The sequence below is a fragment of the Felis catus genome, chromosome C2, assembly GCF_018350175.1.
Source record: "Felis catus isolate Fca126 chromosome C2, F.catus_Fca126_mat1.0, whole genome shotgun sequence".
Lineage (NCBI taxonomy): Eukaryota > Metazoa > Chordata > Mammalia > Carnivora > Felidae > Felis > Felis catus.
In genome coordinates this window covers 116,487,003-116,559,091 of record NC_058376.1, presented here as the reverse complement: position 1 = coordinate 116,559,091, position 72,089 = coordinate 116,487,003, and positions in this window count along the sequence as shown.

Sequence of the window (72,089 nt, the reverse complement as noted above, 5' to 3'; positions counted from 1 at the left end):
CAACTGTAAGTAAATATATGTACAACTGAAAAACATGACGGCAATTTTATTTTTCTGCTAATAGTGCAGTCTTCGCAAATATTTCACTCTGACAATTCGACAACAGTGGTATTTTACGAATTTCTAAATAAATTGGAAGATAAAGTGATTCACAGCAAACATAATTGATCTTCCCCTCACTGCCGCATAAATAGTATTTGTTATAAAAGTTTAAAAGCCACATTATGCCTTAAATTATTAAAGCAAGTAGAATGCCTCCACATTGTATTGTTTTGCAAGGGTTATCATGGAATCTTCACCATTTATCATACATGTACTTCTGTCTTTTTTCTACTCAGAAGCACAGCATGAAAAAACTTCATTTCACATTGAAACATCACTATGTGGAACAGTGTGATGAAATGAGACACAGGAGGAGTTATACTCCGGTAAACAGTTGGTCTACAGAAATGATAGCATTTTATGCTGAGACTGATATATCAATTTTAAGTCCTAAGAGATGACTGATCTGAAAGCCAGAATGTCACCAGTGATGAAGTATACACATGTGAAAAATTACAGGTAACGTGACTAGGCCTGCTGAGGGGGCTCTCACCCAGGCCGGTTTTACAAACCAGCACGGAATGCCACGCACCTCCTCCAGCAAAGGCTCCCGATCAATTATTCCATAGCGCTGGTTGACGAAAAGCATTCATGTGGTCACGGACGTCTAAAATGTGTCACGAAATAACCTAAGTTTAATGTCGTTGTAAATGTGACCAGAGGTACATTAGAATATTTCACAGATGGCATTTTGAGATGCATACATTTTGTATGAATAAGATGGAAGTTTTAGTCGAAAAACCGTTTCATTCGACAATGTAAGAACACACTGCACTGTTTTTCTTGGCTCAGATAAAAGGCAGAACCTAGTTTTGCTTTATCCCACGTTCTCAAAGTGCAAAGTATTTCCTGCTATATACACCAACTGTGGAAATATGTTGAAAATATTTTCTTAATTAAAATCAGAGGCTTTAGAGCTACCGCTGGCAGCTATAGTCACATGAATATAAACTAGCATTTAGCATACCATCCCAGTGAAAGACCCATGCCGGAAATAGTGACTTTATTTTTCCAATCTTACTCATTAAACCTCACGTCAAAATAGAAGGAATTAAAGATCTGTAGGAATATAAACTAACGGCTTCTGGATCTAGCCGTGAGTAAACACTCTTGCCTCAGTTTTCTCATCTAGAAAATGAGGATAATTGTAGTCTCAGAGGGTTGGGAGAATTAAATAGCACATGGCAAATGCCCTGTATTTGTTCTTGTGTGTGCTACTATGCAGTAATAGTATTTCAAAACCAACAGTTCTACAGATAGTAACAGGTTAACACTAAAGCAAAATTTAAATGAAATACTATATGACAACAGATGAATGGCAGGTGCCAGGCCCCAAAGATGAAATGCGGATAGATATGACAAAATATTATGCACTGATGCCCCCCCCCCCATCACCAATCAATATTCAGAGTCATTAGATATCTAAGAGGGAGTATAGACCAGAGTTTCTGTGTTTGCCTTGAATTTTCAGAATTTTCACTCAGCGTGGACAGGTCATGAAAGTTCTCCAAGCCTCAGTGTTCTTACCTAAATGGAATACCATCCTTTCACAGAAGAGTTGCAAGCTTTAAATAGAATGACCGAGGGGCGCCTGGGTGGCGCAGTTGGTTAAGCGTCCGACTTCAGCCAGGTCACGATCTCGCGATCTCGCGGTCCGTGAGTTCGAGCCCCGCGTCAGGCTCTGGGCTGATGGCTCGGAGCCTGGAGCCTGTTTCGGATTCTGTGTCTCCCTCTCTGCCCCTCCCCCGTTCATGCTCTTTCTCTGTCCCAAAAATAAATAAAAAACGTTGAAAAAAAATACAATTTATAAATAGAATGACCGTTCTGAAAACATTGGGGGTACGAAAATAAGTACTCTATACTACCATATGCCAATATAATCTACAATTATTATAATAAAATATTTCCTTTGCCTGTTTTATCGCTTAGCTTCATAAAATGTATCGGCCTCAACAAAAAGAATGAAATCTTGGCATTTGCAACAAGGGTGGAACTAGAGTGTATTATGCTAAGCGAAAGAAGTCAGAGAAAGACAAATACCATACATAGTATTTCACTCATACGTGAAACCTAAACAAAACAGATGAACATAGGGGAAGGGAAAGAAAAATAAGAAAAACAGAAAGGGAGGTAAACCATAAGAGTCTCTTAACTATAGAGAGCAAACTGGTTGCTGTAGGGGATGTGGGGGGGGGGGGATGGGCTAAATGGGTGATGGGTATTAAGGAGGGCACTTGGGATGAGCACTGGGTGTTATATGTAAGTGATGAATCACTAAATTCTACTCCTGAAACCAATCCTACACTATCTGATAATTAACTTGAAATTGAGTAAGATCTTGGAAAGAAAAAAGAAAAAAACATGTAACAGCCTCATGAGAAAGACACTATTGGCATTATTATGAAGACAATGGAGGGGAAAATTACTTCAAAAGGAACCATATAGATTTTTCTGACACCTAATTAAAATGTTTGACTATGAGAAAGGCTTACAGAACAAAAAAATGTAAGCAATTCATCATTTCCAAGTGGCTCTTCAATAATCTGGTTTGACTGATAAAGGGACTCAAAATATTAGGGTACTTGCCAAAAATCTGCGCCATCAAAAACTGAACCTTATGTTTATCCACCGCCCTCACCATTGGCCTCTACCTTCAGTGTTCAATCCATAGTGGTGTTTATGGATTAGTTTTCTTTGTAATATATAATAGCCTCCAATTTTCGTATTAACAAACTATCTTTGATAGTTCCATTGGTTTATGCTTAGAAACTACATCCTCACTCAGAAACCAGTAGTTCACCTGTATGTTCTATCTCTAATAATGCTCTTTTATTTTACTTAGACTCTCTCTGGGATTTATTTTGGTGTATGGCCTAGGGAAGAATCTCATTTTTCCCCAGGGAGCCCACTGTCCCTATAATATTTACTGAATGGTCTTTTGAAGTCAATGAAGAAGGAAAAATAACTTTCATAAAATTAAGCAGTGGAAAGCAGAGAGAATCTTATTTTAGCAGAGGAAAGGTGGGGGACGGAGAAAAACAATTCAGGAAGTAGAGATTTGAAAGCGAGATAAACTTGAGCTACAGGCTTCCAGTTATAAAGTGAATAAGTCACAGCAATAAAAGACACAGCATAAGGAATATAGTCAGTGATGTTGTAATAACATTGTATGGTAACAGATGGTGACTACAGTGGTGGTGAGCATAGCCTAACATATGAACTTGTGGAATCCTTACACTGTATACCTGAAACTAACGTACTATTGTGTGTCAGTTATTCTCAAAAAACTTGAGTGTAGTAGCAAAAAATAAAACAAACAAACAAACTAACAAACAAAAGGAAAACAAAAGGAAAGAAGAGCACTCCCAGGGTACAAGGAATGAACCACAGTTGGGAATTTCTTATTCCCAAATAAGAGTTTCTTATTATGACATTTCACTAGGACCAGTCCAAGAAGAGGGCTGGGAATGAATCTCGCTGGTGTTCTGACTCTCAAAAGAGTTAGGAAAATAGAATGATTGATGACAGCTAAGCCAAGCCCTTGCCAATGGAATTTCATAAATGGGGAAGGCAGTAGGATCACAGTAGCCAGCCCACACCTCCCAATGATCTTGGCATGAAAGCAAATATGTCTGTTAAGTAATTCTACATAATCTGAGTACATTTTAACACAGGAGCTGTAAAAAACCACAGATCAAATAAGTGTAATTATTCATTTATCAGTACTTGTCCTCGTTCTAAAAATTTAATATTGATTCCTTTTCTTACTATAAAAAAAACAAAAATATAAGATGAATTCAAAGGATGGAAACATAAATCACCTGTAACCCCATCTCCTGAAATCCATAGTTATTCTGAGCTCTTGGCAACTGTTCCCCGAGCCTTGTAATTAGTCCTATGTAGTAAATTCACAAAAACTGATAAACAAAATACACAAAATTAAAAACACATGTACAATTCAGCAACCAGAAAGAAAGTAAAGACCAGGATAGGACTAAGAGTTTGGACTGTGACTAAAACAGAATAAATATAGAGGCCAATTACTATAAGCGGACCACAAATTTTACTCAAAACCTTTCGTCAAAGTGAAAAGGAAAATGCCATCTTTCATGTAGGTCAAAACTTCATTAGATTAGAAATAATAAAGTTTTCAGAAAAATTGATGTAACCCTTGCTGTTATTCAGGAATGAAATATTTTGTAATAATTTTCTTATTCTCCTAAGAACCCATAGAATATATCTACAGTGTAGTGGAACTGTTTAGTATTTGTAAATTCAAATGCCTATTACAGAAGCCAGGCAGGAATCATAAATGATTGACCTTGCACCTGGTTTAAAACAAGAGAGTCGGGGGGGGGGGGGCACCTGGGTGTCTCAGTAGGTTAAGCGTCTGACTTCGGCTCAGGTCATGATCTCACAGTTTGTGGGTTCAAGCCCCGTGTCAGGCTCTATGTTCACAGCTCAGAGCCTGGAGCCTGCTTCAGATTCTGTGTCTCACTCTCTCTCTGCCCCTCCCCTGGTCACACTCTGTCTCTCAAAAATAAATAAACACATTTTTTTAATTAAAAAAAAAAGACGACAGTAGGGACTGTGGTAAGCTTAAAAGTAGATGCTCTGATGTTATGCATTCAGGTATATATGTATGTATACACAATGTACACCTCATTAATGTTTGAACAATTTTCTGGTCATACACTTCACATTTGCTCTTGAAAAGCCCCCAGTATACAATTCCCATTACTTGATTTTTTCCCCCAACGTCTTTGCCTATGATCCTCCTTATCAACAAACAACATTAATGCTGTTGCATGTGGAACACTGTGCTGCTTACCGTAAAATGAGACTTAAAAAAAAAAAAAAGATGTAATATGTTCTGTTTCTAGAGACAGTATCATCTCATTCATCATAAAATTGTGTCAAGAGATTTTAGAAAATCCAAAAAATCTTTATTTTGAAACCAGATTTTAGCTTTCAGGATGGATTTGGGTATTGGTTTTTTAACGTTTTTTATTTTTGAGACAGAGCATGAACGGGGGAGGGTCAGAGAGAGGGAGACACAGAATCTGAAACAGGCTCCAGGCTCTGAGCTGTCAACACAGAGCCCGACTCGGGGCTCCAACTCACAGACCGCAAGATCATGACCTGAACCGAAGTCAGCGGCTTAACAACTGAGCCACCCAGGCGCCCCTGGATATTGGTTTTAAATGGAAGGATGACAGAGATCATGTAATTCAACTGTCCTCATTTAACAGTGGCAAAACCAGGAGTGCCTGGCTGGCTTAGTCTGTAGAGCACATGACTCTTGATCTTGTTGTTATGAGTTTGAGCACCATGTTGGGTGTGGAGGTTACTTAAGAATAAAATCTTTTAAAAAATCAAAAATAGGGGCGCCTGGGTGGCGCAATCGGTTAAGCGTCCGACTTTAGCCAGGTCACGATCTCGCGGTCCGAGCCCCGCGTCAGGCTCTGGGCTGATGGCTCAGAGCCTGGAGCCTGTTTCCGATTCTGTGTCTCCCTCTCTCTCTGCCCCTCCCCCGTTCATGCTCTGTCTCTCTCTGTCCCAAAAATAAATAAACGTTGAAAAAAAAATTTAAAAAAAAAATCAAAAACAAAAGTGGCAATACAGATATAGAAATAAGTAAAATAAGTTGAAGATCTATCTACTTTTAGTGGAAGTATTAGCTGGAACATAGGATCTCTGAACTGTACAATTCAGCATGCATGACACTTATTTATGGTGATTTAAAAAAATTTATTTTCTTTTGGTGCCTGGCTGGCTCAGTCGGTAGAGCACGTCACTCTTTTTTTTTTTTTTTTTAATGTTTATTTTTGAGACAGAGACAGAGCATGAATGGGGGAGGGTCAGAGAGAGGGAGACACAGAATCTGAAACAGGCTCCAGGCTCCCAGCTGTCAGCACAGAGCCCCATGCGGGGCTCGAACTCACAGAGTGTGAGATCATGACCTGAGCCGAAGTCAGATGTTTACCCGACTGAGCCACCCAGGCGCCCCTAGAGCATGTCACTCTTAATCTCATCTCAGCTTTGTGAGTGAGTTCAAGCCCCACGTTGGGCATGGGGCTACTTAAAAATTCTTAAATACCAAATTACCAATAAAACTCCAATTCGTTTTACCAATAAAATAATGAGTCAATTCCAAATTTTCCAAAAGCTAGATCAAGACTATATTAATTTTTCTTAAAATAGGTGTCAAGTTTGTTATATGAGTTGACAATTCACTATCCAAAAGAGAAGTTATATCCAAACGTCTGTCATAGGCTTTTTTTTTAATTAACATACAGTAAAAATTACTGTGTGTTGAATTATAGGAATTTCACCACACATTTAGATTTGTATATTCATTGCCACCATCAGTGGCATCCCACACCACCCAAAACCACTCCCTTGAGTCTCATCCTCAGTTCCAGGCAACAAGTGCTTTGTTCTGCGACTATCTCTTTGAGGTATGTCTTTGAGATATGTCTTTGAGAATGTCATGTAAGTGAAATTACACAGGATGTAACCTTTCATGACCAGCTTCTTTACTCAGGAAAATGCCTTTGCAATTCACCCAAGTTGTTGTGGACCTCAATTGTTTATTCATTTTGGTTGCTAAGTAATGTTGCATTGTATGGATATATTACGGTCTGTGTATCCTTCACCCATTGCAGAATATTTCGGTTGTTTCCAGCTTTGGACACTATGAATGCAGTTGCTCTACAAGTTTTTATGTAAACATAAGTTCCCATTTCTCTAAGGTAAACATCTACGAGTGGAATTGCTAGGTCATAAGGTAAATAGGAACTTAACATCCTAGAAAACTGCCAAACTATTTTCCAGAGTGGCTGCACCATCTTGCGTTCTTTCCAGCAACGTTTAAGAGTTCTCATTGCTCTGCATCCCCATCAGTCCCTAAAGCTTAAGTTTTTTTCTAGCTTTTATAATATATATGTAGTGGTATCTCATCATGATTTTAATTTGTATTTTTCTAATGATGAGAAATGCTGAACATTTTTATGTGCTTATTAACCTACCATATCTCCTCTTTGGTGAAACACTTGTTTAAATTTGTCATTTTTTATTTATTTTGTTTTTTAACTATTTTAATGTTTATTCTTTTTTAAAAGTTTTTTTTTCAACGTTTATTTATTTTGGGGACAGAGAGAGACAGAGCATGAACGGGGGAGGGGCAGAGAGAGAGGGAGACACAGAATCGGAAACAGGCTCCAGGCTCTGAGCCGTCAGCGCAGAGCCCGAAGCGGGACTCGAACTCACGGACCGTGAGATCGTGACATGGCTGAAGTCGATGCTTAACCGACTGCGCCACCCAGGCGCCCCAATGTTTATTTATTCTTGAGAGAGAGACAGACAGAACATGAGCAGGGGAGGGGCAGAGAGAGAAGGAGACGAGGACCTGAAGCAGGCTCTACACAGTCAGTGCAAAGCCCCATGTGGGACTCGAATCCATGAACTGTGAGATCATGAAACGGATGATCAACCCACTGAAGCCACCCAGGTGCCCCAATAATTTGCCATTTTAACTGAATTGTTTGATATTTTCCTGACGAATTTATTCATTTTGCATAGAAGCCCTTTGCCAGATATGTAATTTGAAAATAATTTCTCCCAGTATGTAGCTTGTCTCTTCATTCTCTTAGCAGTGTCTCTTGCAGAACAAAAGTTTTCATGTTGATAAAATTCAAGCTGTCAATTATTTTCTTTTGTAGATCACGCTTTGGGGGTCATTGCCAAGCATTCGTTACCTAACCCCATTTAATAAGATTTTCTCTGCTTTCTTCAAAAAGTTTTTTAGTTTTACATTTTACATTTAGATCTGTAACCTGGTTTGAGTTAATTTTTACAGAAGCTGTGAGGTTTAGGTCAAGGTTCATTTTACTGCATGTGGAAAACTGATGGTTTCAGCACCACATGTTGAAGACCCTTGACTTGCCTTGATCCATTGGTCATGTTTGATTGGGTCCATTTCAGGATTCCATTCTGTCTCATTTATCTATGGGTCTATTCCCTGACCAATACCACACTGTCTTGATTATGATAGCTTTACGATAAGTCTTAAAAATTGAACAGCATGACTCGTCCAATATTATTTTTGCTTTTCAAGATTGCTTTGGCTTACTCATTCATTTTCCACATAAAATATTAGGCTCTGCTTGTTTAGATTAAAAAAAAAAAAAAGCTTGTAAGATTCTGATTGCATTAGATCTATAAATCAATCTGGGGAAAAGTGACATCATTACGAGGTTGGGTTTTCCAAGCCATGAACACAGCATGCATCTTCATTAACTTAGGAGTTTTTTTTCTCTCCCGGCCAACCTTTTGGTTTTCAGCATTTAGGCTCAGCACATATTTCTTATCACATTTATTTCTAAGTGTTTCATTTGGTGGGGAGAGGAACTATTATGAATGCTATCTTGTTTCCAATAAAATATTATAAATAAAATGAGATTATAAGTTATAAAAACAATTGATTTTTATATGTATTGGACATATAACCAGAAACCTAGATAAATACACATAGGACTAGAAGTGATTTTTTATGGATTCTGTGGAATTTTCTATTTAGGTAAACCAGGTATCTACAAACAAGGATGGTTTTCTTTCTTTCCAACTTGCATGTCTTTTTTTTTTTTAACTATATTGCACCGTTAGAATTTTTAGTACAATGCTTAATAGGACAAATAAGAGTGGATATCCTTGCCTTGTTTCTAATTTAAGGGGGAAAGCATTTGGTCTTTCACCATTAAGCGGGATGGCAGATGTAAATTTCTTACAAACGCCTTTTTTCACATTGAGGAAGTTCACTTCTATTCCTAATTTGCTGGGAATTATTTTCCCCCATAAATGGATTTTCATAAATACTTTTTCTGATCAATTGGTATAATATGGTAAGTGTATTTCTTTATATTATTAATTTGGTGGGTTATATTTTAAATACGAAAACAGCCTTGCACTCCTGGGATAAACCTTACTTAGAAATGAGTAATACTGTCAATTTCATCTACTGTCATTGATTTTGCTATTGGCATGAGGCTGGCTTCATAAAATGAGTTGTGAGGGGTTTTCTCTTCTGGTTTCTGGAGGAGACTGTACAGAATTGTTATTTCTTCTTCAAATGTTTGGTAGAATTTTCTAATGAAACCATTTGGGCCTGAACATTTCTTTACTGGAAGGATTTTAACTATGAATACAATTTCCTTCATTTTTAGAGGACTGTATATATTATGTATTTCACCTTAGGTTTTAGTAGTTTGTGATTTTCAAGTAATTGGTCCATGTCATCTGCCTAGTCCAATTTATGCACATAGAGTTATCTGTAGTATTCTTTTATTGTCATTTCAATATCTCTTGGGTCTATAGACCGTTTCATCCTTTTTTTTTTTAGTGTTTATTTTTGAGAGAGAACGTGAGACAGAGTGTGAGCAGGGGAGGGCCAGAGAGAAGGAGACACAGAATCTGAAGCAGACTCCAAGCTGTCAGCACAGAACCCAATGCGGGGCTCGAACCACGAACCATGAGAATATGATCTGTGCCGAAGTCAGACACCCAACCGACTGAGCCACACAGGCACCTCTGTTTTCATTCTTGATATTGGTAATCTAGGTCTTTTTTTTTTCCCTGACTGCTTTGATTATAGATTGTATAATTATGTATTATTGAATTACCAAATATTTGAACATTTCCCTGTTAGCTTTCTGTTATTTATTTCCAGTCTAAGTCCATATGGTCAGAGGACACATTTTGATTTTTAAAATTTTGTTAAAATTTTGTAAAATTTGTTTTACACCTTGGGATGTGGTCTGTATTAGTGAGTGCCCCTATATACCTAAAAAGAATCCACGTTCCCTAAAATAAAAGCAGAGAGGAAAATGGTGATTGCCAGGGGCTGGGGTTGTGGGAAATGTTGGTCAAAGGGTATAGAGTTTCAGGTGTGCAAGATACAGAAGTTCTGCAGATCAAATATACAGTGTGGTGACTATAGTTAGCAACACTGTATTGCATATTTGCTAAGAGGTTAGGTCTTAACTGTGAGGTGATAAATATTTTAGCTTGAAGGTAGTGATTAATTCACCATGTATATCAGAACACCAGGTTGTACATCTTAAATATTACAATTTTTGTCAGTTATACTTCAAAACTAGGAAGAAAAAAATAGTTACACTTTGTTTTTTCAAAAATGCATATTCTGCTATGGTTAAGCAAACTATAAATGGTTCTATAAATGGCCATGTGAGCAGTTTGCATTTGGCTGGTGATGGTGTTCACTTCTCCATACTTGCAAATTTTCTGAGAGAAGAGTGTTGAAACCTCAAACGATAATTGTAGATTTGTCAATTTTTCCTTCCAGTTCTGTGAATTTTTGCTTCATGTACTTAGAAACTCTAAAGAAGGTAGGTGAATTTACATTTAATATTGTTATATCTTCTTATTGAACTGATTTTTATCATTATGTAATATCCCTATTTTATTGCTGCCTATTTTCTTTGTTCTGAAGTCTATTTTACCTGATATTAATAAACTATCCCAGCTTCTTTTTGAAAGTCTGTACAGTACACCTATTTTTTTTATGTTTAATTATTTTTGAGAGAGAGAAAGAGAGAGACAATGAGCCGGGAAGGGCAGAGAGAGGGAGACACAGAATCCGAACCAGGCTCCAGCATTGAGCTGTCAGCCAGAGTCAGATGCAGGGCTTGAACTCAAAAACCATGAGATCGTGACCTGAGCTGAAGTCAGATGCTTAACCGACTGAGCCACCCAGGTGCCCCAATACACTTATTTTTCATCATCACTTTTGACTGCAGACCCAGAATGTCATAATATTCAAAATACTGCCGTATACATATTTTAATCCAAATATTCGTAATAATCTAAAATTACCCAGCATGTGAAGAACCAGGAAAATCTGGACTCAAAAGGGGAAAGGCAGTCAAAACCAAACACAAAACCAATTCCATTCACTTCAATGACTAAGGCAGAGTTTTAAAACAGTTGAGTTTTAAATGCATGATAAATGGATTACGTTAAATACAAGAAGGGGATTAACGATGAGCCTTTTAAAGTTTTAGAAAGGTTAATGAGCATGGCACCTTTAAATTAAGTTTAGGAGTAATCTGGTTTAGAAGAGGAATGGGCTAGCTGGATTCTTGGAATAACTACCCTTTTCTCACTTTGGTCCCAGAATTATAATGATGAATAACAATGAGCTATAAATTGTATTACTATTCAATATAGTATAATATTTTCCCCCACATATTAAGAATAGAGATATGTGAACGGGGGGTTAAATCGGTAATGGAGATTAAGAAATACACTTGTCATGATGAACACCAGGTGATGTATGGAATTATTGCATCACTATATCATATTCTTGAAGCTCATATAACACTGCACGTTAACTAAAATGAAAATAAAACTTAAAAAAATAGATGTTTGGATTATAACATAATAAAATTTTCTAAACTCCTATCATGTTTCATATTTTGAAAGTGCCACAGAATGAGCATTTTTTGAAAACCTTGTATTCCTTTGCAGAAAAAGAACAATATATAAAAGAGAAAATGATATAATAACAGAAAATTAAAAATGTATAGAACCACCCCCTGGAGTTCATAGGCCCTATTTAAAAATTCCTGATTTGTTTGGGGTGCCTGGGTGGCTCAGTCTGTTAAGTGTCTGACTTCGGCTCAGGTCATGATCTCACGGTTTGTGAGTTCAAGCCCTGTGTCGGGCTCTGTGCTGAGAGCTCGGAGCCTGCTTCGGATTCTGTGTCTAGCTCTCTCTCTACCCTCCACAGCTCACGCTCTGTCTCTCTCTCTCTCAAAAACAAATAAACATTTTTTAAAAAATTCCTGATTCGTGTAATCACTACCACTCAGGTTTATTTTTACCTATTTTTTAAACACTTTAAATAAGGAATTATACGTTTATTCACAAAAATAGAATTATATTAATATTATATTAAAAATAGAATAGACAAAAATAGAATTATATTAATATATCAAAATTGAATATTTTAATAGGAAATTTTTTGTAATAATATCAATTGATTGCCTATATTACTTCCACAAAGACTTGACAAGTTTTAAAAAAGTGAAAAATCTTACAAAAAGGGGCCATAGCAGTATTCAGAGTAATTTTTATGGCAAAATATTTCTATTCGGAAGGAGAAAAGACACTGGGGTGAAAAACAGTGCAAGAAACTATTCATAGAAGGAAGGAAAAAAAGAATCAATGAAAAGAAATAAACCTGACCAAAAAAAAAAAACAAAAAACAAAAACAGAACTGATCATTAAAACTAATAGCCAACTATTTTGAAGACTTATAAAATGAAAAATTTGGGACTATGAATAAGAAAGAGGACAATAAAAATCAATAGGTTCAAGGAAAATGAAACCAACAGAGCAGAATTTAAACTCCAGGACAGAATGCAGTAAAAGGCTTTATTCCAGTGAATTTACAAATCTAGGCAAATTTACAGTGTAATGATCTGATTCTGAAGAGAAAAGCAGTAAGAGCCGGAAGCAACCCAGTCCCTCAGGATCCAGCAGGCAGAAAGGCACCTCAGGGAGCCAGAGTGCCAGTAAAGATGGCCGATGGAGGGGGTGCAGAGGAGAAATCCAAGCAAGTCAGAGAGCAAGAGGAGAGCTGGGGGTTTTGGTGGGAAGCTCAAGACAAGGTCTACAGGAATTGTTTAGGAAGTGTGTCTATTTAAAGAATGTGCACAGCACTCACCTTTCCCTTTACTAACAAAGGGAACATTCTTAGGTCATTTGGAATCGTATCACTATTTCTATGAACAGCATCTACAGATGAGGTCTTAGGTGTTAGGAGCTCTAGGTTTAGATACCAATGCAGGTGGATGGCTAGCTAGAGGATTGAAAAGATATTTGCCAAATTTAATAATTAACCCAGGGGGATAGGATTAAAGGAAGGGGGCTGGCAGGTGAAGGAGAAAGAGATTTTCCTGCTTTATTCTAAACACTACCCTAATCTTTAGATCTTTTACAATGACTGTGTGTGTGTGTGTGTGTGTGTGTGTGTCTAACTTATGTAATTTTTTAAAATTTAGCAGTGCTTTTTAAAAGAAAAAAATTGGGGTGCCTGGGTGGCGCAGTCGGTTAAGCGTCCGACTTCAGCCAGGTCACGATCTCGCGGTCCGGGAGTTCGAGCCCCGCGTCGGGCTCTGGGCTGATGGCTCAGAGCCTGGAGCCTGTTTCCGATTCTGTGTCTCCCTCTCTCTCTCTGCCCCTTGCCCGTTCATGCTCTGTCTCTCTCTGTCCCAAAAATAAATAAACGTTGAAAAAAAATTTTTTTTAAAGAAAAAAATTGTTTCACTCCCCTTTTGAGGTTTATAGTTAATTTTTCTAATATTTCCAAGTTTTCTCAGTGTCTATTTCATCTGTTTACACATTCATACATCCAAATATAAACCACAGTCCTATTTTGCAAGATTATAATTTCATTGAGAAAAGACAAAATAAAGGGGTCTTGTTTTTGGTGTGTGTGGTGTTAATCTAGAAGCAAATGAATGGCATAATGGTAAATTCTCACAGGGATTTACAGAAGACAAATTTAAGTCAGTATGTTGTGGTCTGCTAGAATCGTTGAGGAAGACAAATTTAGCGCCAAACTTGGACAATGAAGGACAGGATGAAGAGGAAAGAATTTGCTTTGAGAGAAAGGTGATGGGGAAATTTAAAGGTAGAAAGAAGGATTATAAATAGTAAGCAATCACCTAGAATAGAAGGCCTACAGGGAGACTAGGTTAGAAAAGGAGGGTGGAGGCAGAGTGGGGGAACATTGCACTTATTAAGATTCACATAATATAGAAGAGCTGTGACTCTGGAGTTTCTAACCATCTTATGCCACCTGCCCCTAGGTGGTCTCGGACAAGGATTTCAACCTCCCTGAGCCCCAGGAATATGAAGATAATAATTTCATAAAGTTATCATGATTACCTTAAGTGCTTAAGTACTTTGTAAAGTGATTTTCAGTCACTTGATAAACATTAACTACGTTTCATTATTTTTGTTGCCTGCGTGGCATTTAGATATTATCCAATAGACCAGCATTTTCCAATTTGTATTCTATACAATGTGTAGATATTATAAAGTTTGTCTCAAAGAAAAAAGTTCCTTGGACATAAAATCCTGAGGAAATCTGAGTTAAATGTGATTACTAGAAACTGCAATATGCTAGTAGGCATTTATACTCTTTAAGGCAGCATTTCCAACACTGTTGTTGTTTTGGGGTTATTTCTATAGAAATTTCATTCCTCAGAGCACCTTTTAGAATTAGTATTCTGCACTGGGAACCACTGCTAAAGGGAATGAGACAGTACTGCAAGCCTTCAGACAGCAAAATTGCAGGAGGTGGAAAACAGTGTTCAGTTAAGTCTCAGGATTTTACACAGGCTTTAAAAAAATAAATGAAAAGCTTTCACAATAAGTTTGGCATTAGATATCAAGAGGCTAGACCAAAACAATCTGCTAGGGATTGTAAAGAAAGAGACAAATGCAATGGAACAAAGAGAAACATCAGCAGAACCTAGGGAATGGCGGGAGTAGGCACGAGGGGGAAAGGAAGATAGGTAGAGACTGAGGTAAGGATGTCATTCCTACTCTAAGTAGAACAGTGAGGATGCAATTGACAGAAGAGAGTAAAAGAAAGGAGATAGATTTTAAAAAATGATACAAAGTTAGAATTTTAGTACTTGGAATGATGGCAGGATTTCCTGACGAACATATGAAGAAAAACACTGAAGAAAAACTACCATGCCTTGAAAAGATAAGGGCTTAGCATAATGACTGCTATGTGGTAAGAGCTCAATAAACTGTATTTGGGAATGCAAAAGGAGTCAGCACGGGGGTGACTGATAAATCCTTGAGAGGAGGAACTTTGCAAGGGATGGTGTAAGCAGGGAGTCCCCTGAGCCTCTGACGTGATAGAGGAATAGGGAGGCCATGAGGAGACCAATGGGAAAGCTAGAGAAATAGGCAGAGATAGAAGAATCAAAAAGTGACGACAGCCCAAGAGTAGGAGCATTAAAGACAGAAAGTGATCAGTAGGAAAATAGAGAATTCAGGGGAAAATAAAGTCTTAGGACAAGACATTGGCAGATAATAATTAGCCTTTGATTTTGTTATTTTCATGATGATAGAGGCCATATTTCAAGGGGTGACAGGATACATGTATGGGGAGTGAAGTGGAGCACTAGCCAAAAAAATAAATAAATAAATCACATTTAAAAACAAAAATAGAAGACTAGATAGCAGTGGCAGTGAACTGCAAGAAAAGTCATTTTTTGTATATAAGAGACAATTTTGTATTTGAAAGCAAGAGATTATTGAACTCAGAGGAAGAAACTGGTAATACCTGAGGATTCTCCACTTGAATTTCTAAAGAAAACAGGAAGGAATTAATAAGTTAAAAGAGAGGAAAAAAACACATTTTTCCATGGGATGGCTAAAAAAAAAAGGGACCAGAGATACGTGTAAAATAAAAAGCAGTAACTGCTGATGAAAGCATGTAAACCACTGATGGTTTTATCAATTCTAGTGTCTAGTAAGGTCAGATTCTTTTTGTGGCTTCCAGATAAGGAAGAAAGCAAATAAGAAGGCACTTAATCTTCAGGTAAGTTATAAACAATGAATGGAAAAATGTCACAAAAAGCGTGCACAAGAAAACAATGCGAGGAAAGAAGATGAAAAGAAAAAAAGAAATAAGGAAAGGAAAAAGATCAAGGTGTCGTTAGCATAAAGAGCTCACATGTAAGAAATATTTGGTTTTGGGGAGCTTGAGTGAATGGCTCAGACGGTTAAGAGTCCGACTTCGGCTCGGGTGACAATCTCACGGTTTGAGTTCGAGCCCCGCATCAGGCTCTGTGCTGACAGCTTGGAGCCTGCTTCAGATTCTGTGTCTCCCTCTCTCTCTGCCCCTCCCCACTTGCTCTCTTTTGTTTGCTCTCTCTCTCAAAAATAAAACATATAAAAATATATTTGGTTTTAATCTATAAAATTAGAGCTAAGAGTTAATATATGCTTTTCTATCCAATCTCTGCTTGTGGTGATCTATAGAAAATGCATTTGAGACAACTGGAAAGCATTATTTTAAGTAGACTATACATTGTAACTCACTGTTCAGAAGAAATGGAGATGCAAAACAGATTCAAAAAAGGGTTTACAAAATGGACTCCTAAAACTCCATGATGGATTATTCAACAAAACCGACACTACACTTTGACACAGATGGTCAAAAAGAGGTCAACCATCTTTCTCCTAGTGTATCCCTATCATAGAAAGCAAATGGGTGAACCAAAATAACCCAGAATAGAAATTCTGATTTTTTGTGTGTGTGAAAGTAGCAAGAATTCTGCAGATGTGAAGAACAGCCTATATGTTCTTTTTTAATTTTAAATTTATAGACCCAACACTCTGTCCTGGAAATCCTAAAGTGTTTCACGTATACTTAGAAGGGCCTTTTAAACCCACCAACAAAAGTTCATGGCTTCCAGGGGCGCCTGGGTGGCTCAATCGGTTAAGTGTCTAACTTCGGCTCAGATCATGATCTCATGGTTTGTGAGTTCGAGCCCCGCGTCAGGCTCTGTGCTGACAGCTCGGAGCCTGGAGCCTGCTTCAGATTCTGAGTCTCCTTCTCTCTCTGCCCCTCCCCCACTTGTGCTCTGTCTCTGTCTCTCAAAAGTAAATAGATGTAAAAAAAAAAAAATTTTTTTTTTAAACGTTCAGGGCTTCCCATTCTGTTTACAAGCACTCACAATCACGCCTTCATATGCCATTGAGATCCTACATGACGGGGACAAACAAGCTCATGCACGGAAATCATGGACCTCCAACAAGGCAAGTGGAACTTGATAAAGGAAAGTTACAGCAAGATCAAGTTATCAACTTCCAGGATCTAGTCTATTCCATCAGCAAGCATTTTCCACTAAGAAACGCAGTCCATCACAATAATATTTTCAATAAAATTTCTGCAAAATTAGATGATAACAAGACCATGATATTTTAAATTGAATGAATTTGAAGATAGTTAAGAATTAGACTCCCAGAGGAATACTTTATGTCACAAGCTATGAACACTACTGTTTAATGTACACTCATGCTCCATCTGCTTCCTTTTCCATTACTCGAATCTCCTAACCAGTTTCTCATGCACACTTTTCAGCTCCATGCTGTGTTTTCTATTTATTGAATACATTTCTCACTTCAACATTTTTCCACCTGAGCTGGCAGTTGTGGCTTTTATGGCTGTACACATGCAGGTCTCCCTAGATTATGAACTTCATATTTTTTCATTTGCCTCATGCTTCAGTTCTCCAGCTTAGTAGGCCCTAAAATGTGCAAATTGAGAGGTGTTTTGAGGCAGCCATTGCTATTCTAGGCCATTGACTTGTCATCAATTAGATTAAAACATTGGTTTACAAAAATAATGTTTTCTCTTTACTTCATAAAAAATAAAACACTCGCAAAAGGGAACCCAGCTGTGCTAAGAAGCAAATTACTTTATGTGGGTAAGCAAACATCTTCCGGTCAGGACTGCAATGTATTATTCAGGTCCATTTTACTACATCAGTTTTAAAGTAATGTGAATGGTATGTGTTACTACTAAGTAAAATAAGGGGGGGGGGGGGGCGCGGGGGCTGCGGGGGCCAAGTCCAAAGAGTTAACTTGCTTTTGTTTCTTTTTCTTTTTTATACATGCAGAGATCTACTTTGGGTCTTAAAAAGCATGTTATCTGCAGTTCTATAAGAATGACAACTTGAATGACAACTAACGATCTTATTTTGTCAATGCTGTCTCAAAATTCTGTTTAAGAAAGTAACTATGTTAGTGAGTGAAAACCCGATCGATAATCCCAAGTCACATAATTTTGCAAAGTAGCCAAATATGTAAAAATTGCTCACCTCGATGTATGTATTTTTCAAAGAAAGAAGCAGGTGGGAAAGCAAAAAAAAAAATGTATATTCTCCAGCTTATCAGTACAGAGGACTTTATGTATTTAATAGATTCTAAACAACCTACTGCGATAGTTTATTACCCAGTAAAGTTTTCCTGGAGCAGGAATTTTTGTGTCTCAAAATCATAAAGGGTAAAGATAAGTTTCTACTTCCATGGACAGGTGATTTCTTCTATTTTTCTCGTTAGCATATGAATTTCCTTCTAATTGTCGGTTGTCAGCACAACAACTAATTAAAAACATGTTCTTCTACCACAATCTTTTTGATGCAAATGTAGTTCAGAATATTATCAAAAAGCCAGAAATGACAGAGCCAGTTGCCTTGGTGCAAAAGTAGCATTTATATTTCCTGCTGGCAGATGCATTTGCCAGGAAATGTCTAATGTAATAAATTTAGACAATTTAACCAGCATGGTAGATTTGTCCATTTTTGCTGTCAAACATCCACACTGGCACTTAACCCGAGTAGAAAGAGACACATGACTAAACTTATAATGAAAGATCCCCAAATCATTAATGGTTGTCAAATAAGATGTTTTATTGGCTCACTGTATGAACATACATACATGCATATGTATCATATCGCTGATGGAACCAATATCACCATATGATGAAAAGTCATCTTAATTCTTTGATTTCCGGAAGAAGGAAAAGGTAATCCTTGTATAGTTTGCTTTTGCTGCTAAATATGTTTTAGAAAGTTAAGTAATGCACAAAATACACAGGCATCAGCCAAATGCTGTCTCACCCTATCAAACACAGGTCAGTGCCATCATAGCAGCCGACCGAAATTTCCTCCAATGGAGCTGGTGAACGCTCTGGACACACAGAAAGCCGAGAATTGAGACAGAATTACACTGACATTGTATAAATAATCTAACTGTGACCTATGGGGTTAAAACCTATAATTGGAGAGATACTTCAAAGCAGTGACTACTTTTTCAATGCTATTTCATGCATCCAGATAGGAAGATGACTTATTGGGGTTTTATTGGCCGGGAACAGTACTGCAAAAGTGATATTTTCAACAGCTGCTGGTGCATTTGTGCTCTGACAAATTAGAGGCTAAATCAAAGCATTAAAGAACATCAAAGGCTTAATTTAATGCAAAAACAAGTACTCCAACTGGATCTACTTTACAGTGAATTAATAATGCAGATTTACATAGAATATAGATTTTTTTTAAGGTTTGGAAGATAATTTTTTGCTTACAAAATGTAAGATCCATAGACTGCCATTTTTAATCATTCAAAGAATGCAAAATATTTTGGTATGCTGTGTAAATTCTAGAAATTTATTAAGTGAATGATTAATTGAAATGTATACTGATTACCAAAACCAAGGGTATTTGCCACAAATACAGTGGCAAAATACACACACAATTGAACCACTGAGCTTAGCTACAATTCTAAAGGGACACATAATGATTGCTCTAAATGCCAAAAGTATTCCTAGTCAATTACTTTGATAGAAGAAAAATACACATACACGTACATACCCACTATTTATGCTGTATTGAGGATTTATGCCTATTTAGTAGACTTGCCTAACTATGTACTTACCAACAATTCTATGCACAAGATGAAAAATATCTTAGTAGAAAATATCTTTAGTAGAAATTGAAAATGCAGATAAAAATACTTTTAAAATGCTACTCAGTGTTGACATGAACAAAGACAATTCTGAGAATTGAAGATGGTGATTTTTTTTTTTTACCTCCTTTGAAATGTTCACACATGTAAATTACCCTTCCTTCCTAGGTTGGAACTTAACCGAAGTTCTAAAATGGATATTAGGACACTTGGAAAGTCATCCAGCAGATGTGTTTGACTATATATATCTTATTTCTTTTCATTAAATTCTAAATATTATCTTCCTTCAGGACCATCCTTGGAAGATCTCCAAGCATTATGCCAATATATACAAGTTACAAAAATAAATGAGTCAGGTTTTTCTGGAAAATATTTCCACATAGTTGTAAGCCTGCCACAGAACCCTTTGGAGAGTCTAAGAACACTTTTCAAATTTTTTCATATGTTAGCATATTTAGTCATATATGCAATTAATATTTAATAGTGTATAGTTTCATTTGATTTTTTAAATATTTAGGACTATGCTCATTTAAAACTTAAAAAAATCATGTCGATCACTAAATATATCACCTAAATTAATTTCTTACTTTTGTCAATAGGGGCAAGGCATTGGGAATAATTAGTGTCCATTTTTCCTTCATGAAGAGAAGAGATTCTGCCAACACACTCTGGTGAAAAGTACACATAGTATCTGAGCTCTGATGCAAGCAGAATGCCCAGTTTGGAAACCGTGAATTTGTATCTAGTATTTATTGCAATAAGTCCCCCTTCCTCATTAATTTTACTGAAGTCTCCAGATGGGAAACAAAATATTAATTTTGTTCAGCCTTAGGCATTGTTGACTGTTAAGGTACTCACTAAATCACTGATCTTATTCACATTAATATTAGATTTCTGCTATAAAAATTTAGGACCCTTGGGTATAGGGTTCAGTTTGTCATAAGTATAATTAATTGTTTTTAAAAATGATTAATTTGTCAAAATAGAAAAAAAAAACTATATTGGGCAGATGAGGCTCCTGAGCAAGCTAGCCTACCTTAAAGTCATGGCAATACTCATGAAATTATGCAAATTAATTGACTCTTTCAATGTTGCATAAAATGCTACTTCTAGTACAGTGCATGGAACATTAGGCTGTTCATCCAGCAAAAAAAAAAAAAAAAAAAAAAAAAAAAAAAAAAAGGTCGGGGGGAGGGCTGGGGGGGAAGTTGCATTTCAGAGGCTGGAATCTTACAAGAGAGGCCTTATGGTTGAGGATACTCACAACTACAATTTATTTTTCTCCAAAGCAATTGGCTTTCAACCACTGCACACAGAACTTGTGCTGTTTATTATAATCTTTTCCCCAAGCAACTGTAAGAAAAAAGCCAGCTATGTTTTGTGGGTTTTCCCTCCTCTTAATACAAAGAAAGATTTTCACTGTTCAATCATGCCAAAAGAAAATAATATTTATTCTAAAATTATTTAGCAATATGGGTTTTTCCTGAAAAAGGCTCATTTAAGAGCCCTCCAAAACACAACATGGTATGTAGAAATCTGATTAAATTATGTCAAGTTAGTTTACTTACAAACCAGTAAAAATCAGAGACAACACAGAAAAAAAAAAAAGGACGAAATAATTATTTCGTCCAAAAGTAAATTCAAGTCAATTTTCAAATACTAGCGTAAAGATAGCAAATTTAGGAGGTCATGTTACTGAATTTTGTGATATCATAAATGCATTTTAGTTTAAACCACTCCTGGCAAATGAGTGATATAATACTGAAACATTCAACAATTTAAATCTTAAAAATTAAAAAATTGTCCTATGGAATTATGAGAACTACTCTAAGAAAATAACAGACTCTCCCATATGAGATTTAGGGCCACATTACAGGGCTTCTACCAAAGAAAGATCATATCCTCTACTTTTAACCAGGCTGTCTCATGAAACAAATTAACTCATGATATCAGTTATTATAGTTTGAGGCAACAACTCTAGTCTTAGTCTACACATGTATTAATTTCCAAATCTCCTCCATTAATATTATATTAATGTATCACAGCACTACTGTTACAATGAAATCTGTTCCTCAGAATCTTATTGGTTTGGCTTTTCTCATCTTTTTTTTTTTTAACACTCATTTAAAACTGACCATTTGATTATAAAGTTAGAGTAATTGATTTTTACATTATGACTATTCCACCTTAATGTTCACATATATTAAATGAATTCCATAGGCGAGATTTCATGCTTTACTATGGCTCTGGTAAGGTTTCTGCAGCCTTATCTTGTAGGACTTTGTTTAATTAAAAAAATCAAGATAGAATAGGTGTTTCCAAGAGCATCTAATCTATTTTTTAAGACAAAATGTAAACCTAATTTAACCACTTTCTAAAGTATGGACAAGAATTTTCACAAAATATTTTTAAACCATGGGTTTTAAAATTGGCTCTAAACTAACACATTTCTTAGGGAGACTTGGTGTTTCATAATACTGTGGTAATTATTAGTACTAAAATCCATTTATTCATTTCGAATGTGCACTATTCAAGGAGTTTCTCACCTTACCCTGTTCGTGGAAAGACTGTGTTTCATCAATATCTAAACAACTCTCAAAGCAGATGCTAAAATTAAAAATGGTCGAAGATTCCCCAAAGTACATTTCTACCTATACAAAGAGAAATCAACATATTGAAAATACAGCATGTGCTATAATTTCCCCTTTTCTTATATTTATATACAGGGCTTTTAAAAATGTCTTTATAAACTAGCAAATCAGGACATCAACATGCAAACACATTCATCTCCCAAAAATACTATGATAGGAAGTAATCACCTAATGATCCAACACTCTGCACAATGAGTACACCAGTTAGTGAAAATCAGAAAATTAAAGGAAGCATGTTTATTTAAATTAATTGTAGATTATTGATGTAATTACCCATTTCTGCTACCCAAGTATGTTTTAATTCATGCACATTTATAACCGTACAGCCTATGTATCTTTCCACATGGTCAAACAAATTGGGTATACTAATGCACTATGTAGACTCTTAGCTGACACCAATATTTGTGGGTCAATTATTCTTTTCCTGATACATTTGCTAAAACCGGTATCAACGGAGTCACCACATTTGGTTTTAAAACCTAATTTCCATGCTTTAATACTGCCCAAAGAGGTTCCAGTCCCGGCTACGAGCCTTGAGATTATTGGCCCAACGTGGGACAGACACGGAGCAAAAGCTCCTACAGCCACTTTCACTGATGTGTAGAGTTCATTGTTTGAATTCCAGTTTTGATGTTCAGTGGGAAAATGGCCCAACCTAATATGTACAAACAGGTGGCAGGTTTCCCAGTGTCCAAGTATTACACTCATCTTCCCATAGAAGAGCCTTAGTGAGTCTTTCTGCTCATTAAGAAACCTCATGTGGGACCATCCCAACCTCTCATTTAGCACGCAACTTTTATGAAGGATGGCTAACACTGTGCACCAAGGGTGTCCCAAAATGTCATGATTTCTCACATATACCATTTCCTCTGTTTATTTCTCCCTATGCTTGTCTCTAAACTGTGAGGAGCAAATTTGAAAATAAAGCAAGTATAAAGCCAATAGTTGTATATCTTGGAGGATTCTTTGAGAATAGACAGTTTGGATGAATGATTGAAATCAGAAGCAATTAAGCAAATACCTCAAAGAGCCCATGAAACTTGAGGTTGCAAGATATTTTCACACTTGTTCGTTTAAACAAAAACATAACTGTCAACACACATGATAACAGTTGTCACGGCCACCTTTTATTGAGTGCCTGCCATATGCTAGCACTGTGATCTGCTGTAGGTTTGTCATTGCATTTAAACCAACCTAGGAGTTGGATATCTCAGCCCACATCTTCAACAGGTGGCAACCAATGCTTAGAGAGATTAATTAACTCCCTCAAGGGTCTTGGTCTCACAGCTCGAATTTGATACTCCAGAACTGTCCACCTCCAAAGCTGGTATTCTTTTTTCCCCCCATGTTTATTTATTTTGAGAGCGAGAGGGAGGAAGAGGGAGAGGGAGGAAGAGGGAGAGAGAGAATCTCAAGCAGGCTGCACATCCGCATGGAGCCCCACATGGGGCTCAATCTCACGACCATTATATGATGGCCTAAGCCAAAATCAAGAATTGGATACTTATCAGACTGAGCCACCCAGGTGCCTCCAAAGCTTGTATTCTTCACTACTGACCTGTACTACTTCCTCTGTCATTTACACCAAGAAACCTCTTGGCCACTCTTCCTTACCCTCAAATCAGCACGGGGTTCCTAGCCCTAAGTGTGATCGTAGCTCTTTATCTGACTTAATGTTCCTTGAAGGCAGGAGCCTGCTTTTCTCTGCCACACTGGTGCCTACCACAGCATCTGTCATAAAGTACTCCCAAAAGGTTACAATGAAAGGAATCTAGAAAGGGCCAGAATCAAATATTCATTGTTGTCACTATCAACATTCACTCTCCACGCTCCCAACCATATAGCGCAAGACATGAATTTTATGTAAGAACAGGTGGCCCATTTGGCAGCCTAATCATCGTTGCCATTATTAGCACTTAGTATTCATGAGAATGAAGAGTTCAGAAATGGAATCTTCCTGCTTCTTAAGAAGCCCAGAAACTGGGACTAGAATATACGTTCAGCCAAATGAAAATTGTCGACAGCTCTGCTTCCATCAAAGGCTTTGAGAAAGGATAGTAGGGATCAGTCGCTTTATACTTCTGCGCTGGAAGCTCTCACACCAGAAGGCCCAGGGTTGTCTCAGAAGCGACAACGTGTTATGGATTAACAATCCACATTTAGAAAGGGCTGAAGCAACACATACTCAAAAACTTCATTTGCATTACAAATAGGTAACCTGCCATGGTATTTTGCTACCCCACTGACATGTTGCCAGGGAACGACAGAAAAATAAAAACCAGTGTGTCTCCTCACAGGTGAGGAGCAGAACTTGAATAAAATGAAGCTGCTATTCACTCTGTTCTTCAGCTCGCCATATAAACACACCCCCACTCTTCTTCCCGGCCTAGAGAAGCAAGATGACAGGGGCATCCACCTCTGCCTCCTGAGGTCCCCAGCACGGAGGGACCCTAAGGTTCTAGCACAGGCGGAAGGGAAGGCTGAGAAAACAAAGAAAAGAGCTAGCGGCATGGGGAAGAGTCGCTGGGATTCTCAACCAGAGAAAAGCCATTTTAAACCTGAGAGCTAACAGGCCTTCCAAATAAGAGAGTGCTAATTGGTTGTAGCAATTGCCAACAGTAGACTTAGCTGGGCCAAGAGGCCGTTATGAAGCGCCAACGCAAACTCATTAAGAAAATTCATTCCACAAATATTAAATGTGCCAGCATCTGGTTGGGGTTTTGTTTTGTTTTTTAAGTCCACCGTGATGGCTCTTTACAGTTTGTATTAGTTTTGTTTAATTTCCGTGTCTATTTGCCCTGTAAGGCAGTCATAATCTCTGGCTAATAAATACGCTCTTAGAGGCCAGCGACCCGCCCGTGGTTACTCACCGGAGAAGCAGGAGACTCAAGAAATCCAAAGCTTGCATGCAGATACATCCGGCCCAGAAGCCCTCCAGGCATCCACGCTGTGCCACGTTGCTGCACGCTGCACCAGCAGTTCAAGCAATCGCAGTCTTCTGGCATTGTGTAGAGGTGATGGGTCAAGAAAGGCTGCGGGAACCGCTCTCTTTCCAACTCCTCAAACTCACCATGCAGCCTTGCATTTACTCTGTCTTTCCTTATATACCCTTCCCTCATTCCCTCTGGTCTCCATCTGCATTCTGTGAGGCCACTCATTACCCACACCATCACTTCCACTCATGTTAATCACAGGAGGATTATTTTTGAAGGCAAAGGGCTGTGCTAGGAAACGTCTTCAGGAGACACTCTGCGTGAGCATTCGGTCATCGACACTTCACAGCACCCACCAACTCCTCTTCAGCCAGCCGGACAATGAATCAAAAGTCAGAGGAGTCTGAGGTTTCACTGAGAACCCGTTTCTTCCTTCTCCTTTTTAAACCAGGAAGTACCTCCCTTTCAACAGAGGCCAGCAACATGGGCATCACCTGGGAGCTTGTTAGAAATGCAGACTCTTGGGGCACCTGGATGGCTCAGGTGGTTAAGCGTCCGACCTTAGTTCAGGTCACGATCTCACCGTTCGTGAGTTTCAGGCCTGAGTCAGGCTCTGTGCTGACACTCATAGCCTGGAACCTGCTTCAGATTCTCTCTCTTTCTCTCTCTCTCTCTCTCTCTCTCTCTCTCTCTCTCTCTCTCTCTCTCTCTCTCTCTCTCACAAAAATAAATAAACATTTAAAAAAAAAGAAAGAAATGCAAACTCTTAGCCTTTCGGATTTATTGAATCAAATTACCTTCTTCCAGATCACCCGGTATAGGTAATTGGTATGCACATCACAGTTCAAAAACCAGTGCTTCCTCACCAAGGACCATTAGAAAGAAAGTACCTTTGGCTGTGGAAAGAGGTTTGTGCAGGTGGCAATTATCAAAGGATAACCTTAGGCAAGACAAAAGTACAAAAGGAGGTGGTGTAGGTGTAAGGAATCATACAATACTTGCCCTTGGTTGTTCTAATTAAATCATTGTGGTGCTGCCCTCTTGCTTTATAAGCCAGAAAAATGACCATGCTGGATCTGAAAGGTCATCCTATTGCAATGGCTACTCCCTGTATTGATAGGTTATATATATTGAGCTGTTTGCAAAATCCCTGGATAATGTCTCATTATACTTTATATTGAGGAGACACCAAGACTTCTTTAGGTTCTAAAATCAGATGGGACTCCAAAATGGAGAACCTCACAATCCCATAACAACTATATGGCTGGTGATGGCACTTTGCTTGGCCAAAGAACATTCTGAGACCTGCAGACATGTTATTTTATCTTTAAGGCAGTAAAAAAAAAAAACCTTTATTACAGTAAGAAATAAGAAAACGTCAGGGCAACTGGGTGGCTCAGTTGGTTGAGTGACCGACTTTGGCTCAGGTCATTATCTCACGGTCTGTGAATTTGAGCTCCGCATTGGGCTCTGTGCTGACAGCTCAGAGCCTGGAGCCTGTTTTGGATTCTGTGTCTCCCTCTCTCTCTCCCCCTTCCCCACTCACGCTCTCTCTGTCTCTCAAAGATGAATAAACGTTAAAAAAAATAAAAAAAGAAAAAGAAAATCTCATTGGTGGATTTGAATAAAGACTAACAGAAATGAATCGACTCCATTACAAGTCTCTTAAAAAAACAAAAACTTGCTAGGCCAGAGACTACACTGAAATGGGATAATACCATTTCTGTAATCATACTAGGAGCAACTAAGAAGTGATTTATACCTTGAAATTAGAATTTAGAAAGGTAGATCCCATGATAAAGTCTGACTTTTTTTTGCTATATAAAGTTTCAGTTATCTGTTTTGGCTTTTAGTAATATAGCAAAACATTATGTACCATATTTCCATAATTAATCTCTTGGGAAAGACAAATTATATCTAACTTACATCTGTAATTTAAAGTTACTGCAAATTATACCCAATATATCTTTTCCTGGATCTGTATATATTTTCTACAGTTGCATTTGTTTCAGTTAGATACAGACATAGCAAAAATGTCCTTTGGTGGTAAGCAGTGACTTTTCAACTGGCAATTTAAAAATTCCAGATTGTCAGCAAATGGGAGAAGAAGAAAATTCTAGGGGCGCCTGGGTGGCGCAGTCGGTTAAGCGTCCGACTTCAGCCAGGTCACCATCTCGCAGTCCGTGAGTTCGAGCCCCGCGTCGGGCTCTGTGCTGATGGCTCAGAGCCTGGAACCTGTTTCCGATTCTGTGTCTCCCTCTCTCTCTGCCCCTCCCCCATTCATGCTCTGTCTCTCTCTGTCCCAAAAATAAATAAACGTTGAAAAAAAAATTAAAAAAAAAAAAAGAAGAAAATTCTATTATGAGCAAATTAATTGCCCCATAGGTTTGGATAATACCAAGGACATAATTGCATTCTCTGAATTACTATATCTATCTATCTATCTATCTATCTATCTATCTATCTAGTAGAGGCAGTATTCACCTATAGCAAAAGGTGTGATGCTTATGCCCTGTCTGCAGCATTTATAAAAAGTTTCTTCCATAATAAAACACACAAAAGGGAAATGTGATAGAAAAGGAATAAGAGAGCTAAAGAATGTATTTTTTTTCAGCACCTGAATTTTAAAAAGACTAGAATTCATGCCAAGTCCAAATTATTTAGGTGATACTTCCCATGATGCTCTATGAAAAGTGTCAATTCCTTACAAGAAAAAATGTAATTAATACCTTGAATGTGTATGTACATAAGCATAAAACTAATAACTAATATTTATTTAGTGTTTAGAAATACACTACAAGCACTGTCTAAAAGCTTTATAAATATTAACTCAATACAATTCTGAGGTAAGTAATATTATTACCAGCCCCTTTCATAGATGGAGAAACAGAAGTACATCCATGTTACCCAATTAGCCCAAGGCCACCAAGTAGTAAACAGTAGAACCAGAATTTGAGCCAAGAAAGTCTGGCTTCAGAGCCTATGCTCTTAACCACAACACCCACCGTGTCTCTTTTTTATAAAAAGTGCAAAATATTTGAATGATCCTTTCCTGTGCCAGTAATTTACAGTATTCCTAGGTATTTTGTTTCTAATGAATGTGGATATAGATTACATTTTTATAATGAAGTTTTCTATGATAAATGTGTTACTGTTCCAAATACACACCAATTTAACGTGCACTAGAACGTCCAGATTCTGTGAGGAGATTTTACATAAAAGATCCTTAAAGGTGCCTAAGTAAATCACATTATGTTAAATAGTGTTTCCCAAACCTGCCTGATCATTAGAATCGCCTGGATAGCTTGTTTACCTTACAGGCTCTGAGTCCCTTCCCAGAACTAGTAACTCCTGGAAAAGTATCTGTAAGCAGTGCCTCCAAGTAATTCTTAGGATTGAGGAACTGTGGAAAATACTGTTTAAATAATCAGTTTCAACTTAAACCCTCTTTAAATGATCAACTCTTGAGTTTCTGAGTGTCTGCACAACCTTTGGTGGAGGAGTGGTTTCTGGGATTATGGCAGCTTACGTAGAGCAGTGAGCCTGCTCAACATTTAGACTTAAGTGTTGACTCAGACGAATCAGCCGAACCTCTGGAGTTCTACACTATTGCAAATAATACAAGAAATCATTCCTCCGACATGAAAGTAATGATTGAAAAAACAAGCAATCTTATTTGTTTCTGTTTCCACACTTACTAAATTTCAAACACATTCGTTTTTACTAATATTTCATGACGATAAAGATATTTTAAAATAAGTAGTAACACCAAAAGGCACTAAGTACTTTTAAATTAGTGTTCTCTCCAAGTAACAGGCCAAGAATTTCTTTTTTAACTGTTTCCCCTTGTATCCATGTTTTACTCTTATAAAACTCTTGCTATTTCAGCCCTACAGTTCCAAATACCATGTTTTCATTTTTCAGTAAAATTGATCCCTCCATGGGAAAATGTTGAAATATTTTAAAAGAAGTTTTTTATCCATCAAAAATTACTACCGCATTAAAAGCATTTCAAACCTATATGTACTTCATACCTATAAAATGCCAGTATGGTATTATGGTTGTAAACACTGTTATTATATATATATATGTATATGTATATATACATATGTATATATATTTAAACTCAAAACATATTTTTAAAACTCTATAAATATATGTAATTTATGGGAAAGCAATAATTAAAATTGAATTGAATTGAATTGAATTGAATTATGCCATTTTCTATGCCAGGTTTTTCACTTCTTTGGAATTTATAGGAAATAATGCTATAAACCTATTCAATGATTATAAAAGTGACGTGAACCTGGGTGCCTCGTCTGAAATATAAATTTGTTTCTCTCTTATAGAGAAGTACCTGGAAATAAAAGATATTATAAATCAAGCCCTCCCATGTGCATAAACAAAATGCATGGTCCATTATCATTCTGTCTGATTTAATAACTTCAGAGCAGAGGGCTTTGGGCACCTTAGAGAGAGAACCGATCACTCATTTTTTACCTGCACAGAAGGAGAGAAAACTTGGTTTTGAGATGTGACACCCAGATAAGATGTTAGTACTCCATTTAAAAGAGAAAGCCATCTTTGTCTCTTGGTTTTATGAAATTTAAATGTACTGGGTTGTAGAACTATATATATTGCATCTCCCTTCTGTGAGACCCACCAGGGCACCCATGAAAAGAAGATGTATCTCAGTAGGGTTTTCCTTGTAAAATATTTAAATGAAAAATTGAGCACTTTAAGGCTTTCACAATCATTCTTTTTCATCATGCAATAAAATATTCATACAATGCAAAAACGCTGCCGTTCTTACAGCATTTTAATTTAAAAAATAAACAATACAATGGTGATTTCCAAGAATGCCATGCAGTAGGATAAAGGAAATACCAAGAGAAGGAAAGGAAATTATATTTTTAATCTCCTAGAATTTAATATTTAACAAAGCAACCCTTCACTTTTATTTCAAACAAAAACCTTTTTTATTAGAGAATTCAACACGAATTTAGTAGGCACAGCACAGATTATTTACTTGTTTTATAGGTTCTCAGTTTGCAAAATGGCATTATCACTTTTATTACTCACTGCTTTGGTTCATCACATGACTAAGTCTGCAAACCCAGAAAGACTCCTCCATTAACTTCTAGGAAGTAATTTGGGTTACTTATTGAATTTGGGTGCTGGAACATTTGACTATAAGGAGAGCTGATGAAGATAAGTCTATTAAAAGCTGAAAAAATTACACAAGAAAAATATGTTAGAAGTTTCTCAAAGGCAGTTCTTCCATACATAGCTCATATCTCCTATTTGGGTCCATGATATAACAAAAGACTATAGATGGAGGCCATATGAGAAGGGTGTGTTGTATGTATATTATATTTAAGCATTTATGCAGAGCGTGTCTAAATATAATATATAATGAAATAATATGTCATGAACATTTAAAGCACTGTAGAAACAAACATCAACACATTCTTCAGTCTCCATAGGAGAAGGCTAAGTAACTTGTGGTAAAAGAAATTGGACTATGGAAAATTAAGTTCATAGGTCCCATATAAATGACACAGAAGACTTGGCCTTTCACTTCCTTTTTGAAAAAATTATAGGCACCACTTCTGTAACATACATCAGTTGAAGGCTATATGTTGTTTTAACTAGGATCAGAGCCCATTTATAACAGTAAACCCTTTCAAAGGCATAGCATTCTTCAATTTAAATATGCATGTATGTATATCTCACACACTAGGCATTTAAAGAACTATCCGTTATTGAGATGTTTACTTTTTGCTTTTGTTAATAATTTTCCTAGAATATTTATGTAAGGATGGGATCCTTAATGCTTCATCAATAAAAACACACAAACTAGAAGCTGCTGAAACACAGGGCATGAGGTTGCTTTTGATGTTACCCAACTTTATATTAAAATTAAATGTTAGAACTCTGTGGGAGGTAAGCCATTGGGCATGCAGGGGTTAACCTATGGATAGGGTCAAGAGGAATTGAAGTCAGCAGGGGTAACCAGATGTTAGAGAACCACAGGCATCACCTCTCAGTTGGTGATCTGCCTTTCTGGCCCCACTTTGTCCCAGTCTCAGTGCTTGAATCATGGTGCTTCCCATTGCCCTCCTGACTCTGACCTCCAGGGTTCCCGACCTTAGTTTGCCAACCTGGCTTTGCTCTGTGGTAAGCCTGACTTTGACCTGACCATCTGATTCTAATGTTCTGCTCTGTTTCTGATCTTGCTTCCTGTTCGCTCTGTCTATAGTATCCCAGGTCTTAATCTATTTCCACAAACAAATCTCTATTCTTGACTGCTCTTTTTTTTTTTTTTTTTGATGCTTTGGCATCTTTATGACTAAGTCTGTATGGTAGCCAATTTATCTATTTTATAAAAGAAGGAATAACCCTAGCCTCTCCCTTCATGAACTTTAGATTCCATTGGCATATCAAAGTTCCAGATTTTTAAAATATATATCAATCCTATGACATATATCACACAATATATGTAACCATAATGTGTATATAGATTTAGGTAGCCAGCCCTAAAGTTTTCAGATTTTTAAAATATATATAAATCTTAATATGTTATATAGACTTAGGTAGTCAGACCTTCATCAGTAAATTCAAGATACCAAGAAGAGTTAAACTTAAAATTTTCTCTATCTACTAAGCCTATAGAATCAACTGTGTATTTTCAAAACATATAATAACTTCCTTTTATTTATCTTATGATACCAAACTATAAAATGTGTATGAAAAGACAAAGCAGAAATTTTCTTTCTAATAAACAAATAGCCATAATAAAATTTCATCTCATGTGGCATCCTTTTTGAAAATATGATGTGGGATGAGGGTGTCACACTGTGAAATTTTAATTAAAGCATAGATAAAATCCCAATGCTTGGCCAAGAATTATAACCAACCTGACTTTGCTTATCAGTCAACGTTGTTATCTAGTGTAATTGCCAACTAAAGTTTCTTTTATTTTAATACACATACTGCAGGGTGCCTGGGTGGCTCAGTCGGCTGAGCATCCGGCTTCGTCTCGAGTCATGATCTCACAGTTTGTGGGTTTGAGCCCCGCATCGGGCTCTGTGCTGACGGCTCAGAGCCTGGAGCCTGCTTCGAATTCTGTGTCTCCCTCTCTCTCTGCTCCTCCCTCACTCATGCTCTGTCTCTCTTCTTCAAAAATAAATAAAAATGTATCGGGGCGCCTGGGTGGCGCAGTCGGTTAAGCGTCCGACTTCAGCCAGGTCACGATCTCGCGGTCCGTGAGTTCGAGCCCCGCGTCAAGCTCTGGGCTGATGGCTCAGAGCCTGGAGCCTGTTTCCGATTCTGTGTCTCCCTCTCTCTCTGCCCCTCCCCCGTTCATGCTCTTTCTCTCTCTGTCCCAAAAATAAATAAACGTTGAAAAAAAAATTTAAAAAAAAAAAAAAAGCATCTCCTTTAAAAGGAGGAAATCACCACACTGTATTGGCAACCAAATAGGAGATGTAGTGACATGCCTCCCACAGGAAAGAGCCACTGTCAGCAAAGGACAAGAGGCCTGGTAGTTTCTCTCCCTTCAACCTGCCAGATACTTACAGGCTCTCTCAACCAGAATATTAAACAAAGCATTCAACAAATGCTCAATACATTTTTTTTTAATATTCTGACTTAATCTCAACATGGAGTTTTTATCTTGTAGTAAGAAGAAACCAACACGGAAGGAAAGGACCAAAAATGCAGCTACAAACACAAAGGTAATTCCCTCAAGAGGGACATCATTCCGGCCTTATCTTCCCGGCTCTGGATATCCTGCCTGCCTGGCCAGCCACCTAGAACTGCCTGCCTGTGCAATACTCAGGGGGGCGCCCTCACCTTCTGGCCAGTGTAAACAAAGTAGTAGAGTCTTAGTCCCAAGAGGGCTTAACAACCTCGAACGGACACGGGGCAATGGCTACCTTCTGCCCCTAGAAATGGTCTGGCCGAGGTAGTATTTGAAAGGCTGATGGAGGAGCTGGAGGTCAAAGACAGGAGCTGCTGCCCTGTTCGTGTGAACCACCATGCTAGGAACTTGCCGGTGTGTGCCACTGTCCTTTGTGGGGCTGCTTTCTGGTTGCCAGGGGCTCCGGGGACTTGTCGGAGGCCACACAGAAGCCGCACCCCCTCAGACACACCAAACGCACACAATCACATTGCTATTTTTTTTTTTCCAGTCTCCAAATCTGCCTAGGAATTGAAGACTACTTAAGAGAACAAGCACATCAGATTTAGTAAAAGGCGGGTGAAAACAAATGCTCCAAATTCGGGGAAGGGATTCTGTGTAAAAATATGAAGCCAGTGAAAAAGCAAAATTGTCCAATCACTTATTTAGCATCATCTATCCAAAGAAACCTCAGGATTCTTATTGATTTTTCTTCTTTTTTGCTTGCACTTATATCCCGGGAACTACTCCTTGAACCCCCCACCTGGGGAACGCAAAAAACAAAAACACACAAAACAAAACCAGGGACTCGGCACCCTTTGAAAATTGAGCTCGCCTGCAAAAAAATGAGCCACAGCGGCTGGTGGCTGCTTTGGTGTTCGCCACCAGAGCCGTTTGCTTTCAACCGCGCTGCCTCGGATAAGTCGTCATTTAGAGGCTTCTCGCCGTTGAGCGTAGAGTCCCTTCATTCTTTCAAAGCATCTCTATTTTCTAATAGTCACTGTTGTGCGAGTCGTTTGCTTCTCTTTTTTATAGTTACAAGGCGCTTTCTCTCTCGTGATTTTCCTAAGAAGTGAACAGGAGTACAAATTTTACTACGTTGCTAGTAAGCCTGGGGCAGGAAAGGCCAGGGGCCAGACCCTCCGGGACAGCAACCTGGAAAAACTGGAGTCGTGAGGAAAATTGTACAGCAACTACAGTTAAATCTGAATCAGGAAACTTCCCTAGGTTTTTCTTTGCTTCCTTTCTTCAGAAAGAGAGAAAGAATGCTTGTTTAATGCGATGTTTAAACAGCTCTTTATTTTTCTACATCCCCCTATAGAGGGATTTTCATACATTCGCAGAAAAAAGGAAGCTAAGAAGATTATAATAGCTTTTTGGTCATGGTTAGGCACGTTTTTAAAGAATTATTGAACAACCTGATGTACGTGTTGGTCTGAATTCTAAGTGTTGGGGTGTAGGAATAAGTTCATGAGTACTTGATAGACACATGACCCCTGCTTTTCCACCTATTTTTTTCATAGAAATGTATCGTTTATATTCTACCTGCATTTACCTCAACATTTTTACCCCATTTGATGACTAGTCATTACTACTCAAATTTAAGTCCTTCTCTTATTACATACCGCAAATGAAGTTAACAAGGAAAAGTATTGTCTCTTTGATGGGTACTATTTTAACTGTATATACAATAACACAGATAAAGAGAGTTGTTGCGTGGAACAAAAGCAGAGATGCTTTTGCAACAAAAACAAGACAATTTGTGATTGTGTACCCCGTCACGTAGCTTAAAAACCGCAGGTTAAGCAAATTACCATAGGGACTTTATTCTTAATTCTGCCCATCACCTAAGTGAATGATCAAGTCTGAACCTTTCAGTGAGAGCTGCATTTTTTTTCCAAATACCTTCCTACTTAGCAGCCTAAAGGGACCCGTCACATCAGTAACACCTTCTATGCGCTGTCGCGTCCCAGCTTGAACACACTAAACTCGGGGGCCTTTGAAATCTTTAAAGCCAATCATACATAAGACAGATTCTATATTGCAGGGCTGGCTGGCTACACTTCAGCACAAAACAATATTTCAAGCTTTCTGATATACATGTGTCACCTCTTTGTGACAAATAGCTGGTATTAATTAGGCACTAGACTTGGTAAGATTGCTGTTATTAACTGAGAGAAGATGGGTTGGATTTAATTGTGTGTGACATCAAAGTCAAGTGACTGATATTTCAAGCATCATTTAAAATGTTTGATATTGAAGTCATTGTATTCACATAAAGACTGTCTAAAAATATAAAGGAGACTGATGAGAAAAGAACTGAAATGCATTTGTACATCTATCTTATGAAGTGTATTTGATGGCATTTTACTGGTATTTTCAGTCCACGTTTGTAATATTTATTTGTTTAGCTGCATAAAATTTTTATTTCATAATGGACTTGAGAGTTCTCAAAATTAACACTAAGCCAAACGTGGTCTGTTTAAAGTGGCAACTGTTCTTTAAGGGACAAGTTGCCAATTTGTTTAAAATATGTTTTGATGTAAACAGGAGAAAAACAAGAATATTAAGCAAAATTATTTCAACAAAGTATCATATTCCCTATCAAAAGATCATTGAGAATAACTGAAACAACAAATAAGCATTTGAAATTAAAAATCTGAAACTTCATCAAGAGTTGCACAAAAGGCAATTTGGCTACAAAACAAAAATAAATTGAAATACTATCACTTGAATTATTTAATGATGATCAGCATTTCTTATATTGTGTTAATACATGAAAATGTAGGAGAGAAACACTGTAAATCAAGATCAATTCAATAAATCCAATTAGTTCAAGTAAAGATGCTCTAACATAAAAATAGTGTAATAGTTTGTTTAATTACTTTCAGAGAAAAGATTAAGATATTTATTTATTTGACAGTTGACATAAAATACACGAGACAATTACATGGAAATCTGCTTAATTGAAATGTAATATGTTATAACAAAATATCCCTTGGGTATTGTTTTAAGAAAAGAAATATAGTTCACAGTAACCAAAAGCTAATACGTTTTCCAATATATTGCCAAGCACTCTGATAAAAAAAAAAAAAAAACAAGAAAAGACATCCAAATATAAAAATGTTGAGAATTGGGTAAGTGGTATTAAATCATTGTATTTGAATATTTTTTCATTTTTCTTATTGATCTTTTTAATCATATAGATCAGTTCTTAACAAAAATTTAGTCAAAAGATTGTGCTTAAATCTTTACACTATAGTTTTTTATATTATATACCTAATTTCTCCCTTTATTCTCAAAATACTGAGCTACTTATGAAAATAAACATGATAAACCATTAGATTTTTTAACATATTTGACTAGTGACCAAAAATATAAATGTGGGAAAAAGAGCGATTCTTAAAGTAAAAGTGCTAAAACTTGATCTATAAAATTACTTCTATTCCCCTAAATTTTAATGTAGTATTTTAAGGTGGTTATGAGCCCTTAATTCTCTAGATAAATGGTAAAATGGTACGATGGATGATGTACCTATGGATACCTATCAATTTAGATACAGAAACTTCCAGAAATAAATAGGGCACAAATCTATCATCTCTGCTCTGCTTCCTATGGGCCTGATTAAATAATTGTAATTTAAAAGTCAGTTTTACTACACCCATAGACCTAACAGGTGCTTTTTAATAATTTCAAGTGTAGGTCTTCTGAAATTTAAGAGTTTTAAAGAATATTGAGATATAAATAAACTATATATTAAATATTCATTACCAAGTATTTCTTTGATTTTCTGAACTTATCACAGAAACAATTATGTGTTTGGTGTGTATTTTGTTCCATATTTCTGTCTCTTACATTTAACTTCCAAAAAAACTATCCAACTTAAGTTATATCCAACTTAGGCATTGTGGTTACTTAAATGGTATTTGTAAATTGAAAAGAAGTATTCAAATGTAAAGTATTATTAATATAAAAATCATAGGAATAATGTCCCCTTTATAATGTTAAAGTATCTGGCTTCCCACTCCCTACAAGGACTGTTTTGTTAACAGAATAAATCAAACTCACTTAATAATTATGCTCTGGATCCACCATAGGCAACACTTTGAAGTAAATAACAATCGTGATAACCTTACATTATATATAATCATACTATTGTTTACAACATATTTTTGTTTTATTTTATCTATCACAATAACCTTAAGATAGGTAGTCACCTTTTGTTGTCCTTGAACCCGACATGAATTTTTGTTTGTTCCTTCACAGTCTGCCCTCTTCCCTACTGCAAGTCCTTCTTTGTTAGATGAATGATTGGTTAAATTATGCAACAGTCTCAAAGAGAAATGGTAGTGTAACCTGGGTCAATCCCAAGCAAACTCATTTCCAACAGGGCCCTCAGAATCTTTCCAGAGAAGTACTTAACGTTGAAGTCACCTGACACCATGACATTTCAATGTGACAAATGTTTTGGGCTTAGGTAACTTCCCTACATCCTTCCATTTACATTGTAGATGGACACCTACCCCCTTGTATGCAGGGCAGGCCCAGATCTAACGTGACTGAGTGTGTGTTTGTTTTTTCTCTCCATCTTTTCAACGTATGCCACTGGTTGTCCTTATCGATAGTGGATTAGAGAATGTAGCTAAGTAAACTATGTTCCTAAATTTAATTCACATGTGAACATAAGCATATCCCTAGATCTGCCAGACATTGTGTAGATTTGTGCTCCTAGTCGTAAAGTGTGACAGGTGGATAGATTTCCCAACATATCCTTCTGTCACACCAGATAGATGATATAAATAGATAATGATAGATAGATGATAGATAGATAGATAGATAGATAGATAGATAGATAGATAGATAGACAGACAGACAGACAGACAGTCAGGTGGACTTCTATAACAAGACATAAGACTGGGATGCTAGAAACTGATTAACAAGTGTTAGCATGGTCCCTTTTGGAACAATGGAAGTCCAGAATTCTTACTCTCAGCCCTTACTGGGGCCCGTCGTTCCAGTGTGGCCCAGTCTCTTCCTCCTTCATCTGTAGAAGGTTCATACACTTACAGAGATAGGGACTCTATCTTCTTTCACCATTGCACCCCAGTGCCCTGGGACAGAGTCTATCCAATAGTAGAGTTTTTTGTAAAAAGCCATACAGATGGAAGATCAATGGTTTCATTTAGTTTTCAAAGGACAACACATTATTTGTATCAAGGATCAGTTAGAAAGAATCTTAGCCAAGTTGTAGAGGAATGGGAGTTGCTGTAGAAGATAACCCCGTAATTGATTTTCAGCCAATAAGTGGCCAGTGTGTAGGAATATGGCTTTATTGGTTAATATATTTGAATATATACTACTTGGGAGAAAGCTGCTAAGTCTCCTCAGCCACAGCCACTCAGGGCAACCCTGCCCTGGAAACCACAGGTGGGCACCTAGAGGGCACTGCCCTGGTGCTTCCAGTCCACCAGGCCTGCCAGCCAACCCAGCTTGGCTCCTGCATTCCAGTCCCCATCCCAGTGTATTCCTCTGGTTAGAGCATATCACAGCAGGACAGACAGTGCCCAACAGTGGCAATGGCATCCTGACAGGGAAATACCCAGTGCCCATCTACACCTATTGTCCAATGCCACTGCTGCTCACATCACCAACCAGCAACACCCCAAGGTCACGCTCACATGATTGCTTCTGGTATCTATCTGAGCCTCGACAGTTCAGTCTCGGTCATCTAAAATATTTTTAAATTTTTTTTCAACGTTTATTTATTTTTGGGACAGAGAGAGACAGAGCATGAACGGGGGAGGGGCAGAGAGAGAGGGAGACACAGAATCGGAAACAGGCTCCAGGCTCTGAGCCATCAGCCCAGAGCCTGACGCGGGGCTCGAACTCCCAGACCGCGAGATCGTGACCTGGCTGAAGTCAGACACTTAACCGACTGCGCCACCCAGGCGCCCCTAAAATATTTTTAATAGCACCCCTGTGCGACCTTGTGTATGTAAAGACATTCATCTGTCAAATAAAAAGATAAATCATAGAATATTAGAACTGGGAGAGACCTAAGACATCACCTTATTTCAACTATTAATGTTGCAAATTAGGAAATTCAGGTCCAGAGAAGTTAAGTAATTTTTCTAAGTTTACATAGGAAAGGGAAAATGAAGATACTACACAGCAATGTGTGTATGCATTTTTAATACTATTTTTATTTACTTAAAATAAGCCAAAAAATCTAAAAGAACTTATAAGAGGAACTATTGATAAAGGCACAAATGGAAACAGAAACTCCAACAAATATCACTAGGTCCTTTAAAATCCCCATAACAGATTTTAGATATGTAAAAATCAAGACAAAACATGAATGTTCTGTAATAACTACTTCATGCTGGTCATAATATATTTAACGGTATTATAAATTATGATGTATGTAAGAATGTCCAGGAAAGTCCCTAACATATAAAAGGTGTCATAAATGTTAAGTAAATGACCGAACTGTTAGTTACTATATTAACTAGTAGAATTTCTTCCGAATTTTTCTTTAGGTTTTATTTGTATACAATGAATAAGCCAGAGAATAGTATCTTAACCCTAATCCAAGGCCTGTCTTTCCTGGGTACCCACTCCTGGTCTTAGGGCAGGGCAGTGTCACCGTCTAGACAGCCTCGGTCTTAAGATGAATGGAGACAGGAAATGGATTCAGTATTACTGGTCCCTCAAGAACCATGAGCTGACTCCACTGCATCCTTGTCAAAGCTGCAGTTCCAGAGAAAGGGATAAGAAGCAGACAGGATTTCCAGTTCTATCCAAGGAGGAAGGACACATGGACCGAAAGGACTTATCACACGTCCAGTCAGCTCTCACCTCTCATTACATGCAGAATTTATTTCTTAGAGGCTTGCTTCCTCTTGCAGTCTACTAAAAGAAATAGAGGCCTAATTGTAAGTGGCTTAGAAAACTTTAACTAATATTATTAAAATACTCATGTGAAAATTATGTAACAATAAGAAACCCACTATGGAAAAATCTTGGTGAGGAGAATTCCAAGCGAAGAGAATAGCAAAGGCAAAGGCCTCAAGGAACATACAATATTTGAAAACAGAAAGGCCAGGGGTGTCTGGAAACCATGATGGAGGCAAGGAATGGAATGAAATGATCTGGAAGTCAATAGATAGCAGATTAAGGAGAGCCATGAATGTCATTGGAAGGAGTGTGAATTCCATGCTAAACACAATGGGAAGCTAGGCTTGAAGAGAGAGGCCCTTCTCTATCCATTCCAACACTACCCCAGATTAAATTCCTATCAACAGTAACCTCTTCCAGGACCTTTTTTGCTGTACCTGTGTCAGAATTGGTTGGTGGGTAATCACCAAAGGTCTCCAGTTGCTCTGCAGGAAGGTCACAGTCTATGTACAGAACTGATGTTTTAGGCAACATAACACCAGAGATTGATTCAGTAACCAAGAAGCACCTTTCCTGATGTCTTCAATTACCACTACTTCCCTCACCACCCTCCCCTTTTCCATCAAATATAAGCTTCTTAATAGATTTTGATTTAGTTTCTTACTTTCATCATAGTCTTATGGCATTCTATGTTCTAAATATGTCATCTATTGCCAAATTTTCTTTCGAAATTATTCCTTAGAAATAGCAACATATTGGAGTACCTGGGTGGCTCAGTCAGTTAAGTGACTGACTCTTGATTTCAGCTCAGGTCATGATCTCACAGTTTATGAGTTCAAGCTTCTGTGCTGACACGCGGAGACTGCTTGGGATTCTCTCTCTCCCTCTCTCTCTGTCCCCGCCCTGCTTGCTCTCTCTCTCAAAATAAATAAAAACATTTAAAAACTTAAAAAGAAGCAACATTAACATATGGAATGTCTCAATAATATCTCCTCTAAGAAAAGCACGAGTTAACAAAACATTCACAGAGAAATTAAGCAAAATTGTTGTCTCCTCTATTTCATAAAAAACTGGGGACCTATTCTTAAAGAAGTAAAAAGTTCAGGCACGTTCTTAGAAAACACATTTTCTGCCTTTGTGGTTTTTACCATAAAGAACTCTGTCACTAGGAGAGCTCCTCAGTATGAAATGTTTTAAGCTTCTAGTTGCTGAGGTAGATGTTTATTAAGGTGCTTTTATCTGTAAAAGAGCTGTCCCTTAGAATTCCATCATTGGTAACACATAAGAATTTTCTTAGAGAATCTAATACCAGAAAGGGTTTTTGTAGAAACAATATGCAAAGTACTTGTGTAGAGAGAGAGAGAGGAGAGCCAAGGAGAGGCAGTAATACCAAGATCCTCAGATATTATATTAGTGACGACAAGTGGAAAATGTGACTTGAATGCTCTACTCAGGTTTTCCAAAATGCAAACTCCTCTGTAATTTCAGGAAAGGGTCATTTGAAGCAAAAAAGATATTCCCACACATGGTAAAATGACAAAAGAGTGATGGTGACCTAAGAAATCACACTTCCCAGAATATCCTTTTTTCCAAAATCTGTATTCTCTACTAAGGACGCTGCAAGATAAGAGTATCACAGTCAGTATCACACAGTATCACACAGAGCTGTGCAACCTCACCTCAACAACCCTGGCCTCTAGAGAATATAAAATAATTGTAATTAAAGTTGGGATACGTTTATATGAAATATAAAAATAAATGCATTTTTTACAGAATCAGTATTTCAACCAAAAAGAACTTTTCAAACAAGGGATGACCTGTGGTCGCTCCAGAAACTAAGGGAACATTCAGGCTCTACTAACTCACAGTGGAAAGTCTTTCCTCTTCACCACTAATTTTTTTCTGACCATGGGCAAGTTGCAGACCCAACAACTAGGTGATTTATGTCAATAAAACTTCTGTTTATAGAGTTGAGATTGCCTGCTTTTAAAAGCTTAAACCTTGAAGATGCCATGGACAACTTGAAAAACCTATGGTCAGAAAAAGAGAGATTTAAAAACCATGAAAAGAGTGTTTGTTCTGTTTTGATTATCCCGAGATATAAAGGATATTTAACATTCCAGAAAGATTCAAAATAGTATTGTGGCCAAGGAAAGCAGGGTATGGACCTTACTAGTTTATAGCACAGGAAGACTTCTGGGATTTCGTGGTGTGTGTGTGTGTGTGTGTGTGTGTGTGTGTGTGTGTGTGTGTGTGTTTGACTGTGTCTGTGTGTCTGTGTAAAACATATGCCTTGAAATTTTATCACATAATTATGTAAAACAAACTATTATGCTTTGTAATATTTGCACTGGTACCTGTAACATCTTGCAATTTTCTATAGCATAAGGACATCCAGGCAACATATTCAGATTGAAATCTAAGATATTTAAAAGAAAAAAATCAAGTGACACATACTAAATTTTTCCATATGAACAAATTGAGGCTTTTGAAATACTCCTAGATTTTAAAGTCTTATTTTCAGGTTAACAAATTCCATACACATATAAACTCACACACACACACACACACACACACACAGACAGACACACACACACACAGACACACACACACAGACACACATACACACACGCACACACGCACTTCATAAATCAGGCAATTTATACACCAACTGATATTCTCTATAGAAAACTTCTAAGGTAGATGTTAAAACATCTATATGCATATATACGTACAACACACATTAACTCTCACACATACAAATTTTCTCTGTTTCTTTTGGGGGGAGGATGTTGCAAGGTGGGGAGGAAATTAAATTCATCCAAATATCCAGATATTATGCAATTGATTGACTTAATTCAGACAACTATTCATTTATCATAGCTTCAATAGACTTCAAACAGTACTTTTAATGCTATTGAACAATGTTGATTCATTTTTTATTTTGCTTTTTAATTTTTTAAATAAAAATGTTCTCCAAAAAATAAATAAAACCCATAGATCTAAAAATCATGCTGTATACCTTAAACTTATATGGTGATGTATGACAATTATTTCTCAATAAATGGAAAAAATGTTTCCTAGTTGTAAAAGTAATACTTATTAGATGCATAAACCTTCATAGATATACAAAATAGATGCATATACAAGAAACTCCAAAAAACAAAACAAAACAAAAAACAAGCCTGTGATCCCACTACCCAGAAACCACTGCTATTAATATTAGATAAATTTTTTATGTGGTATCATTGGACTTTAATCCCACTACCCTAAGACCACTACCACGAACTTTTGGATGTACATCCTTAGAGTCTTTTTTCTATGGAATCATTTGGCCTGTAGACAAGGTACACAGCAGGCTGGATCCTTCAGGAATCAAAACCATCTAATGCTGGCCAACACTGAGCATCCCGTGTATCCTCCTTTAGGTACACGGCCTTTAGGCCTTTAGGTAGCCTCCTGATTCTGGTAATGCTCTAAGGAGAGTCACCTTCCCTGCCATACTAGCACAAGAGAAGAAAGTCTAGGGATGTTGCAACCTGTCCACCTCTGTGTCCGCATGCCTGACCCCCCCACCCTAAGCTCAATTAATTCTTATTTTCACGTTAACAAATTTAAAGCATTTAAAGGGATAAAAACAAAATCTGAGTCTGAGAAACCTGAGAAGTGAGTCATTTACAGTTAGAATGAGACTCTGGACCACAATGGTGACATAGAAAACTCCTGAATTTCCCTCTTCCCACACACAAATATATAGCTATACATGAAGCAGTTAATTTTTTGATCAATCCAGAAACTAGCTGAGTGATTCGTGTACATTGGGCGACTGAGAAAACACCCACATCAAAACAGGTAGGAAAGGCTAAGAAACACTTTGGTCATAAAACCCTACCCCCAGCACAGCGCCATACAATTGGGAGGAAACCCTCAACTCCCAACTTCTCCCTGAGGAGCAAAGAATTTGTACCACACATCTAGCTCCCCATTTGTAAGGCTGCCACCCAAAGCATGGGCCCTCAACACACTACTTCTGACAGGCAACAGGGCTTGCATTCAGAGTCTGACAGGACTACCGCAAACAAAGAAGCAGCTCATATCAAGCATGTGCGCACTTGTCACAGCTACCCCTCCAGGGCTCAGCACACGGGAAGCAGGCAATGATGCCTACCTCCCATTTTTTCTCCAGAAAGCATGCATCTAGGTGCTGGCTGTCATCCCCCTCAGAGCCAAAGAGCCAGAGGGCACTTCCTCTGTTATCTCCCTCCAGCTCATTCCAACAATAAAACCAAGTTTCCAGAATCTTCCTGCAATGAACAGGTCTACACATTCGAGCACCCAACTTTTATGGAACCATTGGAGAGAATGACACCCAAATCATCTAGATCTGATAATCAAAAGAGAATGTATTCATGAGTCCCACAGGACTAGAGCAAAGAAAAAAAAAGCAATTCTTAACCAAAATGTAAGCACTTGGGCTAAAAACTTGTTAATACCAGCCAATGAATTCAGTAAAATTGCACCATAAACCAATATACAAAACTCAGTTGTGATTATATACACTAACAATGAACTATCAGGGAGAGAAATTAAGAAAACAATCCCACTTAGAGCATCAAAAAATAAATAAAATATTTAGAAATAAATTTAACCAAGGAAGTGAAAGACCCATACACTGAAAACTATAAAATACTGATGAAAGAAATTGAAGAAGACACAAATAAATAGAAATATATTCCGTGCTAAAGGATTGGAAGAATTGTTGTTAAAATTTCCATTTCACCTAAAATGAGCTACAATTTCAATGCAAGCCCTATCAAAATTCCAATGGCATTTTTCACAGAAATAGAAAAAAAATGCTAAAGTTCCTATAGAACCACAAATGAACCCCAAGAGTCAAAGCAATCTTGAGGGAGAACAAAGCCTCACACTTTTGGATTTCAACCTATATAAATATATATTATATACATATAATATACACTATATGACGTACATATAATATACACTATATTATATATACATATACTTACTATTTGGTGTATATATAGCTATAGCATTCAGAACTGTATGGTATTGGAATGAAACAGACACATAGATCAATGGAACAGAATAAAAAGCCCAGAAATAAACCCATGCATATATGGCCAATTTACAACAAAGAGGCCAAGAATATACAATGCAAAAAGATAGTTTCTTCAATAAATGGGATTGGAAAAACTGGACAGCTACATCCAAAAGAATAAAATTGAATGACTGTCTAACACCACACACAAAAATTAACTCAAAATAGATTACAGTCTTAAATATAAGACCTGAAATTGTAAAACTTCAGGAAGAGAACACTGGGGTAAACTTCTTGATATTTGTCCTGGCAATCATTTTTTTCGATTTGACAGCAAAAGCACAGTCAACAAAGCAAAAAACAAGTGGGACTACATCAAACTAAGAGGTTTCTACACAGTAAAGGAAACCATCAACAAAATGAAAAGGCAACCTATGAAATGGGATAAATTATTTGCAAAAAAACGCATCTGACAAGGGGTTAATATCCAAAATATACAAGGAACTCCTACTACTTAATAGCAAAAAACAAAATTAAAAAAAATTTAAATGGGCAAAGTACCTGAATACCTGAATAGTCATTTTTTCCAACGAAGACATACAAATGGCCAATAGGTGCTCAACGTCACTAATCATCATGGAAATGCAAATCAAAACCACATTGAGATATCACCTCACACCTGTTGGATATCTATCAGCAAAAAGACAAGATATAACAAACGCTGGCAAGGAAGCAGAACAAAGAAAATCCTACACATTGTTGGTAGAAATGTAAAGCAGTACAGCCATAGTGGAAAACAGTATGGAGGTTCCTCAAAATTTAAAATAGAGTTACCATATGAGGCGTGTATGGCTGCCTCAGTCAGTGGGACATTCAAATCTTGATCTCGGGATTGTGAGTTCAAGCCCCATGCTGGGTGTAGAGATTATGTAAAAATAAAATAAAATAAAAACGAATTACCATATGATCCAGCAATCCCATTTCTGGGCATATATCCAAAGGAAATAAAATCATTATCTCAAATAGTCATCTGTACTTTCCTTTTCATTATGGCATTATTCACAATAGCCAAGCTCTGGAAATAACCTACCAATAGATAAATGGATAAAGAAAATGTGGCGGGGACACACACACACACACACACACACACACACACACACACACACGTGAAATATTGCTCAGCCTTGAAAACAAGAAAACCCTGCCATTTGTGACAACATGGATGAAGCCGGAAGGAATTATGCTAAGCAAAACAAGCAAGACACAAAAAGACAAGTACTGCACAGATGATTTATATAGGAAATCTAAGTAATAGTCAGACTCAGAGAGAATACAATGCAGTTGCCAGGGCTGAGGAGTGGGAGAAATAGGGAGAGGCTGGTAAAAGGGTATAACCTTTCAGTTATGAGATGAATTAGAACTGAGGAGCTAATATACAATGTGGTGACTATAGTTGATAATACTGTATTTCATAACTGAAATTTACTAAGAGAGTTAGAACTTAGTGTTCTCACACACACACACAAAGATAAATATGTGAGGTGGTGGATGTGTTAATCAACTCAGTGGTGGCAATCCTTTTACAATGTGCACACAGATCAAAACATCACATTGTACACTTTGTATATATGATAATTTTATCTGCCAATTACACCTCAACGAAGCTGAAAAAAATTTTTAAATGAGATATTGCACATAAGCGTACTGAATAAAAAAGTACTATTTGGGGTGCCTGGCTGGCTCAGTTGGTAAAATATGCGACTCTTGATCTCAGGGTTGTAAGTTCAAGTCCCATGTTGGGTGGGTGTAGAGATTACTTAAAAATAAAAACCTTAAACTTAAAAAAAAGTGTCGTAAAAATCTAAGGGAGAAAATTTTTTTTAAGTTTCTTTTATGTATTCATTCTACTTCCCAAGACTTAAATGTCAGTGGCAAAAATATATAGAAAGCTAGTTCACTTTTTTCTTTTTCTTTTTCTTTTGATAAAATAATCAAAATAGAAAAAAATAAATTGCTTTTCACTTGGAGGAATAAAGGTACTTTGTATTGAGTTTATTAATATGACCTTAAAAACATTTTTTATTTTTATAAATTTGTCTTCAGGTAAAGAAAAAAAAGGTGTTCACCACTATTTTAGAACATTAAATTACCTAATCGTATCGACTTTTTGCTGATATTTGGTGATTTAGTAAAATAGATACAATTGAGTCCCAAATATATATGCATTAATGTGTGAAAGTTTATAATATTCTAAAGTAGAATTTTCCCATGAGAAATAGCATTCTATCTTTATAATAAGATCCAAAGTGTCAGTCAGACATAAGACCCAATAATTTCATTGCTGGCATATCAGAATATAGAAAAAGTTTGACATGAAAAGCAAAGGAATATTTTCTTTATTTTATTCAGATTACATGAAACCCAGCCATATTTACAACTGTGTAGTTAGGTAGCTTTTTCAGGGTTATAGATATATAGAATAATGGTAGTGCTATCCCTCATTGAATACTCAAGCAATCCAAATATCTTAGCCAGTTCAATTTTCTATAGTATGTGATTAAAAAATAAATAAACAAAACTCTTGTTGCCATTGAAATGATACAGATATTTCTAGATTCTCCAACAGATGAAACTTGGTACATTATTCAGAATAAGTCAAAATTTATCAAATACAAGCAGTTTTTCTCCACCTATATGCTCAAATATACTGATAATTTTTTGTTCTGTTTTTTAAAGATTTTATTTTTAAGTAATCGCTACCCCCAACATGGGGCTCAAACTCACAACCCCAAGATCAAGGGTCACATTCACTACCGACTGAGCCAGCCAGGTTTCCCTATACTGATAGTTTTTTAGGACAAAATACAAACTACTAAAATTAACTTTAATAAACCCTGTTAAATATTGATTCAATTTTTTTAAGTTTCCCAGTTCAAAAGATACTAGTCATAGCTTCTTGTGAACTATCAAGAGATAAACTATGTCTTATAAAAACTACTCCACATTATTTAAAAAAAAAAAAACTGGAACCTAATCAAATAATGTTGAGTCTAACATAACCTTGATACCTAGTAGAGCAAGAATAGTATTTTTAAAAAGACAGTTATTGAAAGTAATTAAGAAATCTCACTTAAGAGATAGGTATAAATTTTCTAAAACTTATTATTAGTATATCAAAATTATGATGGTGAAATACATCATACCAGAAATACATGATAATTCTGCATCAAGCAGGCTATTAATGTAATACAACACATTTTCAAATTAAAGATGAAAAACCATATAATCACCTCCATAAAAGCAAAAAGCAAAAACTAAGTTAAGGTGAAGTCAAGAATGCCCTCTCTGACTCCTATTTTACAAGGTACTGTAGGTCTTAGCCAAAGCAAGAAGCCAAGAAAAAGAACTAAGCCGTAAGAACAAAGGGATGAAAACTTTATTTATATACATAGAAGACCCAAGAGATGGGCCCCTGGGTGGCTCAGTCGGTTAAGCATCCAACTTCAGCCCAGGTCATGATCTCATGGTTTGTGGGTTCAAGTCCCTCATCAGGCTCTGTGCTGACAGCTCAGAGCCTGGAGCCTGCTTCTGATTCTGTGTGTGTGTGTGTGTCTCTCTCTGCCCCTCCCCTGCTCATGCTCTCTCTCTCTGTCTCTCAAAAAAAAAAAAAAAATTAATTAAATGAATTAAAAAAAAAAAGAAAACCCAAGAGAATCTATAGGCAACAGGGTGAAGGGGTGTTAAAATAAGGAAATCAATAAGATTGCTTAATAAAACATCAATCCACAAAAATCAGTAGCCTGCCTACACATCAGTACTAACTAAAATATGTAATAGAAAAATTAAATGTGCTATTTATGATATCAATAAAAACTCTAGAGTACCAAAAAATGAATTTGACAAAATTATAGAAAACTTTTATGGAAAGAGTTGAAATGCAATACCAAAAAGGAAACCTAAATAAATGAGAAGAAAGGCCACATTAATGGATAGGAAGACTCTATTTTAAAGAAGTCTCTTCTCCCCTGAATGAAGTTCCAATGCAATTTCACTCCAAGTTGCAAGGAGCATAAGTTTATCTAAAGCTCATATGATAATACCAAAATGCTAAGAATAGCAAGATGACTTTGGAACAGAACAAAGTTTGAGGAAGTTCTCAACTATATATCAGAACTGTTACAAAGCTATACTGATAAAATGGGATGGAATTAAAACGGACATAGAAAAATAAACCAATGGGGTAAGATAAAGCATCCATGATGAGCAGACCTACTCAGATATCAATGGTGACTTGATATATGACAGAAGTGCAGTTCATGACCTGAGCCGAAGTTGGTCGCCTAACCGACTGAGCCACTCAGGCACCCCTGAACCAAGAATTCTACTTCTAACTAGACACCATAGAAAAATAATCACAGAGGTACACAAAGATTCGTATTTTAAATTAATGATACACTATAATCAACATAAGTGTTTGTAACATAAGAATAGATCAATAAATTGTGATTTTTTTCATAAAATGAAATAATATTCATCAGCTGTTATAAATGAGCAACACGGATAAATCTCAGAAACAAAATGTTGAGTCAATCTCTCCTAGATTGCTGGTTGAAATGAAAATAACACTTTCAGAAAATAATTTGGTAGCATGACAAGACTCTTAAACGTATTCATGTTCTCTGACTTGGAAATTCTGCTTGGAATCTATCATAAATACATTACTAGAAATATGGAAAAACCATATTCACAAATATATTCATCATTTTGTTACATATAACTGCAAAAATAGTAGAAGGAACATAAATAAAACATGGAAAATTAGTGAGGTAAATTATGCATATCCAAATGGAAGAATACTATGTATCCATTTGAAACAACATGAAAAAGCTTATGATATAATATCATAGGAAAAAAACAGAATACAAAATTATATATACAAGGCAATTGCACTTTATGTTAAGGATGACTTCCTGAATACCACACATAATTTAAGACAACCATTCACACAGGAATAAATGTCAATGGAGTGATGGATTTACAGAATACATACATCTACAGTCATGATAGCATATTTTTAACATATGTTTGGGGTTTTTTTTATGTTTTCAGCCTTATCTCTCATTTTTCTAAGTGTTTTTTTTTTTTTTCCAATATGACAGAACTGGGTATCATCATGATTGTTTGGCCTCCTTTACGGTGTTTTAGCCAGATCAAATTCCATTCCGGTATTACTGATTTTCAGGCCCATTTTTCAGCACCAGAAAAACCCACCATTTGAGAAACACTTGAAAGACAGTGCGATAAGATCCTAAAAATATTTTAAATTATAAAAATTGGATACAAAAAAAACCAGCTCAAGAGGTGACGAAACCATGTATAGAATTTCTGATGTATGAAAACCACAGCATGTCTCACGTGATGCTGGAAAAGATGGTGGGCATTTCTCTTTAGCAGCTGAAATGACACTATAAGAAAACAGTAGCAACCCAGTACGTGCATGCCAGCTTTGAAATTGAAATCATAGATTTTGATATTTATTTCAGCAGGTTATTTAAGTATATTACAATCAATCCTAAATGATACAAAAGCCAAAACGTAAGTTTTATGCAGTAATCAAAATTAACTTGAAAAAATACTTAATCAAGCCCCAAAGCAATATTGTAATAAATCAGTAGGGGGTTGAATTATGACCCCAAAAAAGACATGCTGAGACCTGTGCCCCAGCACACGTAAATGTGAACTTATTTGGAAAAATGGCTTCTGCAGACATAATAAAGGATCTCAAATGGAGATCATTCTGGATTATCCAGATAGGTCCTAAATCCAATGATAGATATCCTTATAAAAGACATCCAAAGAAGAGACACAGAGAAGAGGAAAAGATAACATGAAAACAGGGGCAGAGATTGGAATGTTGTGACTACCAAAAACACCTAGGAACACCTGGAGCTGAAGAGGCAAGGAAAAGAATATTCTCTAGAGCAACCAGAAGGAGCATGGGCTTGCTGACACCTGGAGTTTGGACTTCTGGCCTCCAGAACTGTGAAAGAATAAGTTTTTGTTCTTTTAAGCTACCACAGTTGTATTAATTTGTTAAGGAAGCAACAAGAAACTAATACACCATCCTTTCGTTTCTCTTTTTTTTTAATGAAATATTTTGATTTCTAGTAGCAAAAATATGCCTTCATAAATATGCACTAACCTTTGAGGGTCAGAAGGGAAAACACTGGAAAACAAACAAACACACAAACAAACAAAATATATAGCAAAGGACTACCAAATTGATACGTATTTACACTTTCAATTATTTTGACAAGAGTCATTTGTCCTTCATCATTATGCTTTAAAATAAGCTAATTCCTGGTTCTCAAAAGAATTTTGGCTTTAAAACCATAAACACCCCTCAATACATCTCATCATTAAATCATCTCTAAAAATTACTTGATTATATTGAATTCCTACAAGAACTATAGTGTTTATTTTGACAAAATTGATCATTGTACATCTAATAAAACCCAGCAACTTCAAGAAGAGAGATCATAGAATTCTATATCAATGTGTACTAGAAAAACATAATAAATTCTGCCTTTTAACTTTATTCATTTAATAAAAAGAGATGAGTAACAGAGATACACTTGCTGGTTGGTGGCAGGACAAATCTCTAAAATATGGACATTCCATTTGCAACTCATCACATACCTCTATTTAGACTCCCCCTGACATCTGACGTCCTTGGCATCTCTAAATAATGATTAAGCTCCCCAAATCCCATCAAGGATCAAAATTATGAAAATTATTTCATGGGCCAGACCACCCAATGAGGGAGTATGCCTGATAATAAAATAAACAAAGTTTTTTTTCTACTTTGTATATGTATTACCTTTTTTAAAGAATAAAAATCATAGACAAAATAGACACACAAGTTTGAAACTGTTTCCTCAAAGATGTCTGCACCAACGTTGTTCCCTCCAAACCGGGGCGGGGGGGGGGGGAGATTTCTTCAGAGGTGCCCCAACAACTTTCTACCAACATCCTATTTGTAGAGTGGGTAATGGGATACATGGCCAAAGCAGTCTGCAGTTCTAGAGGCTCAATCATTCAACACTACGTAAAGCCACTTAAGGTCTCAGCCTACATCTATATTGGAATGATTTACAACCAAACTCCATTTACAACCCTGAGTCCAGAAAATTCTGCATAGTTCTCATTAAGTAACTCTTTCCTCTCTTCACCTTTCCCTGGCTGAAATATAAAGAAGGTCATGAAGGGTGGGGGATAAGAATGAACGTGTGTAGAAATAGCAGGACACAAATGCAGCTAATTCAGGCGAAAGATGACGCTAGTCTAGACCATGTGGATGGCAGTAAGGGTAGAGAGCTGTACCTAAGAAAAAATGTAAGCAGAATAACATTATTTCACATACAAGCAACAAACTAATAAAAAGGAACGGAAAATGAAGGGAAAGGAAGGAAAAGAGGAAGTGAGAAGGGAAGTGAAGAAAAGTCCTTTCTAAAATTAGCATCCTCATGTAACTCTTTCCAAGCATAAGTAAAGTTCTCAAAAATTTACACCATCACATTAGGCTCATCAATAACCTCCTAGTTGCTAAATCCAACACACTCTTTGTAAATGTTTCCCTTCGTGGCCTCACTCCAGTGTTTGGTTACTTCATCTTAAAACATCTATCCTTTGTTCTCTACCACCACTGGCTGACTTTATTGCACTATTTCAAACAATCCTTCTTTTAAAGGACCTAAGAACATTCTAATAAAATATTGTTAAATAGAAGGAAACTGAGTATATATAATTTTAGCTATGTAAATATACAATGCCTAACACATAGTAAAAGATTTTAAAAAAAACATTAAATGTGACTGTTGTCCCTAAGTGATAGATAATACTTTTCTTATTTTTTCTTGATTTTCCAAAACAACTTAATAAAGGTCATGTTATACGCACATGAAGCAACAATTAAAATACATGTACAGATGGAGAGAGATCTCTTTACACAGAACTCCCTTCCTTTCATTCATACCAAATTAGAATGACTTTTCCAAATATGCTGGACAATTTCACTCTTAGGTATTTACTCAACAGAACTGTATACATATATCTATCAAAATATATGCATAAGAGTGTTAATGGCACTATCATATGTGATAACCCTAAATTGGAAACTACCAAAATCCCATCAAGAATAGAAAATATAATCCACAACCATGTGGTCAACTATCTTTGACAAAGCAGGAAAGATTATCCAATGGAAAAAAAGACAGTCTTTTCAATAAATGGTGTTGGGAAAACTGGACAATGACATGCAGAAGAATGAAACTGGACCACTTTATTACACCAGACACAAAAATAAATTCAAAATGGATGAAAGACCTAAATATGAGACAGGAAACCATCAAAATCCTAGAGGAGAACACAGGCAGCAACCTCTTTGACCTCAGCCATAGCAACTTCTTACTAGACATGTCTCCAGAGGCAAGAGAAACAAAAGCAAAAATGAACTATTAGGACTTCATCAAGATAAAAAGCCTCTGCACATCGAAGAAAGCAATCAACGAAACTAAAAGGCAGCCTAAAGAATGAGAGAAGATATTTGCGAATGACATACCTGATAAAGGGTTAGTATCTAAAACCTATAAAGAACTTACCAAACTCAACACCCAAGAAACAAATAATCCAGTTAAGAAATGGGCAAAAGACATAAAATAGATATTTTTCCAAAGAAGACATCCAGATGGCTAACAGACACATGAAAAGATGCTCCACATCACTCATCATCAGGGAAATACAAATCAAAACCACAATGAGATACCACCTCGCACATGTCAGAATGGCTAAAATTAACAACACAAGAAACAACAGGTGTTGGCAAGGATGCACAGACACTCTTGCACTTTTGGTCAGAATGCAAACTGGTGCAGCCACTCTGGAAAACAGTATGGAATTACTCAAAAAGTTAAAAAAAAAAAAAAGAACTACTCTACCATCCAGCACTACTAGGTATTCAGAGGATATAAAAGTATATATTCAAAGGGGTAAATGCACCCTGATGTTTATAGCGGCACTATCAACAATAGCCAAACTATGGCAAGGGCCCAAATGTCTATCGACTGATGAATAGCTAAAGGAAATGTGGTATATATACAATGGAGTATTACTCAGCCATCAAAAAGAATGAAACCTTGCAATTTGCAACAACATGGATGGAGCTAGAGTGTGTTATGCTAAACAAAATAAGACAGAGAAAGACAAATATACCATATGATTTCACTCATATGTGGAATTTAAGAAACAAAACAGGTAAACATATGGAACGGGGGAAAAAAGAGGAGAGAGGGAAACAAACCACAAGAGACTCTTCACGATAGAGAACAAACAGGGTTGATGGAAGGAAGTGGGTGGGGGATGAACCAGATGGGTGACGGGCACTAAGGAGGGCACTTGTTGGGATGCTCACTGGGTGTTTCATGTAAGTGACAAACTACGGAATTCTACTCCTGAAGCCAATACTGCACTGTATGCTAACTAACGAAAATTTAAATAAAAAATTTGAAGAAAAAAAAAAGATCAGAATATACAAATAAATTGTGATATAGGCATTCAATACAATACTGCAGAGCAATGAAAATGCACAAACTCCAACCACATAACAAAAATGAAAACAATCTCACAACGATAATGCTAAATAAACACCATACACATGCATGCTGTAGATTCCACTTATGCGAAATTAGGAACCAGGCAACTCTGATCTCTGGTGTCAAGATGGTGATTATCCTTGGGAGACATGAGACTGGAAGAGGCCACAACACAGGATTCTTGGGTGCTGCTTTTCTCATTTGAGAGCTGCTTACAAGAGGTGTGTTCAGTTTGTAAAAAGGGAGGTTGCACACTTGTAATTTGTGCATTTTCTCTGTATGTGTGTTATCTTTCAAGAACTGAGAAGTATTGCCATCTTTGATGTGAGGAAGTGTCACTACCACATTTCCACGTGGGTCATGTTGTTCCCCTTCAAAAACGTCTGGATCCTATTAAAGATAGTTGCACCACCTCCAGAAAATCGTGAAAAGAGTAAGGCAATTCAAAGACAAGCTTTTGCAGGCAGGTTTTTTGTTTGTTTGTTTGTTTGTTTGTTTGTTTGTTTGTTTGTTTTAAGACCTAACTCTTTTGAATACGTTTCCTCTGCAGAACCTGTCAGTGTCTATGTGTGCGTGCACATTGGTAGAGTTCCACTCCTGAACCACGGATCTTTGTCCTATTACCTAACTTAATGCTGATGCACAAAAAAACTGAAAAGCACTTTTGAAACCCAAACGAGGTCAGGACAACAGGGAAGGCAGAAATCAGAGGATAATGGAAGAATAAATGAAACTCATGGGTAGTCTAGTCAGAAAATCACACACTGAAAGGCCGACCCATCCCCTCATTAGTGGTGTGGCTTTAGAGAAGTGACTTTACGTTTCTGAGCCTCAGCTTTGTCACCTGAGCAGACTATTTAGTGAATTTGTTTATGGGACAGAAGCAGAAAATACCTTTGGGCAGAGGAAATGTTCCTCAAAATCAGTATAGAATATTGCAAACATGCTTCACTTAATAATACTGCAATATAATAAAACACCTGTGTTTTATGGAAAGTTAGTTCAAGACCATATTTGCATCACTTTTGTTTTGTTATTTACGTACATGCGGATGGTTGCTTGTAAGTCTGCACCCATTCGTATATTAAATGAGGAAATTTTGAGAGTACTGTTTATTCATTTCTGACATTGTATTTAAGAAAAAGGAGATTATTAATGGAAGAAGCAACATTTTAGCTCATACTGATAAAAATGATACCTTACTGAATCTGGCCATCTTAGAAGGAACTCCCAATGTTCAATGAAATGTTCAAGAATGGAATTCTCATTAACCTTGAACATCCTCCAGATGCTCCTTTGATAATATTAACTACCTCAAACACCATGTGGTTTCAGCCCACTGACCCATACAATACGTGGTGTGAATGCACATGTGAAAGTTGAAATCAAAGTTTGAGAAAGGTGGCTTGCCCAATGTCAGATGAACCTCTACAGACTCAATATTTTTGTTAGCCCTTATTGAGTAAAGTTCACAACGTGTTTTTTTTTTCTTTAGTTACTTATCCAGATGATGGAATCATGTGTTCTCGGTTGTCTTTAATTTTAAAGGCAGCTAAAATGTCTGTATAGCGGGAATCTAAAGCCCCACATAAGGAGTTTCCGCAACATTTTTATAGCCAATGATGGTCATAACTAAAATATTACTAGGATTTTTAGTTCTAAAATTAAAATGAAAAAAAACTACTCTTAACATTTAAATTTTAAGAAGTGAAAAACCAATTGGGGGCTCCATGAAGATAGGAATTTTTGTATGTTTTTTTTCCACTTCTACCCCTACAGCACTCAGGACAATGCTTGGCATATAGTGGTACTCAATAAGTGTTCAGTGAATGAATGAATGAATGCATGCATGCATGCATGCATGCATGAATACAGGTTCCTCACTAGTAGAAAGAAAATTATATTGCTAAAACTTGATTTGCCCACCAGATAACTCTAGGAAAGTTTAGATTTATGTCTTTTCCTTTAAAGATTTAAATTTTCTTGAGTTTATTTATCTTTTCCTTTTAATACCTTGCTGTCTTTTCTCCCATAACTTCTCGTATTTATCATTAGAAATAATTTTCAGACATTTATTATACTGATTGCCTTTTTCTTATAAAATGCAATGCTTAGGGGCACCTGGGTGGCTCAGTCGGTTACGCATCCAACTCTTGATTTCAGGTCAGGTCACGATCTCACAGTTCCTGGGTTGGAGCCCCCATCGGGCTCCGCGCTGGCAACATGCAGCCTGCTTGGAATTCTCGGTCTCCCTCTCTCTGCCCCTTCCCAACTCATGCGTACATTCTCTCTCTTTCTCACAAAAATAAACACTAAAAGTAAGTCAAAATAAATGAATAAAAATAAAAATAAAAATACACTGATGGTTTTATTAGGACCCAAATAACAGGCTTTATACTGATTCCCATGATTTTTAAACCTCAGGCTTGTCATTCCTAACTATTAAAGTTTTTATAAATTATCTGGTAAAGATATTATCCCTAACTGTGGAGCAGTACTTCTGAGCCTTCAGGTAAGTCCCTTCCTTACAGCTGTGTTGTAGTTGTTCAAAGCAATCTGTCCTCTTAGAAACAATGGAAAGTTTGGCAGGCCCTGCTTCACCCAAGACGCTACAATCAGTCCCTAAATACCTTTCATTGAGGTTAGCCAGGACCTTGGGTGCCAGGCACAGTGTCTGCACAGTGATCGTCCAGTTCAGGAGGGGCACGATCACAAAGAGGAGCAAAAGAGACATTGCTGAAATAGGAAAAGGGCAACATTCAAAAGGTCCTCCCTGCTGTCACTAAAGCTAGAAAGAGAAGCCTTGTTCACCAACGCTTAACCTTCTCATAGGAATTCCTTGCTAGCCGTGGTCTCTTTCATTCGTGTGTTCCTAGAGCCTCGGAAATAATGGCGCACAGGGCATATACTCCTGTTAATGACCACGGAGGTCTTCTTTACTCAAATAAGTTCTTCCTTATTCCATGAACTAGTGAAATCATAGGAAATCTCAAACTAACCAAAAGATTGTTCCCAAACTCCTTTTTAAACGTAAACTCTCCCAACACACTGCTTATCACTTTACATATACATTTAACCTTTGGTTTCTAACCTCTGTATTAATGAGAGGTATTATAGATTACAGGTTATAGATTATAGATTATAGGTATTATAGATCGAGGTATTGTAGATGTATCTGTATGATAGATTGACCTGCACGTTTAGGGGGATTCTTAATGTCTTTATGTTTTTCCGCTTTCTTTGAAACAATGAGAATTTTGAGGTTAAGAACTGCATCCAATACCATCAGGCAGCTACTTAATGCATTGTGATGATGATGATAGTAGTAGTGGCAACTATGAAATACAAATTAATTAACAATATGCTCACAAAAATTCCTCATAAAGTAATACTTTAAGGGGGCCCCTGGGTGGCTCAGTCGGTTGGGCGGCCGACTTCGGCTCAGATCATGATCTTGCGGTCTGTGAGTTGGAGCCCCACATACGGCTCCGTGCTGACAGCTCGGAGCCTGGAGCCTGCTTCGGATTCTGTGTCTCCCTCTCTCTCTGCCCCTTCCCCATTCTCACTCTGTCTCTCTCTGTCTTTCAAAAATGAATAAATGTTAAAAAAAAAAGGTTTTTTTAAAGTAATACTTTACTTAAAGTAAAGGAAAAGTGCCATGCATTGAGTATTGTTTGGAATATTAATCAGAATTGTCAAAAATGGGAAATAGCTAAATAATTTTTTAAATCATTTAACAAATATTTACTGAGGACAGTCTAGGTGCTAGAGATATGGGAGTAAACATGACTTCATGGAACTTCCATTTCTTTCTCTCTTCTAGCTCTTTTCTCCCCACCCCCTCATAAATGTTTGCCACTTCCAACAGGACGAGTATTTCTTATCGCTTAAAAAAAATCATTACAGAAAGACAGCGCAAGTTCAGTAGTCTACAAAATACAAGAATAACCATAAGTGAATATGTGCTGTGTTCTTAACTATGACACCTTGGACAACCCATTTGACCACATTGAGCTTGTTTTCTCACCTAGTAAGATGAGGATAATATCTATCTTTAATGTTAAATACACAGAACAAACTGGTGGTTGCTAGAGAGGTGAGGGTGGAGGGATTGGCAAAACAGATAAAGAGGATTAAGACATACAGACTTGCAGTCATAAAATAAGTAAGTCACGGAGACGAAAAGTACGGCATAGAGAATATAGTCAATAATATTGCAGTAACGTTGTACGGTGACAGGTGTTGATGACACTCATCCTGGTGAACGTCGAGTAACGTACAGAATCGTGGAATCACTAGGCTGTACATCTGAAACTAATATAATGTGGTTTGCTGATTATACTTCAATATAAAAAGAGTATTTTTTTAGTCATCTGTGGAGATAATGTATATAAAGCTCTTAATACGTCACATTGTACATAACATGCAGTAAGTGATCAGTGTAATTATCACCTTTTAGCAGAATACACTTTCAAAACATAGCCACAGCTATATCTCCAACCACAGGCATTCTGCAGTAAGGCCTTGTGACCTGCCCCCATCAAGAGAAATCGAGTTTTTTCACACACACACCCTCTCCATGAATCTAGGCAGCCCATGACAGCAAAAGTTACCTTGTATCAGATATAGGTGTAGTCCTTCCCTAGGCCTGGCAGTTTCTTCTTTCTTTGTCTTAGAGCCCTGAACTGCCATATAGGCTGCTCTGCTGGAGAGAGGTCCCATGGAGGAGCATTGAGGCCCCAGACATGTGAGCGAAGAAGCTGCCTTGGGCATCCTAACTGACTGAGCCTTCAGCAGCTGTGAGCAGCTCAGTCCAATCCACCCCAAAACCATGAAAGATAATACTAAATTACTGCTTTAAGCCACTAAGTTCCACAGTGGTTGGTTACAATGGATGACTGGAAGAGAACTATCTGTATATTAAGTAACATGAAATCTTTTCAATCCTCATTTATGGGACTTTTCTGAGTATTCGCTATAGCTGAGCGTTCTCTTCTTCTCCAAAACATCTTTCTTTTTCTGTTCCTCTGTTCTTTTCTTGCTCTCTGCTGCCTCTCCCTTCTTCAATGTTGTCTTTCCTTGGGGCTCCATACTATATAGTGATGACTCCAAGCATATATGTCCAGCCCAAACCACTCTGTGATATCAAGATCCAATTATCCACCTACTTGGTATTATTACTTGGAAGTCTCACATCTCAGGTAAGGAATGTGTCACTCCTTTTTTTTTCCATTACCCCCATCTTTTTCCAAACTTGATCCTCTCTCTAGCCTCCTTCTCTTGTCAATGCATAACTGTCACCATCTAGCCAAAGGACTAGGTCTCACGCTTTTCTCCTCCCTCTCACTTCCTCCCCTCCAAAGTATGTGAGTAGTTGACAAGCCTTGTCATTTATGGCTCTTAATTTCCCTCAGATCCATCCACTTCTCTCCACCTCCATTTGCCTAAAAGTTTCCTACTTTGGCTTTTTACTTAAAAAAATTCTTTTTAAAAATTTTAAAAAATTACTTAGAAAAGCATTTCTTTTCCCTAACACCTTCCATCTAGATTGGGTCTTGGCATATACTATTTACATCTCTTCTTGTATCAATTACACTTGAAATTACCTGTCCCACATCTGTCTTCTCTACCAGACAGCAAGTTTCAGGAAAGAGAAACCATGCATGTCTTCTTCAGTTCTATTTCCGTTCCCATTGTAAGCATTCAAAGAATATTTGTTGAGTGAATAAATAAATGATTGCAAACACCAATTATAGAGATGCCAAAGTTCTTCACTTTGCTATAAATGACTGGCCAGGGCCAATAGGCAATCAAAACCTAGAAGTGATCATGGGCCCAATCTCTGAATTCCAATCTAAAATCTAGTATTTTGTTTTATTAACACATAAAATAAGCATGCATTGTCCCAGTTAGTAATCAGAGTGCTGAGACCACTAAATACAAACCACGAAGAGTGTTCATTGGTTTCCAAACTTAGCGTGTGCTACCTAGCAATTTCTGTGGTATCTTTTGTTTACTGCATAATGTTTATATTGTTTTATATCTCTTCTTATATTTTGGCTTTACCTTCCCAACTAGATATCAAATGGGGCAAAGCTATGACATGCATATTTTTATATCCCTCTGCAATTACCTCAGATCTTTACCCATAATAGGTATTAAAAAAGGATAGGGGTTTGAAGTTTCAAATAAGAAGCAAAAGAAAATGAAATTGTCAGTTGACCTCAGATAATGGGTTTTTTTTGTTTGTTTTTGTTTTTTGGGTTTTGTTTTTTGGTTTTTGGGGTTTTTTCCCCCATGTCCCTGAGAATCTCTCAAAGGATACAGACTGGGGTTATATCAGCTTCATTGCAAATTACGTGGCCTTTTAGTACTCGGGCCACAATTCCCCTTTTTTCCAACTCAGGAGCACTCCAAACCTATTCCACTATACCAGGTTAAACTCATCTGCTTCCCCAGATCTTTCGAACAAAAGAAACAGACAGTCCTCTTGGGCCTTTAGTATCACCATCCAACCCCTAAAAGCCCAACACCCATCACGGTTCCCAGAGTGATATTAGATTACAAGGTCCATACACCTTTAAGGACAAATGTCAAATTCAGTCTAATTTAGAGCTAATTCCATGGTTTTATTCCTGCATCCAAATGTACAGTCCTGTTCCTTTCCCTTTTCTTACTTATTAAGACGTAAGTAATAAATTTCCATATTCATGCAACCCCGGAATTGTACCTTCTCCAAATTTAAGCACTGGTCTCATATGGTAGAGTAGACTCCCCTGGGAACCTAAGAGCTGGTGTCCCCTGGATGCCACACGCAGGGCCAGTCTTACTGCAAAGTGAGCAATGTGTCTCATGTGCTCTGAAGTGGGTTTCAGGAGCATCCTCTCCCTGGATGCCTCCTTTCTGTTCACACCTCGCTCTGGTACGGCTCTCCCATCCCCTCACCTTTGTTACACCAAGCCATTGACCTCCCAAGTTCATTTTTGGATCGTTACATCAGAATTCCATGTTGTCAAATGACTGGCTTAAGAAGCAGAAGATTTTGGCTTTTGCATGTGAATGAGAGTTTTTCGCAAACACAAGTCAGCTGGGGTTTCCCAGTAACCGCATAAAGGCTTCATATCAAATGCTAGTTCATGGGTGTGACATGTTCATGTGTGACATGATCATGTGTGTGACATGGGTCAGACAGAGTCTTCTGTTCCATAAATGTCTTACTAAAGCATAAAATTTAGGAAAGCATGCCTTTCTTATATTTGCGATATTTACAGGATTATGGGGAGAAGGCACACGACATTCCAAATTATTCCATAAAACAAATTCCCTAGGAAACTAAGTGAAAAATTAGAGGAGGAAGGTTTTGTTACAAAGTGTAACAAGTCCAGAGAGGAAAAGTTTTTTACTCCCTCATCCAGATTACCTGCAATGATTTTTCTACACAAGCCCCTGCATAAAGTGTGTTATAAATGACATGTGAGGGGAGCCTGGGTGGCTCAGTCGCTTGGGCGTCCGACTTCGGCTCAGGTCATGATCTCTCGGTCCGTGAGTTTGAGCCCCGCGTCGGGCTCTGTGCTGACAGCTCAGAGCCTGGAGCCTGTTTCAGATTCTGTGTCTCCCTCTCTCTGACCCTCCCCTGTTCATGCTCTGTCTCTCTCTGTCTCAAAAATAAATAAATATTAAAAAAAAATTTGTAATGACATGTGAAAGATTTCATTTGCTCAGACCAACAAATTGAATTCTTTCCTGTCGCATATTTAAAACAATTTTTGTGTGTAAATATGGCCAAGAATACATGTGATGGGAAAACTCTTTTACTGTTTCAAAGCTCACAAAACTAAGGTCTGATACTGCTTTCAGCACATATATTAACTACACATAGTAACTGAATTTGAAATGAAACATCACAGATCAACTAGAAATATTTTATCACTGGGAATTTTCACTGTTCACTATGCGAATGTGTTTAAGAGTCAAACTCTGAGAGCAACTTAAAAACACATTCAAATCACTTGCAAACCCAGGAGCAAATTGATCAAGTGAGGGTTGAGAACAATGTGTGTCAGCCAAGCGTATTTTAGTGGAAGTAGATTGTTTGGACGGGAGAGTAGCCTCATGTGGACACTCCTTAGCGCCTGTTTTATTGAACTACATCTGGCAGTTCACTGTTTCTTTTTCTGCATGGCATCTAGTTCGTTTCCTGCATTTTTCCATTTCCTGATTTCAGTATCAATTTTCCTTGTATTACATTCCTTCGTGAGAAAGAGAATAGTATCTCTTTGTTTTGTAAGACGTAAAGAGCTCTGGCAGTTTTTCTATAGTCTATGGAAATTAATTATATTCTGAGACAGTTATAATGAGAGCCAGAAATAAAAGTTCTTGAAATGTACATTTTAAAATCCAAGAATAACCCAAACTGAATTTCAGTGTGGAAAGAAAAATCTAATATCCACTTTCAAGAATTTTCTCCCTTCAAATTCTAGTGTCTACACAGTATTGAATAAAAAATACGTTTCTAATGCATGATTGTCAGAAAAGCTGTTTACATTTATTTATTTGTTTTTAAGAGACAAAATTTCTAATGTAAATATATTCAGTAAAACATCATGTTGATTATATTAACTTCAATGGTAGAAATATCAACACTGTATTTTTTATCATCTGAATTATAGATTTAGCTTATAAACCATTCTTATTACAGTGCTAATATTCCCCACCAATAGACTTAAGTAAGCTCTATAAAGATAAACCAGGTAGAATATATGATTGTGGAGTTAAGTAATCTAGTATTTCTTACTTCATTTAATCAAGTGAAATTCAAGGTAAAAAATACCATAAAAGGAATTAATAGCCACACTGATGTTAATAGTTTTATAAACATTTATTTTTTTATGTCCCAATTTCTGCTGGACACCGCAGCAATAATAAGCTAATAGAACATTTATTCAGATGTCTTGAATTCTCTTTTTTCAATGTTTATTTATTTTTGAGAGAGAGAGAGGGAGAGAGAGACAGAGGGAGAGGGAGACAGAGAATCCCAAGCAGGCTCTACACTATCGGTGCAGAGCCCAATGCAGGGCTCAAACTCACAAGTCAAGAGATCATGACCTGAGCACGAAATCTAGAGTTGGATGCTTAACCCACTGAGTCACTCAGGCACCCCTTGGATTCACTTTAAAGACATTTTGTAAACTTCTAGTAGCTGTCACATACATCCGTGAAGGAACTTACCTTCCTTGGACATATATGCAGGCTGCCATATTTTTATTATTGATTGGATGTTTAACAATTAAATGTGAGTGAATTAGTAAAGCATGTTCAAAAAACACTCCATTTTTGTTGCAACCATAACGTAGATCATGACAAAGTAAAAAAAAAAAACAACAAAAAAAAACACAATAAAATAGGGAATATGGGGATTTATTGATTTTAAGTTCTGTTGCCTAAAGATTCCATACCAGGCCCTTATTATTGACAAGCAAACATTTATATCGAGGAGATATGAGTAAATAAGACATCTGCCTAATCCCCTAAAGCAGCATACAAATATCCATAACATCTGCCCATACCAAAGAGAATGGAAAGATGGTTAGCGGTTAGTGAAGACTCATTGGTGTTGGTCATTGAGGAAAGCTCGTGACTTAGTTTGGGAGAGAGAAAATGAGAGACATTCTCAAACGCACTGAGCACAATGAAAAGAGTTAGGAATGAGAAGGACATATAAAGAGTAGCCCAGACAAGGATCAGAGTACCATAGTTATTGTAAAATTTGAGCAAACTTGATGGATGCAGAATTTGAGGTTTCTTAGCATAAAGAACCAAGAAGTATATGCGTGAGTGCAGCAAATCACTGAATTAAAATGTGCTGTTTTTAAATTTAAGTGAGACAAATATTTAAATTAAAAATAAAAAGGTACTTATATGTTAAATTTATCTTTCTATGTATCGAAAATATACACATTCCTTATTAATAAAAACCCAGGGATTACATCACATATTTCATGGATTTCCTCTGTTGTTAGAATCAATGAGATAGCGAGTGAATTAAGGAATCTAAATTCATTTGGCATTGCAAATTAATTTCCTGCTTCAAAGCATAACTACAGTGCAAGAAGCCAAAGTAGTGGAACCTTGGTCACCATCTTTCTTAGAAGAATATATCACCACAATAACTTACTCCTCCAAAATCTCTAATCTACACTTAAAAATTTTCTGTTGTTATAAGTCACCAGCCAAGAAGCTAAATAAGCCTATAGAACATTCTTACTACTATTCCTAATAAGATGGGCTTGCTTTCAGATTTCTATACTTTGATCAGATACATAAAGGTTAAAATCATTTTTGAAGATAATGTTTTCTTCAATAGTTATATAAACAAAGCAATGAAATTAGGAAGCATAGAAGAATATGTTATTAACCTACTATTATACTTTTAATATCCATGAACTTTGTAATGGGAAATAAATCATATTTTGATGGCAAAAAAACAAAACATTAAAAGCTTAGACACAAAAATGTGGTAATTTAATTCCTCAAATTGTTGGCTCATATTTGCCTCAAAACTTAATCCTAATACCTAATTAAAATAATAATTTTATTTAAATGCAAGCCTATATACTATGTCTTAGTTTATCTCTGCAATATATATGTTCTATGATTTTTCTACTCAAGACGAATAAAAAACATATATATATATATATATATATATATATATATATATATATATCATATAGGAGGAAGGGTTTCCTGGTTCCCATTGAAATATTTCATTGAATTTTTGAAATATGATTTTATGTATCATAAAATCCATTTTAGTTTTTACTTCAGTATAATATCATATTTGTAAATACATTCAAAAGGTAATAGCAACATGATGTTAGAGTCAGATGAGAGGTTATATCACCATCATTTCTACTTTGTGCTTTGACCTATTTAGACAACATACAGTGTCAACCCTTGGAAAGTTTCAGAAGTTTGAAGACAGCTTTATTAAAAATAAATCCACAGTTTGTTAAATAGTCTCTATTACCTGTATCATTTTTAAATAATAAAGCACTTTGCTTTCTTCTTAGTGTTTTACCCTCATACATCTATACGTTCAAAATGCTAAATATATATACATTTATATATCCATATATTTTATATATTCATCTACATATAATAGAGAGAGATACAGGTGCTGATATAGATAGTGAATCTCTGGTTAAGACTTTTCTCCATTAGTAAGTACAAATCGTCATTGATTTGTTTTAAAGAACATCTACCAAAAAATTACTTTATCTTGGTAACAATATTTTTATTGCTTCATTTCTAGGACAGCAAAACTATTTCAAAGACTAAAACTTCCCTGAAAGTTTACAAAATGCTCAAATTGTGTAAGCCCTTGAGCCTCTTTTCAACAATCTGCAGTGTTCACCCGGTGTCCTGACTAAAAATGCAATGCCAATTTCTAAAAGGGGAAGCCTTCTGAAACTCATTCGACATTCTTTATTCTTAATTAGTCTAACTTCCAACAGAGATCTAATGGCAAATTGAATCATTATTTCGCTCTCTTCTATCCTCTTTTTGCTGTCATATTTAATCTCTTTTTTAAGTTGGTTTTAATATTTCTAAGTGAAATTTAGGAATTTTTGGTATAATAGCATTCAAATAGGATCAATGTAAACACTGTAAGCAAATTTGAAAGCCTGATGAAATGTTATAAAAAGAAAAAATCAAAGCAGCAACATCTGGAATTTTAAAGAGAGATAAATACATGTCCTTTCAAGGCATCATTGTAGGCTTGAGTCACCAAATGGATGATTTCCATTCAGGATAGATTTCTTTTTATATTATTTGTTCAATATACACGAATGACTTGCTCTTCTAAACTTGTCGGAACTCTTATTTATAATATAAAGTTTCATTCAAAGTTCACATTTCATGGCATTACATTAACTAGTTTGGAATACTGTGCCATACTTGTACTGAACATTAATAACATATTCCCAGAAACTCGGGTTCCAGGAATATAACTAATATTGACTATTATAGTACTTAACATGCTTAATTAAATAAATCTCTATTTGTAATATAAAGGAAAATATGCGTGACTCATACTGCAAATTTCAGTTTTAAAGGAAAATGGATGTATTTTCTAGTAACTCAGAGATACAAGGGAAAAATTTATCTTGTGTATTATCTAATAGGCCTTCCAGAACTAAAGACCACAGGAGGTAAGGCTAACAAAATTAATATGCAAAGAAGCTCAACACTAGGGACCTATAATTTTCTTGCAAATGGTTTCGCTTTAAGGATGAAACAACACAAGACAATACCAATTTCTTTCTTTTTTTGCAAATAGATGAAGCTTTAAAAAAAATTAACGCATGACAGCAGGTGGGAAGAATCTAGACAAGTGGATATTCAAAGTAGAGGGAATCCAAATTTGATTTGTCTAACATTTCACAAACTAATTTGAATTCATTGGTATGTCTTTAAAAAACCAACTTGGGTAGATATATTTAATTAATGAAGGACTGGTTATCTGTCAGACATGAAGTAAACACTTAGCAGACCTGGTGAGCCATTACAGATTTACGAACATGAAAGGGTCTACAAAAATGAAGTTCATGGAATTTGACTCGATAAAAATATTTGTGAGCATTTTATCTGTAATTTCTTTACTTAACGATTCTTTTACTTGACATAATATTAATAAGCTATTGATCACAAATAATCTAGGTAAATTAGTAGATAAGCAATCTTCAAATCCATTTTAAATATTCACTCTCCTCAGATTCTTAAAAGGTCAAGCAGAAAATGACACATTAACATTTTAAATAAACAATGTAATTTTCCTCAATCTTCAAATGCAGTAAGTTAAAATTAAGTAATTTGCTTCTAGTTATGGAACTAGTGCATCTTTAAACGCTATTTCCATATTTGTTCTTAATCAGCTGACAATATATAGGTATTATCTGTCTTGTGGTAAAGAGCCCACTGTATTAAAAATGTTTAATGTATTCTTGCACCCCAGGAATAGTTTGGTGCTGTACTATTCCTATCAATTTAAAATATGTTAGTGTCAGACAAGCTTTGAAACTAACAAATCAGTTCAGTTTAATTTGAAATTTTAAAATCTGGGTTTTCAAGAGAAAAGAACCTTATGTCAGACTGAATAACTCATTTCAACTTTTTCTTATAATTTGATTTCCTGATGTGTCCAAAAATGATCTGTTGTAACACTAAGGCAGAATAGTTTACATCCTAACAACGCTAAGAATAGGGAACAAAGTCGTATGCATTTTGATAGTGAATTCTTGTGTGCATAATAGATTAAATTTAATTGGCTAATGGTCTATATATTAAAGCCAATTTAATGGAGCAAATTTGGTAGTTGTATTGCTTTAATAATTGACTTTAAAATAATTGATACAGTTAATGTTGAAATAATGATATTTTTCTAGGTATAACAGAAAAAAATAGTAATTTTGCTACCTAGTGTAGTAGTTTTTAACTTCTTTATTAAACATGTCAGACACACTTTTACCTCTTAATGGTGAATTTATAATCAAAGATATTAATATACTAGATTAATGTAGTATAATGTAATGTTGTCCTTTACGACAGTATACTAGAAAAGTCTAAATGATTCATACCCCAGGGAAGGGTTGGTGCTATCAATTTAAAGTGTTTAATATACATTTATTTAAATGTGAAGTTGCACTTTGCCTGAGGAATGAGTATTTAAATTGACAGCCTAATAAAATTCCTAAGTAATGTAGTCTTTCCCCCCATTTACTTATTAGTCATATTTTAAAATCATTCATTTAGAGACACGAGAAAAGCATGTGAGCTAATTGTTTAGGGATACAATAATTGTTTAGGGAATTAAATGTTAAGTCTATGGGTATCTTCTTTTTTTATAAATATAGAGTTTTGATTTTCAGTCTGCTGGAGAGCAAGCAAGTTCCTGAATTCATGACTTTAAGTGAATGGCTCAATGGATAGTCAGAACATTTTCAATAAATAACATATGTTATTAACATTATGTAGAATTGTCCAAAGGTAATCTCCAAATATCAATTTTTAAACTAAGAACCGATAGGGTTTATTATGAAATTATAAAATGTTTCAATGAGTTAATATATAAAAATGAATCCTTTTTATAGAAACATTTTAGATAGTTTGAAATTTCACATTATTATGCTTTATTCTATTCTCATAATTTATGTGCGTTGATAAATTTAATTGTTGTAGACATCATAAAATTGAATTACTTTTCGTGCAATCAGATTAGTTCCATTAATTATTTGCTGGAGTTATAAATATGGAAATCCACAAAGAAACAGTTTTTAGCTCTTCAAAGTAAATAGTTCAAATCCATTTTCCTTCTATTTTGTACCAAATAGAAATTGTCCTAATAAGTAGGTGGAAATTGTAAATAATTCAGTAATTTATCATTCATATGCTTCATTTTGCCCCCACCAAGAGTTACCTATTACTGAGCCAAAATTACTCGAAGTATCCACAACCTACATGTGGTAGATTTCTATGCTATTTGTAACACGTCAGTCTCCCTGAATATCTAATGTGATGGCCAGTGTGAAAGGTTGCAGTACGGAATGGTGCCCCTTCCTCCTTTTCACAACACACACACACACACACACGCACACACACACACACACATTTACACGCACCAAGTAATGCTAAACTATCAGGGTTTACTAAATGGTAACCCCATTGGGTAAGTTCATCCTTCAGAAGGGTTGGCTTTGGTCTCACAGTGGCTTTAAAATCTCTCAATTTGCTTGTATCTAAGCAGGCATGCCCTTGCTGATTGGTCCATCACAAGTCTACCATTTCCTGTGGTCTTATATTTGCCAGGATTTACACGGTGACAGGGAAATGTAGATACTTGGTTTTGTTACCCCTGCTCTGGCCTGGCAACAATCATGTTCTCACAGAAAGATTGGATTCTACTGACTTAGAGATAGGCATATTGTCCTCACTCCACCCTTTCTAGCTACTTCTTTTCGGATCCTAAAATTATCGCCTGCTTCTTCCTAACCCTGATAGTTGACACAGTATGAAGTTAACTTTACTCTTATTATTCTGTGATGTAGTTACCATAGCCTGTTCAAAAGTATCAGCCATAGTGAAGAGAAGAAACCAAAGAAGATACTTCCATGTGGAAATGTCACTTATTGCTGCCTAAGAATTCAAAAATTAAACTTAAAAAGATGTTTTGTATGTCCATTGTTTGTCAAGTAGAACATTAAATTGTTTTTTCCTTCAACAGACAAACATTAATGGCCATTTTGGCCATTAATGGCCATTTGTGCTGGAAGCAGTCAAGTATTTCTCTTAATAGAGAAGCTTTTTCATTATGAAATGCTGTACCATTATGTGCCACCCCAAATTTCATGATGCACTTAATAAAATAAGCTCGGGAATGTCTCAAAGTGTCTTTTTTAAAAATACTTTTTCCTAAGGACTTATTAGAGTCACACAGAATAACTAAATCACTGTAACACACAAATGAAAAATGATAGCATCATATCTTTGCATATGCATGCATATCTTATAGTGATTCAGATATTACTAATCTTTTCAAGTCTTTAAAAAGAATAATCTTTAGGGGTGCCTGGGTGGCTTGGTCGGTTAAGCGACCGACTTCGGCTCAGGTCATGATCTCACAGTCCGTGAGTTCGAGCCCCGCGTCGGGCTCTGCGCTGACAGCTCGGAGCCTGGATCCTGCTTCCGATTCTGTGTCTCCCTCTCTCTCTTACCCTCCCCCGTTCATGCTCTGTCTCTCTCTGTCTCAAAAATAAATAAACGTTAAAAAAAATTTAAAAAAAAAGAATAACCTATATCTGTATATTATCGAGCTTAAATTTACTTATCTATTTAATAATTCTTCCTAAATTATGAAATATCTTTTAATTTTGTCTGAGGTCCATCAGACGTCCATGATATAAACATATATCCACATTACAGGATACTTTTGTGAAGAAACTATGAGAGTCTTAAAAAGTCAGAAGTATATTTTATTAAAAGTATACTTTCATAAATTTCATCATTTTCTCTCACTTTGAAAGAGGAAATTGCCAGGTTAAAACCACATTCGTTTGTAGTTGAGGAAGGCAGCACCCAAATGTATTCCTGGAATCATTTAGTATAAATGTGTTAATTCATTAAAAAATGGCAGTAATAAATAAATAATAAATGTGTTAATTCATAACAATATTCGGTTAAATAAATATTGCTGTTGGTATAGTATAATTTTCTTTTGTGATAAATGTCATTGATCTGCTATTTACTTTTCAATTGATTTTATTTGCCGAATTATATACCAAACAGTCCCATGGGCTTACTGAATATATGAGGGCTAACAATGAAAAATGTACATAGTTTTAGCACTAACTTTGTAAATTGCCTTAATAATCGCTGGTATAATGTAATAGTATTTTCAACCAGTACTTTTAATTTCTAGCTCATAAAGCCTTTTCATTGAACCCCAAGGGTGTAGCCATAAAAGTAAGATTTAATTTTGTATATAATGTGGCCTAAATTAGCATTAAAGCAATAGGAGAAACATGCAGTTACAAAGGATAAGCTGAAATTATTATAACTTGATATGAATTTCTGCAACAACATTAATTATTATTTGTATTCTAACATAATTTGTAGTGAAAATTTAAGGCTGTTCAAAACACACATTTTAAACCCTATTATTTTTTAAACTATGACAAGTGTATGGAAAACTTTTACGGGTATATAAGAAGAAGAAACCATTTGCCAAACGTATTTTTCTCATACTTTCAAGCACCTAGGTAGTCATAAAGGCCAGAGACACTTGCATGATGTTTATGTTCTGAGAATATCTCTTTGCTATGCTAATTCCCTGCTAATTATTTGCCCACTGAGACAAAACAAGGAAAATTCAACTTTGTCCTTTGGTTCCTGATGTTTGTATATAAGGAATATCATACTCCCTTATGTTTATATGGTGATTTACAATGGACAATAAGTTCCAATTTGTGATTTCATTTTGCCCCTCTGTGAATGTTTATGGCGAGTATTACTATCTGTATCTCATGGGTGAATAAGCTTAGTACTTTGTCCAAGATTAATGCAGTAATATGACTAATTCATATGCCAGGTACACAGTATAATATTTGAGGTATGTAATAAAGGGATAATATTTTAGGAAAAATTCACATGCATTTATAGAATTAGATGATCAGTTTTAATCCACTATGTTTCTTAGGTCACCAACCAATTCACACCAATCACTGACAGTATTTCAAGTCCTTTTTAAGTGATCTATAATTTCCTTCCTTTTTTACATTTTTAAAAGAAAAAAAAGGAAAAAAATTCTTGATAAGGTATGGCCATTCCTATTAGAGTGAATAATAGCTATACAAATAGCTACACAATATAAGTGTTTGACATTTGTTGACCTATATTTTTATATTCAAGACACACGTTTAGGTAGAGTTCTCTTCTAAATAAACTTCGACTAAAAAATAAATGAAGAAAAATGGTATG